This window comes from Sorex fumeus, unplaced genomic scaffold (genome assembly GCF_029834395.1).
Source record: "Sorex fumeus unplaced genomic scaffold, SorFum_2.1 ptg000265l, whole genome shotgun sequence".
Lineage (NCBI taxonomy): Eukaryota > Metazoa > Chordata > Mammalia > Eulipotyphla > Soricidae > Sorex > Sorex fumeus.
In genome coordinates this window covers 27029876-27101964 of record NW_026606322.1, presented here as the reverse complement: position 1 = coordinate 27101964, position 72089 = coordinate 27029876, and positions in this window count along the sequence as shown.

Genomic DNA, 72089 nt, shown 5'->3' with positions numbered 1-72089 from the left:
CCCTGACAAGACCCCACGCCTCTGTGGACTCTCTGCCCCATATGACTCAGGGTCCTTTGTCCTAGCTGGTGTGTGTGTGTGTGTGTGTGTGTGTGTGTGTGTGTGTGTGTGTGCGCGCGTGCGCGCGCCCGTGCGCGTGCGTACCCATGGGCCTGCCTGTCAGTGTATAGGAGAGTTATTAAAAGCAATGCAGTCTGGAATGTTTGTTTTAAAACTATTTAACATTTTTAATAGTTTTAAAACTATTAAACTATAGTTTTAAAACTAACATCTCTGTTAGTTTTGATGAATGGATGTTGGGGCTTTGTGGGATGCATTAGCTTCAGAATATCTTCCGGTTTTCATAAAGAGACGGAGGTAGAGATGACAAAGAGGTAAAGATGGAAGTTGAGATGATAGAGAAAGAGATTGAGATAGAGGTGGTGAAGATAGAGGCAGGTGTTGATGTTGAGGGCTGTTCTGAAAATGAAAAATTTTTTTTATTTTCACGACCATGATTTATAATACTGTTCATAACAGGGTTCCATGGATATTACATTCCAACAGAGATGTTGAAATGTTTAGCATTGTTTTCTGACCTTATTGTTTTTAAAATGTCTGCAGTAGCTGTGTATTAAAGTGGCTACCACAAACATATTACTGTAAAGGTAAAGGTAAGGTAAAGGCCCTCCCGTTGATCGTCGATTTGCTCGAGCGGACCCAGTAACGTCTCCATTGGAGATTTTGTTGTTACTGTGTCTGGCATATCAAATACTCTCGGTAGCTTGCCGGGCTCTCCGAGAGGGGCGGAGGAATCGAACTCGGGTCAGCCATGTTGGCCGCTTGTAAGGCGAACACCCTACCGCTGTGCTATCGCTCCAGCCCTATAAGGATTGGGCTCGATCGTCGATTTGCTCGAGCGGGCCCAGTAACGTCTCCTTTGGAGACTTTGTTGTTACTGTGTCTGGCATATCGAATACTCTCGGTAGCTTGCCGGGCTCTCCAAGAGGGGCGGAGGAATCGAACTCGGGTCGGCCATGTTGGCTGCGTGCAAGGCAGACACCCTACCTGCTGTAAGATGCACCTGAATAAATTAGTACTTTAATTGCTGCATACACTTAGCTCAGTTACTTCTCACAGAGAACTTTGAGTTTCCTGCCTCCAAGGCAAAGGATTTGACCTGTTTCAGTGCAAGAGGGAGGAGACAGGAGTGGAGAGGACTATCATTAGCATTAAAATTGTGTGATTGAACTGTTTTTTAAATTCCTTCTAGTACAAGACACTGCATTCCTTATGTTAAATTTTGACTAAAATGAAAAACCATGTTTACACACAGAGCAGCCCTCATCCTTTTCACTTCAGTAGCCCGCTCCCCTACGCCCACAAAGAGCACAAGCTCATTCCATATGTATATGGAATTTTTCCTGCTTCGTTGAGATAGTTAAAATAAAACACTGGGTAACTGAAGCATATGGAAGGCTGTCTTGATAATTCCCTTCTCTATGTCCATGTGTATTCCTCTCTTGTTTTGCCTCCATTTATTGTTTGATCCATCTCTAACATCTGTCTCTCCCACCTCTACCTTCATCTGCATCTCTATCACGATTCTTCATCTCCGTCTCTGTCACTTCTATCTCCACCTCCATCGCTAACGTGTCTGTCTCTATCATCTCTCTCCATCTACTTCCCCTTCTCCACCTGTCGCTCCAGCCCCATCTCTATTATTTCTACCTCCATCTCCAGCTCGGTCTCCCACATCTCTATCTCCACCTCCATCATCTCTGTCTCCATCTCTAACACCTCTACAATATCACCTGCCTCTATCTTCACCACCTCTCTCTCAATCTCTTTCTCTATCATCTCGACTTCCATCTCTACCTCTTTGTCATCTCCGCCTCCATCTCTCTATGAAGACCAGGAGATATTCTGAGGCAAATGCATCCCACAAAGCCCCAACACCCATCCATCAGGGTCTCCGTGACCCGTTCTCTCTAGAGTATCCTAGTTCCCTGCCCTGTGCCTTGTGGAACTGGGTTTTTGGGACACTGTAGACCACCAGGGAGCTCTTTCATACACCAGTGTGTCATTATCTCTGGGAAGAAGGCTTGGTGGCGTAGCCCTTGGACCTGAAAGAAGTAAGTTGATTAGGGCCATAGTTGATCCTATAGGAGTGGAGTCACTTAAGAGAAGCAAACCACAAAATACTCCAATTCCCACTAAAATCTTTATCACACAGGCCTCCCTTTTGCTGCTGAAAGGCTTCAGGCAGATTTACAGAAAGAGTCCGTTCATGGTGAACTGTCAGCTCAGGGGATAGATACCAGCACTCCCTGTTCACCCATGGGGGGAACAGGGGGATATCCATTGCATTTGGTTCACAAATGGGTTTTCTCAGATGCCCCCATATGGTCCGGAAGACTTGGCGTTGAGAGCTGGACTTTGCAAACTCCATATTGCAGGGACAAATTTCAGTCTTCGTTCATTGTGAGAACAGAAGAAGGCTTTTCCTACAAACAAAGGGAGGCATTTGGCATGCCCTCTGGAGACTCTGGTTTCATCATCCCCAGCTCCAAAGCCCACATTGGATGCCTCCTTCGTGTTTCAGTCTGCTTGTTTCAGACCGTCCTCCTTGCGTGTTCTCTCTCTCTCTCTCTCCCTCTCTCTCTCTTCACTCTCTCTGTCCTTGACTTCTGTCCCCCCCACCCAATTTCTCCAACTCCCTCCCCTCCTGGGAGACTGACATCTTTTAACCCAATTACAAAATTTGCCCCTCCCACCCCCATCCTTTTACTTTAAAAGTAGAAGGGTGAGAACTGGTCGACAGAACCAGTTTGCTTATCAAGGCAAGGGAGATATGGGGGGTGGGGTTCAGGGTTCCCATCCATGGTGGAAGGAAGTGGACACTCTGGTGGAGGGTATGGAGTTGGAATGTAATATCCACGGAACCCTGCTATGAACAGTATTATAAGTCATGGTGGTGAAAATGATAAACCATGTTTACACAAAGAGCAGCCCTCATTATCTGTACCTCAGCAGTGCCCCCCTCCCCAGTCCCCCCCCCAAAGAGCACAAGCAGCCAGCACTCATTCCGAGTGTCCCTCTCCGCTATAACTCAGACCATCAGCTTCTGTGAACATCCACATCTATTTCCAGCTCTTGCAGCCAGGAGCTGAATTCTGACCCATGTCCCATCACTTCCGGAAAACCGTTTAGACGGATAATCCCAAGAGCCCCGATTGGGAGATGTTGAAGCAGTCATTTAGAAGGTCCTGCTTTGTGCAGCCACAATTTCTCTTTCAGGGATGATTTCTCCTATGGTGCCTGTACTCCTTAATATCCTTCAGAGCATGGGGTGGTTTAATGTCCTTCTAGGTTCTTCCATCTGCAGGATTAGCCCTGGTGGAACTTTCTAGAACCGGGGTCAATATGAGAACCTTCTGCCTTCCCGCCACCTACCCTTTTCCTGGGGATCCACCCCATCCCAGTCCCTTAGGGAAGGGACCTCAGGGCAGAACAGCGTTTCCAGTGGGTGTTGCAGCCACAGAAGGGCCTGGTGTGGCCTGAGGGTTTGCCGCAAGGTCTGAAAAAAGAGAAAGAGTCATTCCTGGGGCCGAGGTTGAGGGGTTCTGAGGACAGAGGGTTTGCTCACTCACACAGCTCGATATAGATGCTACATTCATCCCTGGTTGGGTGTTTTTATTATTAGCCCCATAAAACCACTATTTTAAAAAAGCAGAGGTGAAATGGCTAAAATATAAAAATTATTCTTTGAAAGGGGACCTTTCAGTAGCATTTAGTCTGTCCACATTGTTGTATGTCCACTGCCTCTAACTGCTTCCAAACCCCGAGAGAAAGCCTCACACTCATAAAGCAGTTACCTTCCCCCCCCCGCCCCCATCCCCACACACCTAGCCCTGGCACCCACCAAGGACTTTCTGTGGCTGTTGGTGGACCTGGGTCACAGCATGAATTTAGGCCCCAGAGGGCCCTTTCCTGGCTGTTCTTACAGGATCTTGTTTCCCAAGGCCCAGCGCTGATGGCTCCCGCTTCCTTCCTTCTTCCTGCCATCACCTGCACACACCTCACTTTCCTCCCTTCTTCACTCTCGGAGGCCACTGCGATGTTTCCATGCACAGCCTCTTGGAATCAGGGCAGCTCTGGGCAGCCCTGTCCAAGGACCTGCTTTCCAATCTTTGGGGTAAATACCTTGGAGTGGGAATGCTTGGGTCATTGGAAAACTCTTTAATGCTCATAGGACTCTTCGGACTCTGTTTCAAAGGCAGGAATGAGAGGCTCAAGGCAAAGGTGTGTGGTGCAAGGTCTGTGCTGGATCAGGGATAGAATTAGCATCCGGGCATCCAGGCATTTATTCTTCAAACACTCTTGAGAAGCAGCATTTCCCTCTGCAGAGAAGGCACCAAAATAACGCCCCCAGGAGCTCCCCAAGCCTAGGGCCAAGGAGAAAGCAATGCCAGCTGCATTTGGCTCAGCCCCACCGGCCCACCCAGAAATTCCATGACACTGGTTTGTGTGGGTGCGGCCACAGGGGGCTCCCTATGTGCGGGGCGCTTGGGTTGGTCACACACCTGAGATCCACTTCCCCTGTTTCCAATGCCCTCGATGGACGTTCTAGTTTCCCGATTGACCTTGACAAGAGCTGGGGGTGGACAAGGAAGGGGATTGGGTTGTGCAGTGCTGATCGCCTGTGGGAAATCGTGAAATTCTCCTACAAAATATGTTGGTAGTGTCCCAGGCTTCAAAGATTAAAATGCTGGAGCCTGGGAGAGGGAGAGAAAGGAGTGTGCTGTCTCTCCTCTCCTCTCCTCTCCTCTCCTCTCCTCTCCTCTCCTCTCCTCTCCTCTCCTCTCCTCTCCTCTCCTCTCCTCTCCTCTCCTCTCCTCTCCTCTCCTCTCCTCTCCTCTCCTCTCCTCTCCTCCCCTCCCCTCCCCTCCCCTCCCCTCCCCTCCCCTCCCCTCTCCTCCCCTCCCCTCCCCTCCCCTCCCCTCCCCTCCCCTCCCCTCCCCTCCCCTCCCCTCCCCTCCCCTCCCCTCCCCTCCCCTCCCCTCCTCTTCCCTTCTCCCTCTCCCTCTCTCTCAACATCTCTCTCACGATTTCTCACCCTCTCCTCTCTCTCCCTTTTCTCCTTCCAGAAATTAAGATTGGGAGAGAGAGAAAGGGGTGGGGTACCAGCTTCTACCCCTGCCCTCACTCCCCCAGATCCCACCAAATCCAAGGGGGGATTTTTTATTTCTCTAGGAAGAGACGAATATGAGCGTCTACCTTCGACTTTTCTCAGCTCAGTGGAGCAATTGCCTGCAGCGCGGTACATCCCCGGGACTTAGAAAACAGAGGCGCCCCTCCCGCGAGCCCCTCCACTTTCCTCGCCCCCACCTCCCCGCTGGCCTGATTGAATGCACCCCACCAAGCCCACCCAGGAGGGCCCCCTTGGGCAGTCTAATCTACAACAGTAACCCCACCCCCCACTCCTGCCCTCCCTCGGGAACACCCCCCTTCCCGCTCGACCCGGGAGACAGTTGTGCAAGCAGGTCCGGGCGGTGGAAAATTCCAGGCGCTCGGTGGAGGCGGCCCCTGGCGGCGGCTTGCGCCCCCGCAGAACCTGGGTCGCTGAGCTGCCCAGACCCCTGGTAGGGACCCTCAAAACCCTACTCATAAGCAAAGGGGAGAAGGCAGCTGGAATAGAGAAGGGATCACTAAGAAAATGGTGGATGGAGGAACCATTCGGGTGGGAGATTGAGCAGAATGTAGATAAAGGACCAAACATAATAACCTCTCAGTATCTTTATTGCAAACCATAATGGCCTAAAGGAGAGAGAGAGTATGGGGAAATTGTCTGCCATGGAGGCAGGAGGAGGGTGGGAAAGGGGGGTTATACTGGGGATATTGGTGGTGAGGAATGTGCACTGATGGAAGGATGGGTGTTTGATCACTGTGTGATTGTAATCCAAACATGAAAGCTTGTAACTATCTCATAGTGATTCAATAAAATTAAAAACAAACAAACAAAAAACAACCCACTGAGCCGGTTCACCTGCCCCTCTGCCCCCGCTGCTGCCCGGGGACCCAAGACTTCAAGTTGGCTTTCCACTGGCCCTGTCCACCCTGCGGAGAGGAGGGGCCAAGGGTGGGGGGCTCCTCTGGACCCTTCATTTCCTCCCTCCCACCACCTCCAGAACCCCCGAGGCCAGGCCCATGCAATCTGTCAGGTCCATCTGGAATTGCCCCCACGGGAGTCTCCTCCCAGCTTTGGGGTGCCTCTGTGCCAAGCATGAATGAATGGGGGCCCCTTTTAGGTGGTGCCTTTTCCACCAGCAGCCGCGGGGTCCTGCAGAACAGGCTTAGCATGGGGCGCAAGTGTGACCCACACCCAGTGCCACGGGATCAGCGCCAAGATCAGCATTTTCAGCCCCTCTCAACCCCCCACCCAGGAGCACAGGATGCAGACAGGGGTGCACCGGGGTTCGCGGGGTTCGCCCAGCAGGGGCTGTGGTGCAGAGAGCAGGGGTCCACTCCCCCAGGAAGTAGGGAGACTGCCAGGAGAGGTCCACCCTGGGGTCCTTCTATCCCCAAGAATCTTCGCTGTAAACTGGGTTGGCTCGGGAATCTGGACCCGTCTCCAGAGATGCACAGAACATCCTAGTAGGTACTGAAGCTGCCTTACTGCACATCTCAGGCTGGGGAAGACGGCCGCCCTAAGGGGCTGCAAAGGGGCCTTGATCCGAGCTCTGTATCCAGGGGCACCCAGGAAGGGCACAGGGAACTGATGAGTGGAGAAAGGACCGGCCTGAGCAGAGCCTCGCAGCCAGGGTAGTGTGTGTGTGTGTGTGTGTGTGTGTGTGTGTGTGTGTGTGTAGGTGTGTGGAAACTTGGATGGTGCCCCCCACCTCCCCATCCCCCCAGTGACGGTGCTGGAAAACCTCACTGCTCAGTGTCTGGCTTTAAAGATCACAGCAGAATCACTCCTACCCCTGAAATACAACAGCAAAGCCACATCTTGGTCACTCTGAAAGGTGGGTTCGCCCCCGGGGCCGACCACTTGGGCATTGTGTGCCTTAGGCAAACAGCCTTGGATAAATGAATCAATCAGCAGCATCTTTTTATTTTATTTATTTATTTATTTTGCTTTTTGGGTCACCCTCAGTGATGCTCAGGGGTTACTTCTGACTGGACTCAGGAATTACTACTGGTGGTGCTTGGGAGACCATATGGGATGCTGGGGGACAGAAGTCCAGTTGGCCCCATGCAAGACAAATGCTGTACTATGGCTCCAGCCCCAACCAGCAACAGCTTTTCTGTGCACTTTTTGAGTCAGACAATGTTTTCTTTTTAAATTGTTTGAAAATATTTATTGGGCTGGGAGTGATAGAACTGAGGGTAGGGTTCTTGCCTTGCGTGAGGGCAACCCAGGTTCAATTCCTGGCACCCCTTATGGTGTCCTGAGCCCCACCAGGAGTGATCCCTGGGAATAGAGCCAGGAGTAAGCCCTGCACATCTCTGAATGTGCCCCCCCATAACTAAATAAACATTTAGTATCATTAAGGTGATAAGGTTACAGTGGTGTTAAAGTTCATGGTATTGGTGTCCAAAGTACCATTGTACTCAGGCCTGGTTGTAGAACCTGGGGACACAGCCCAGAACGAAAAGAAACCAGTTCGTGCTTTGGGGGGTATTCATCTTGGCAGAGTGGAGAGCACTGAGAAGGAAAGAGAGAAGCCAGAGCATTTTACACGCTGCTCAGGGACGCAGGAAAGGCAGGGAAGTGGGGAGTGGGGTGGGCTGGGTGGGGATATGGGAGGTGGGAGAGAGATTTTGAACAGGTTACCCAGGGAAGGCCTCAGAGCGAAGGTGGTCTTCAGCAGCGCCACCCTCACAGGAAAGTGAGAGGATGAGGCCCATGGGCAGGGGTGGGGGAGAAAGTCGCAGATGGGGGCACTGTTGGAGGAATAGGAAAGAGGCCGAGGCAGCTGGAGGGGTGAGGGGTGAGGGCAGGCAATGCGTGGACTGAGCGAAGGCCTCAGGGGTAACTTCCAGCTGGGTTTCCTTGCTGGTGGGGGGTGGGGGGGTGGAGAGTTTTGGACCATCGTGGCAGAGATCCACCCTGGGTCTGAACTCCAATATACAGGTTTCTAGATGGGACGTGGCCAGACTGCCTGAAAACATGTATAGGAAGTCTGACCCCGCAGTGTGACTTCCTGGGACCTTCGGGCTCGGTGGGGGCTGGGGACGGGGTAGGGAGTGGGGGCGGGGGGCCACAGAGTCAGGTACTGAGCCGAAGCTGGCGAAACCCACTGAGCACCGAAGCAGGGCAGTTTTTCACCCTCCCAGGTTCCCTGGAGTGGCAAACTGGGGGAGAAAAGTAGAAGCTTTGGGGGCCTCAGGGTCACGCCCAGCCTGCACTGGGCTCACAAGAGGTGTGCAAGTTCTTTGTGGCCGGAACAGCGCCTGAGGTGGGTAACAGTCTTGCCTTCCCGGCTAGGGTGGTCTGCGGGGAGCCCTGACCCGCACAGGCAAGAGGCTGGGCTTGGGTAGTCGGGTCGGGGCTGGAGGTTGGCTTGCTGTATCCCCAAGGTGGGATGTCCACGGGATGTCAAAAGACCGCGTGGCCGCCCACCTACCAGATGATCAGACTTCTTCTTCAAACATGCAATCAGGTTTAGGGCTCAGCTTGAGAGGCCCATTCAGGGTTCCCAGGCCTTGGTATTGGAGGCTCTGCTTCCTGCCTGATCCTTTCCAGATCTCCAAGCTCCTTAAACTTCTGCAGCCCAAGGCCAAGAAGGTGACTGGAGACAGTGTGGAGTGATGGCTGGTACCTCAACCCCGCATAGAGTGGGTTCAGCAGGTCTCAGGGTTGGTCCACAGTTTCCAGGTGCTTCGGTATTTTCAAAAGTGAGAATATTGGGTAACAAGAATACTCAGACTGGGCCAGAGCGATAGCACAGCGGGTAGGGTGTTTGCCTTGCACGCAGTCAACCCAAGTTCAATCCCAGGCATCCCATATGGTCCCCCAGCAGTAAAATATATATATAAAATTACGGTCACTGTCATGGTCCTCCCGTTGTTCATTGATTTGCCCGAGTGAGCCCAGTAATGTCTCCATTGGAGACTTTGTTGTTACTGCGTTTGGCATATCAAGTACGTCACGGGTAGCTTGCCAGGCTCTGCCGTGCGGGCGAGATACTCTCGGTAGCTTGCTGGGCTCTCCGAGAGGGGCGGAGGAATCGAACTTGGGTCAGCAGTAATAACAAGTTTCATGATGGAGACGTTACTGGGCCCGCCCGAGCAAATCAATGAACAACGGGAGAACCGTAACTCTGTGTGTGTGTGTGTGTGTGTGTGTATTACTGTAATATATATACATCCCATATACTCCGCCAGAAGTAATTCCTGAGTGCAGAGCCAGGAGTAACCCTTGAGTTTCGCTGGGTGTGACCCAAAAATCAAAAAAAGAAAAAAAGAATACTCAGAGTTAGAAAGTAGAAAAGTTTATTGGAGAGTAGAAGAGAAAGGAAAAGGAGCTTCCCAGGTGGGAAGGAACTTCCTACAGAACTTAGTTATCTATGGTTCATTGTGTGTGTGTGTGTGTGTGTGTGTGTGTGTGTGTGTGTGTGTGTGTGTGTTCAGGCCCTTTTAAATGAAAATTGGGCTCTTTGCATTTCTTACTGATTGACAGGAATGTTACAGAGAATTCAAGGGTCAAACAGAGTGGTCTGGCCGTTTGCCTTAGGTATTGCCTCCCCCTCCCCATGAACCTCAGCTCTGGGGCAGTTTATGAAGTTGGATAATTGTCAGCTTCCTGTTTATCAGAAAGCGCCCAGCAATTTGCAGGAAGTCAAATATGTAGGATGCAGAGACAGTCAAAAGCGGGACTGCCCCCAGCAGCTGGCGGGGAGAAACTGAGGCTTCCTCTCTCATAACAGGCCTGAAGACTTGTAGCCTCTTGGCCCCAAGCAGAGCCACATCCTGGCCGCTGGCCCACAGTTGAGGGGTCAGAAACAGGACCTCTGTGAAGCTGGGATGGCAGGCCTTATTCTAACCATTTTCTCCTAGATATCAAAACTGGTAGGAAAATGAACGTTTCCCTGCTCTTGCCATAGATCACTATGCAGAGGGTATTCATGCCTGGAAACAAAAAACAAAACAAAACAAAACTCTATCTTCTCGAGGGGCTCAAGAATCACAGATTGGGGCAGCAGATAGGGTGTTTTCCATGCATGTAGCCAACCAACCAGGGGACCCGGCATCCCATATGGTCCCCTGAACACTGCCAGGAGTAATTTCTGAGTGCAGAGCCAGGAGTAACCCCTGAGATCTCCAAGTGTGACCCAAAAAGACAAAAAAAAATCCAGTTTCATATGTCAATCTGATGAATCATATTTCACTACCTCATGTTTTAGTTGTTGGACATTTTAAGTGTCTATGAATATTTCACCTCACTTTTTTTCTTACAAGCATCTTCAGGTCTAATATTAATTTTTCAGTGAAAATTAGAATCACCTTCTATAGGATGATTCTTTTTATCAGAGTAATATTTATAAATTAATTTTTGTTAAGTTTGGCAAGCGGACATAAGACTAAACCTTTCTATCTAAGAAGATGGTGTATTTTTACTCAATTCTTTTTCTTATTTTATATTTTCTAATTTGTGATTTACAAGCTTATATAGGTTTTGCACAAACTTGGCTAAATGTAGTTTAAATGAGACCCATTGTAATTACTGTAAATGGACGCTGCCTCGTTTGCCAAGGTGTCGAAAATCAGATGGGCTGGTCACGTAATGAGATTTAAAGACGACCGCTGGACTAGAGCTGTTACTGACTGGATTCCACGGGATGTCAAAAGACCGCGTGGCCGCCCACCTACCAGATGGTCAGACTTCTTCTTCAAGATCATGAACGATCGGTTTGAGGCCCTTCATGTTCCCGGAGCGAACAGATGCCATTGGGCTACACTAGCACGCGACAGGGACAAATGGAGACGTTACTGGCGCCCACTTGAGCAAATCGACGACTAACGGGAAGTTAAGTGATTAAGTAGTTGAAATTATTCTAGCATTTCTGCTGCAAATTAGGCATTTTCTTCCATTGCGTTGGTTGACTTTGTTTCTATAAACAAAAGTTATTGCTTTCTCTTACTCCTGCCAGGGCTCTGGGGACCATATGGGATGCTGGGGATCAACCCCAGGTCAGTTGATCATGTAAGGCAAGTGCCCTACCCACTGTATTATCTCTCCAGCCCCAAAGCTGTTGATTTCTGTATGTTAATTGTAGAAATCCTACCACCTTAATTCTTGTAATGATGATAGTCATATCAGTCATACTTTGGGGTTTCAAAGTATAAAGCAAATCGTCTGCAACTAGTGATTGTTTCATCTCCTTCCTTCTATGATTCTCTCGTCACCCAGATGGGGCATGCACTGTCTCATGGTACCGCATCCCTAGCTCTTCCTTATTTGGGGGACCAGATCCAGAAGTTATCAGGGCTTACTTCTGATCCTGTGTTTGGCGATCACTCGTGGCAGGACTCTGGTGACATGTGTGGTGCTGGGGATTGAACCCAGGTCAGCTGCATGCAGGCAAACACCCTACTCACTGTACCAGCACTCTGGTCCTACTTATCAGTTGTCTCTTTAGTGTTTCTCTTTTTCTACTTGTATAGTCCAATACTTATAACACAAGATTGAATAATTGGGTGGTAAAAGGCAATTGTGTCATTCTTACTTAAGAATTAAGGTTTCTACTGTTCTTGTATTCTACATTTTGAGATTTTAAGGTCATATCATCTAACAATCATTTATTTATATGTCATTGCTTTTTAAAACACAAGAATAAACTGTCAAATGTTGTGGAATTCTGTTTAAACAAGTACAGAGGTGACAGCATGATTTTTTTTTGTTTTAGAAGTAAGTGGATTTCCCAATCCTGAATTTTGTTTGCATCCTGGAATAAACCACACTTTACCATGATAGACATTGTTAGTTTTACCTCCTGGAGAGTTGTGTGTGACAAATATATTTGCTAGCACTTTTATTGATAGCAAAATTTGATTTTTTTTGTGTATGCAAAGTACATAACTCTAAAGTGTACATGTAGATTAATTTACACATGCATATATGTGTATCTACATTATACATATATAAAAATTCACACACAAATAATTAAAATTTAATCGATGAGAAAAATGCAATAAAATGCAGGATTGAGGCCAGAGCAATGGTACAACTCCATGCAAATGTCGTGTTCTTTTCTTGCATGAGGATGACTTGGCTTCCATCCCTGACACCCCATAAGGTTCCCTGAACCCCACCAGGAGTGACCCCTGAGTACAGAGCCAGGAGTAAGCCTTGAGGACCTCTGGATGTGGTCAAAAACCAAAGCATAAAAATAAAATACAGGGTTAAATTTAAAAAGGTAGAAAATGTGAAGCTAAGGAATAGATCAGCTAGGGCGATTGGAAAATAAATATCCACATGGTAGGATTTAGTTGAATGATATTACAACTATTTAAAGAGTAGATGTAAAATTGTCAAATTAAAATGAAAAATTAGGTAAAATAAAAAAGGGCTGATAGCCAAGTTTACAGTAAGCACACAATAAAAAAGCAAAGAATGAATATAAAAGAATGAAATATTATACTACACAACACAAAAAGAAAATTGGTTGGTTATCATAATATCTGACAAATAATTTTTACTCTTCTAAAGGTAGGAATTATTACTTGAGAGAAAGAGAATATTTTACTATACTAAACGGACCAACTGAATAAGAAAATGTAAGGATCTGAAATATGTACACACCTAATAATATTCAAAAACATGAATTAGAATTAAAGGAAGTAATAAATCAGCAATTATAGCTGAGAATTTACCATGCATTTTTCTTCTATTTGTTATTATATATTAATTATACTTGATTTTCACAGACTAATGCAACCAAGGCTTGGATTTGCATTTATTTTGATATATCTACCTCTTGAGCTGATGCCATTGGACTACACTAGCACATGACAGGGACAAATGGAGATGTTACTGGCACTCACTCAAGCAAATTGATGAATAACGGGATGTCAACTGATCAAGTGATCAAGTGATCTACCTCTTTTTTTTCTTTCTTTTTTTTTTTTTATTTATTTCTTTATTGAATCACCGTGGGAAAGGTTATAAAGCTTTCAGGTTTAGGTCTCAGTCATGCAAATATCAAACACATTTCCCTTTACCAATACTTATTTTTTACCATGAAGAACCCCAATAAAACCCCACCCCCCCACCCCTCCCCGTCCCTGTGAGGCAGATGAATTCTAGTTAACACTCTATCTGCTTTGATTAGATTCATTGTTTCAATAAGATTCACCACTATTATTTAGAGTTTACCTCCCCCCAAATCAGACATGCTGAAAAAGCATTGTGAAGTGATTTGCTTTCTACAGCTGGGTTCAAGAATTAAATGTTGGTTTTGGATTTCTGCTATTTTACTTATTGACCCTGGAAGTATTTCTACTGAAAGTCAGATAGTTAAGAAATTGGTTTCTGTGCTCTGGAGTTGTGGCCGTGCTGGAGAGCCACTCATGGGGGGCAACTGGTGACCTCGGTAGGGCGTGAAGGGCGGACCGAAACGCCCCCCTTCCCATGAGGTTTTAATCGCCCCCACTCCCCCGGCTCATACCTGCTGTCCACAAGGCTCCTGTGCAGCCGCCATCTTTCTTTCCAGAGAGGAGAAGGCGACTGGGGCAAAACCCTTTCCCCTCCGGACAGACCTGATCGCCTGGATTAACGCATAGTCCGTTCACTTTTCTGCTCCAAGCTGCTGGGTTCTGCATTAAGTCCTTGTGCTTCTGGGGCCATGGCCGTGCTGGAGAGCCGCTCGCGGGGGGCAACTGGTGACCTCGGTAGGGCGTGAAGGACGGACCGGAACGCCCCCCTTCCCATGAGGTTTTAGTTGCCTCCACACCCCCGGCTCATACCTGCTGTCCACAAGGCTCCCATGTGGCCGCCATCTTTCTTTCCAGAGGGAGAAGGGTGGAAGGGACCAACACCCTTTCCCCTCAGGGCAGACATGATGGCCTGGATTAACGCATAGTCCTTTCACTTTTCTGCTCCAAGCTGCTGGGTTCTGCATTAAGTCCTTGTGCTTCTGGGGCTGTGGCCGTGCTGGAGAGCCACTCATGGGGGGCAACTGGTGACCTCGATAGGGCGTGAAGGACGGACCGGAACGCCCCCCTTCCCATGAGGTTTTAGTCGCCCCCCCCTCCCTCGGCTCATACCTGCTGTCCACAAGGCTCCCATGCGGTCGCCATCCTTCTTTCCAGAGAAGAGAGGGCAAATGGGGCAACACCCTTTCCCCTCTGGGTAGACATGATGGCCTGGATTAATGCATAGTCCTTTCACTTTTCTGCTCCAAGCTGCTGGGTTCTGCATTAAGTCCTTGTGTTTCTGGGGCTGTGGCCATGCTCCAAACTTAACTCTGATTTTCAGGGAGAAAGGTTGGGTGGTTTACTTCCCATGGATCAGTTTGTATATAGAGAGAAGTCGCGCGGCTGCATAAGCGGCCGTGCGGTTTTGAGGAAAAGTCCTAGTTCCCGCATACTCGAGCTGTGCTTGTAGAGGCTTCTGGTCACCGGGGTTCCATCTGGGGGAGGCGGGAGGCGGTACCTACCCCATCTGGGACTTCCCGATGATCTCGGCTCTTTTTGGAACCTGTTTTTTTTTTTTTTTCCCTTCAGGATCTGTGGATCCCGCCCTCCATGTTGTCCTTCTCTTTGGCTGAATGCTGCAAAGATGGCGCTGGGGGGGCGGGCTGTGGGCGTGACTTCCAGAATCTGAGGTTACCTGGGAGTTGTAGTCCCGGCAGATTTGAGGAAAAGTCCTCGTTCCCGCATACTCGAGCTGTGTTTGTAGAGGCTTCTGGTCACCGGGGTTCCATCTGGGGGAGGCGGGATGCAGCACCTACTCCATCTGGAACTTGCCGGTGATCTCGGCTCTTTTTGGAACCTGTTTTTTTTTTTTTTTTCCTCCGGGATCTGTGGTTCCCGCACCCTCCATGTGGTCCTTCTCTTAGACTGAACGCTTCAAAGATGGCGCTGGGGGGCGGGCTGTGGGCGTGACTTCCAGAATCTGAGGTTACCTGGGAGTTGTAGTCCCGGCAGATTTGAGGAAAAGTCCTAGTTCCCGCATACTCAAGCTGTGCTTGTAGAGGCTTCTGGTCACCGGGGTTCCATCTGCGGGAGGCGGGATGTGGTACCTACCCCATCTGGGACTTCCTGATGATCTCGGCTCTTTTTGGAACCTGTTTTTTTTTTTTTTTTTCCCTTCGGGATCTGTGGATCCCGCCCTCCATGTTGTCCTTCTCTTCAGCTGAATCAGGTGATCTACCTCTTAATAATGCAATAAACTTGCAAAAATCTAACCTATTTACTTCGAAATATTGTTTTGTAACTTTGCCTCTACCTTATAAAGTTACAAGACAATATATATTTTGCTTCAAACAAAATATTATTTTCTCTGTTCCCCCATATTTAGTCTTTCCAGAGCTCTTTGTTCAGGAAGTTCTCTGTTTCCATCTGGGAATATTTTTTTCTTACTTAAAATATCCTTTAGTATTTCATCTACTGCTTCTCTATTAAGAATTGATTATTTAATTTTTTTGGCTTTTTTCTTTTTTGCTTGAAAAATTTTATTTGCCTCCATATTAGAAGGAACTTTTTGCTGGATACAGAATTCTAGTTTGTGGTGTTTTCTTCTGCACATCACTTTCATACATCATTCTATTGTCTTTTGACCTTCATAGTTAATGCTGTAAAGTGGATTCTTAGTTTTACTCTTGCTCCATTAAAGGGTCTGGATATGATTTTTTTTATCTAGATGCTTTGGAGATATTTTCTTTATCTTTATTATTTATATTATCTTTATCTTTACCTGTTTAACCCAGATATTTTAACTTTTCATATTTTTTTTGTTTTTGGGCCACACCCAGCTATGCTAAGGGGTTACTCCTGGTTTTTCACTCAGTAATTACTTCTGGCAGTGCTCAGGGGACCACAATGGATGCTGGGGATCAAACCTGGGCTGGCTGCATGAAAGGTAAGCACCTACCTGCTGTACTATCTCTCTGGCCCCAAACTCAGTTATTTTTAAATGCAATTTCTTTTATATCTTCCATGAATTTCAGTGAGACTCTAGATAATTGAGTTTGTATCTATCATTAGTATTAGAACATTTTGGCCATTATCTCTGCAAATAATCTGAATACATCTATAGGAGTTTAAAAGTGTATTTTATCATAAGAAAGGGAATATTGTCTTTATATTTGAAAACAGATACTGCTTCAGTGTCTTCTTTTATAAGTAAAGGATTGTAAAAAATCTCTGTGGGTGTAAAAATAAAAACACTTTGTGAGACATATAACATTTGACATAATTAAATAGATAAAACACACTTTGTACTTCTGTAGACCTACTCAGATTCTCCCCTTACATTTTAAACAATCTTTATTCTTATTAATTTTATATTTGTAGAATTTATTTATGTAACTCTTAAAACGTACTAGCACAGAATTATTCATATTTTTTAAATTTATAGATCTGAAAAAAGATATAATCCATGAAAAAGTTTTAATTTATCAATTTGTTATAGATATTTATTTATAAATTTATTTATCAATCAATTTATTTATCAGTTTACTTATTATATTTACTATTTTGTGAAATTCCAGGAGTTTAACCCTATTTACCTATATGTGTATAGGTGTCACAACCTCCACAACTATAAAAGCAAAAAGAGATCATCCCAAATATGAGATTAAAAAAATGAAACAGTAAAGAAACAACAAATGGTCAGTTATAAGAACTGAAGATTTTGTCCATAGACCTGAACTTACATGGGGTGAATTAGAGGGGGCATTTGTGGCACGGGTGGGGGGAAGTGGTTGTCTGGTGATGGGTGTGGCATAGCAACGATGCATCCATGAGAAATATGAGTGACATACTTTGTAAATCCCCATACCTAAATAAAAACTGCGGCTCAATTTTAATGCTGTTGGAATTACTGCTTATACATGGGAGATCTTCTCCAGCTTAGGCCTATATTGGCAGAGATCTTAGAGGAAGATTTAAGACAAGTTCCTTTCCTCCACTGTGAGTATTAGGTTATCATATTTTCTGTTTTTTCCGGAGTCAGTTTTAGTAAATTATAGTTAATTGTTGTAGTTACTGGTTTTGGCATATCGAATACACAGCGGATAGCTTGCCAGGCTCTTCCGAGAGAACGAATCCGGAGTTCTGACATCCGTCGACGATCAAGGATCAGGGACGCTGTCTCATTTGCCAAGGTGTCAAAAATCAGATGGGCTGGTCACGTAATGAGATTTAAAGACGACCGTTGGACTAGAGCTGTTACTGATTGGATTCCACGTGGCCGCCCACCTACCAGATGGTCAGACTTCTTTGTCAAGATCATGAATGATCGGTTTGAGGCCCTCCATGTTCCCGGAGCGAAGAGATGCCATTGGGCTACACTAGCACGCGACAGGGACAAATGGAGACGTTACTGGCGCCCGCTTGAGCAAATCGACGACTAACGGGAAGTTAAGTGATTAAGTGATAGTTAATTGAACAACATTGTCCAATGAAGATAAACTACAAACCACATACATAATTTAAAATTTCCTAGTAACCATGTTCAGAGAGTTTAAAATGTTATAAATTATTTTAAATGTTTTAGTCAATTAAATTACCTAAAATATCAAAGCAAACAAACACTGTCCTCCCATTGTTCATCGATTTGCTTGAGCAGGCCCAGTAACATCTCCATTTTGAGACTTGTTGTTACTGTGTTTGGCATATTGAATACGTCACGGGTAGCTTGCCAGGCTTTGCCCTGCGGGGTAGCTTGCTGGGCTCTCTGAGAGGGGCGCAGGAATCGAACCCGGCTCGGGTGGGCTGGCTGATGTGCAAGGCAAATGCCCTACCATTGTGCTATCATTCCAGCAAGTGCCTAAAATATCATTATCAGTATTGTTGACATGTGATCAGTGAAAAGCACTAATCAAAATATTTTTATCTTCAGAATCTCCTGCCTTTTATTGTGATAACACATCTAGTTACTTTATTTCTGTTTTGGTAACATGGTCTATAATAGTGTTCATATTTATGCATTATGTATATGATGTGACTATATCACATCTATCGCCAAAAGGCTATTATCCATCCACCACTGTCCCCAGGTCACATTTATTCACCTCATCTCCCCTCATCCCAGCTTGGTAACCAGTTATCACAGTCTAAGGGTTTTTTTAATTAGTCATTGTCTATTCCTAGACTTTGTTTCTTTACATAAAATATGTAAATGGATCATCGTGTATTTGTCTTTTTCTGTGTGGCTTATTTCACTTAATGTGACACCCTCTAGTTTTATGTTGTTGCAAAATGCAAGATTTCATCTTTCACTAGAGCTGAATAATATTCCATTGTATAGGAACCAGAATTTTTTTTTATCTACTTATCAGTCACTGGGTACTGAGGATGTTTCCAGATCTTAATTGCGAATAGCACTGCAGGAAATATAAGGATGTACATGTCTTTTCAAACAAGACAACACACCTAATTTAGACTAGCACATTTTTTTCCCACAGAAATTGCTTTATTTTACCTATATACAAAGACCTTAATTTAAAGCATTTCTCTATAATCTTGGGTTGTATATATATATATATATGTATATATATATATTTAAATTTTTTAACAGTGAGACATCATGAGGTACAGTTGCAGACTTACACATTTTTGTGCTTGGGTTTCAATTATACAATGATCAAATACCCATCCCTCCACCAGTGCCCATTTCCTACCACCACGGATCCCAGTATCCCTCCCACCCCCCACCTCCCCCATCCCACCCCGTCTCTGTGGCAGGGCATTCCCCTCTGTTCTCTCTCTCCTTTTGGGTGTTGTGGTTTGCAAAAGAAACATTGAGTATCAATCATGTTTGGTTTATAGTCTACTTTCAGCACGCTTCTCCCATCCTGGGAGGATCCTCCCAACACCTTTATTTGGTGTTCCCTTCTTTATTGGAGCTCCCTTTCCCCATAGTATGTGTGGTTGGCCTCCAGGTCATGGAGTAAAATTCCTGGTACTAATCTCGGCCATTCTTGGGTGTTAGTTTCCTATTTTGTTACTTTATGTTCCCCAGATGAATGCAATCTTTCTATGTCTATCTCTCTCTTTCTGACTCATTTCGCTTAACATGATACTTTCCATGTAGTACCACTTGTATGTAAATTTCGTGACTTCTCTTTTCTAACAGCTACATAGTACTCCATAGTGTAAATGTTTCAAAGTTTCTTTAACCAGTCATCTGTTCTCGGGCACTCAGGTTTTTTCCAGATTCTGGCTATTGTAAAGAGCTAGCACATTTTAAATGCTCAGTCTTCATAGTAATAGACAGTCTCTACATTGGAGAGCTCATTTTTGGAAAGTTGTTTTTTTTCATCCATTTTTTAAAGTGTACTTGAAGTTTAATTTTAAAATTATACATAATATATTACATGTTATTTTACAATTTTGTGAAAATGACTTTTACTTGGCTTGTCTAATTTTTCATTAGTTCTCTGCTTTGAATTCATCTAGTCCCATTTTTATGTATTTGCTCTTTCTTTATGGTTTTATGTTACATGTTTATGTATATTGCTATTTTTGTTTTTCAAAGAAATCGCTTTGAATAAATGAATTAGCTCTATTGTCTTCTATGTATAATCATATTCTAATTTCATTTATTAATTTAGACCTTCAGCTCTTCTACCCTTTAGTTTATTTGACTGTTTTTTCTCAGTTATTTTATTTTTCCTTTCTATATCTAAGTATAAGCTGTATAATATAATGCTATATATTTTGAGTGTGGAGTTTAGACCACACCCAGCATTGCTTGGGGCTTTCTCCAGCTCTGTGCTCAGGGAACACTCCTGGAAGTGCTCAGAGGACCATATTCTGTGCAGAGTTGGCTACTTACAAAGTAAGTGACTGAAACCTTGTATTATCTCTCCATCCTCCTCTAGGCATTTTTATCAAAAATTACTTGATGAACTTGATGAACTGATGGTATGGTCTTCGTTCTTTTATTTTGTGGCATCACTTTGTGGGTTATTATTATTTTTTTTTAATTTGGCTTAACACTTGCTTAAAAGAGTAGCAGTGTCTTCCCATTGTTCATCGATTTGCTAGAGCGGGTCCAGTAACGTCTCCATTGTGAGACTTGTTGTTACTGTGTTTGGCGTATTGAATACATCATGGGTAGTTTACCAGGCTTTGCTGTGTGGGTGAGATACTCTTGGTACCTTGCCATACTTTCTGCGAGGGGTGAAGGAATCGAACCTGGGTCAGCCAGGTCGGCCGCGTGCAAGGCAAACGCCCTACCACTGTGCTGTTTGAACTTATTTTTTGGCTGGTGAGGGCTCTTTTCTACCCCTAAAATTTTGAGATACCTTTCCACATTGACATTAAAGATTGTTTTTCATTCTGCCGTGGCATTTTGTTGTTGTTTTGAAATGTTGACATTTACTCTGTGATCACTTGGAAAGAATGTACCCTCTGTTTTTCTTATATTCTTCTTCAGTCTTTGCTATCCCTCCCCTGCCCTACACTTTTTCCTGTAAAGCTTTGAACATTTACTTCTCTCTTCCTTGGTATACTGTAGCTTCAGCATTCTGTATGTAAGAATGCATTGGATTTAATTATCCTTCTCAGGCTTGATATATTTTTCTGAGGGTTCATGTCTTATTTCAAAAATGAAGCATTCTCAGCTGGTATCTTTTGGAACATTGCCCAGTTATTTTTCTTTTCCTTTCTTTCTTTTCTTTTTCTTTTCTTCTCTTTTCTTTTCTTTCCTTTTCTCTTTCTTTTCTTTTTTTCACTTTTTTCCCTTGCTGGATCACTCCTGGTGATGCTTAGGGATTACTCCTGGTTCTACACTCAAGAACTACTCCTGGCGATGTTCGGGGGACCATATGGGATGCTGGGAATTGAGCCTGAGTCAGCTGTGTGCAAGGCAAATGCCCTCCCTGATGTTATATCACTCTGGTCTTCCTGATTCTTTTCTATATTAAATCTCCTTTTAGATACACATTGGTTCTTCCCATTCTCATGTTCACATTTTTTCCCACTTCTCTCTCATATTTTCCATTGCTTTATTTTTTTGAGATGTTTGGGTAATTTTCCCCAAACTTTGAGTTGGCTAATATTCATCTGTGGCAAATATGTGTTATGGATGTATATAGCATTTTCCTATTGAAAGTCATTTCCTCTCTCTAAGTTCTTTTATATCCTTCAGCAAAATCTTTGTCATATTTTCTTTCCATTCTTATAGTTCATGTTTATTTCTTTATTCTTTTAAGCATGTTAAACCTCTTTTATGTTTCCCTATCATCCTTGGTTCTTAATATATGAGTTCTCATATTTATCTGTGATATTTCTGTTACGATGATTGAATTCCTCATTACTTTGTTATTTCATTAGTGTTTGGTGTGACTTGTATGTAAATCCCAGTTCCCTGAGTTTGGGGACTCCCTCTATAGGGCCCTTTGGGGTGTTCCTCCTTAGGGTTCATTGTGCTAAACTCTGGACCTTGACTCTGTGGCTTGAGACCACCGCTCTAGGCAGTAGTATGAAATAACATAGCACTGGCTTAAATTTTGGATTTCTAGTATTTTTTGTGTTTTCTTCTCCAAGGTCCTAATAGATGACCCCTTTCTTGCTAGTTTGTCAGATTGGTAAGTAGAATATTTGTAACCTTTGTTACTTTTTTTTCAAATTTGGAACAAGGTTATCAATTACAGGCCATTGGAGGTCATCCACTCTTTTTTTGCTTTTATTTATTTATTTTTTAAAAAATTTTTATTAGTGAAGCACCATGAGGTACAGTTGTAGACTTACAAATTTGGGGGCTTGGGTTTCAGTTATTCAATGATCGAGTACCCATCCCTCCACCAGTGCCCATTCTCCACCACCACTAATGCCAGTATTCCTCCCACCCCCCATCCCCCCATCCCACCCTACCTCTGTGGCAGGTCATTCCCTTTTGTTTTCTTTCTCCTTTTGGGTGCTGTGGTTTGCAAAAGAGGAATTGGGTGACAATCATTTTCGGTCTATAGTCTATTTTCAGCATGCATCTCCCATCCTGGGCGGATCTTCCCAACACCCTTGATTTGGTACTCCCTTCTCTATCTGAGATGCCTTTACCTCTAGAGTGTGTGGCTGACCTCCAAACCATGGAGTAAACGTCCTGGTACTTATCTGGGCTATTCTTGGGTGTTAGTCTCCTATTTTGTTACCTTATGTTCTCCAGATGAATGCAGTATTTCTATGTCTGTCCCTCTCTTTCTGACTCATTTCGCTTAGCATGATACTATCCATGTAGTACAATCTTAATTAAGCATATGTGCTGAGGTCCTCTCTCTCTGTCTCTCTCTGTCTCTGTCTGTCTCTGTCTCTGTCTCTCTGTCTGTGCCTCTCTCTCTGTCTTTCTCTGTCTCTGTCTCTCTGTCTCTGTCTCTGTCTCTCTGTCTCTCTCTCTCTCCTTCTCCTTCTCCAAGTGACCCTTGAATTTGCAACTCCCATCTCCCATCACATCCTGTTTTCCACAAGTCTCTCTTAAGGAACTCCCAACCTCATTCCCCACAGTTGTTACCTTAGAACCTTAGCCTGAACGGAACATTTTCAAGAAATTTCGCCTAGAAATTTTATTCTATTCATTTTAGAATGGCAGTCACTGAAATTCTTGAGAAATTGAAGCACAAACGATACAGCTGTTACCTATAGATCTAGACTTCCTTTCACAGTGAACTGGCAGTGGCACTGTAGGGTGAAAATTTAAATTGCCCAATTTTTTTAAGAGGGCAGTCATAGTCCTTTATTTCCCAGGGAAGGGGGACTGTGCTTGTTCTGTTTTGTCCTGGTGGGGGTGAGGGGATACTTCTGTGGAAAAGTTTGAGAAGCACTGCCCCAAGATGACCTTGGCTGCTGAAATGGAAATCGCTGTATGCACAAGTGTCTGATGTGTAAACTCCCTCCCGGAGCAGAGGGCACTTGTCTGGCTCAGTGGTCTGCATCTTTTGTTTTGCCTCAGCTTGCCCTAAAAGGTCAGGGAGAAGAGCTCTAAGAATTATTATGACTCGGGGCAAGAAGTTAAAACTCACCAGAGACTGGAAAGCAGGAAGAATCAGAACTAACAGCAGCTCCGTGGTGTTCTTCTAAATCCTCACTGCTAACAGCTTCCCATGACCCTTCCAGAAATATTACTTGCACGCATAAAGAGTTTTTTTTCTGCCTCATGCAAATAGGATCACAGTTTCCTTGTTCTGCTGATTTCAGTTTTTTTCTTCATACACGTTTGATTTTAGAAAGATTCCTATTCACAGAATAAACTGGAACAAGAGCACAAAGTTCTCAACGTCCTAGCCCCAAATCCTCCTATTAGTCTTTTTACTGAATAAATTTGGCATGTGACTAGTGTCATTTTAAGGTGTCAGGCTATTGCTTTGATTCGTCTCTGTACTATGATGCAATGATGTATGGCTATTGCAATGCTATTTTTCACATGGCTTACACAGAGCACAATAGTCTTTCTTTGTAGATTATCCTGTGCCTCAGATCTCTACAGCTTAATCAGGACAGGTTGCAAGTTTGTGCATTCTTACCCTTCTCCCTCCCACCTCCCATACTTTGATAACTACCATTTTTCTCTTCTATCCATGAGATCTACAGCCAGTCTCTGACTGGCCTATTTCCCTTCGTGCACTCTGCTCGAGGTCCCATTCCATACTCTGCTAATGGCAGACTACTCTCCCTTCTCATGTGTGGGAGATCACTGTCCCCCCAACAAAAACCCAACCCTAAGGTTGGGATAGTTCCCTGGGCAAAACAGCATAGGTCTTAGAATATAAACTAGGCAGCAAAAAATCACCCAGAAAACAATAGAATAGATTAGAAGGCAATCAAAAATTGTCCAGGAAAGAATAGAATAAAACAAGTTAGGGTCTTCTCAGTGTAGAGAGTGGCATGGGCAAAAATCAAATAGCAAATTCCCACAACTTTCTACTTTAAGGGCTCCTGCTGATAGGCTCTGTGAAATCTCCTCTGTTCTTTCTCTGTTCTTAATGTACCCACTAAATTTTGGTTTTTGGGTTACACCTGGCAATGCACAGGGGTTACTCCTGGCTCTGCACTCAGGAATTACTCCTGGCAGTGTTCAGGGGACCATATGGGATGCTGGGAATTGAACCCATGTTGGCCGCTTGCAAGGCAAACACCCTACCTGCTGTGCTATTGCTCCAGCCCCTGTACCCACTAAATTTTGATGTGCTCATAACTGCCCTTAATGTCTCTGGTGACTTCCACAATGGCTCACGTGTTGGGAGCCAGGGTTGCAGGGGACAATATTGTACTGGATAAATGGCCAGCCTGAGAGCTCCCTCACAGTTGCCCAGTCAGCCCTAAAGCTTGGAAAATCCTTATGTATTTGTTTGCCTCCTTATGTGCTTGTCTCATTCTCTACAGCCAACCTCCACTGGAGAGAGGTTGAAGATTTCAATCTGACTGGCTTTAGATACTTAGGGCTTATACTTTTTATTTATTTTCTTTTACCCATACATTTCGGACACCATTTCATTGTGGCTCACGTAGCTTTCCCACGTATTTGTAGCAGGTGCTGAAACTCAGTGGAGTTTAATGCATTAATGATCCTCCCTTAAAGTTAGGACAGAGAAGAGACCACTATGGCCATGATAATTGGAAATGGTTAGTCTGAACAAGAGCTGAGTGCTGAGGAGTGATAAAGGGACAAACATGAGACCCTTTCAGTACCTGTATTGCAAACAATAATGAGAGAGAGAGAGAGAGAGAGAGAGAGAGAGAGAGAGAGAGAGAGAGAGAGAAATGTCTGCAGTAGAGGCAGGCAGGGGTGTGGGTGATTGGGAGGGAAATTAGAAATGTTGCTAGTGGAAAATTTACACTGGTGAAGGGATGGGTGTTGGAACATTGTACGAGTGAACCCCAATCATGAACAACTTTGTAACTGTGTATGTCATGGTAGTTTGATAATTCTTTTTAAAAATTGATCTTCCCTTACTAGACTCTGGGTTCTTTTTTTCCTTTGTCATGATTCCCAGGCACACTTTTTGCGGGGAGATGTGCACGTGTACAGATTTGTGCAGATGCTTTTTTGTGTATGCTCTGATGTCAAAGGGAAGATGCTGGTCTAGAAGTTGGTGCTTTTATTAGACAGACTGGGCTGTTCTCCCCACACTCAGTTATAACTTAGACCATCACCTTTTGGTTGCCTGTAGGCACCTCACTCAGGGAGCAGGATTTTAAGACGCCTCCAAATCACATAAGGGTTCATGATGAAATAACATCATTGTTTAACATATCTGGGGATGCATTTGTCATATTTGTTGTCAGTATTATTTTTTTTCCCAGGAATTTCTTGATAAATAAAACTAAGAGTTTATTTCCATATTTCCCTTCCCTTTGGCTGTTGCTGTTTCTGCTGGACCCTTGATGGTGGTGCTAAGTGTTGGCTACTGACTGGGGATTGCTCTCTTTAGTTGTAGTGCGCAGGCACAACCCAGATGCAGTGTTTTCCAGGGGTCACTCCCCCTTTCCCAGTCATGATGCCCCCGTACTTAGTTGGTCCAGAAACCACACACTTTGCTGTGGTGTGAGGGATCTTAAACAACAGAGCTGCTGGAACTGCACTCAGGAATGTGAGGTGGTGGTGTGGAGGGGTAAGATGGGGAGGGAGGTTGAACTTGTGACTCTACCAGCCTCAGGCTTGCAAGGTGGGTGATTTTGCCACTGAGACATTCTAGGCCTTCTGATACATTCTTTTTTTTTTTTCTTTTTGGGTCACACCTGGCGATGCACAGGGGTTACTCCTGGCTCTGCACTCAGGAATTAGTCCTGGTGGTGCTCTGGGGACCATATGGGATGCTGGGGATTGAACCCAGGTCAGCCGTGTGCAAGGCAATTGCCCTACCTGTTGTATTATTACTCCGCCCCCCTGATACATTCTTAAAAACAAAAAAAAAAACAAAACAAAAAACCCCCAACGATTTAACACATCTAGAGTCAAGTCTATCCTGTCCTTCCTATAGCCACAGTTAGCACTTGTCTTTCAGCAAGAGGGTCCTGAAATTGAGGAGCTGAGAAATACTCTGATATGTTTCTCATCCTGAAACTCAGAGGCTGAAAACATATGGGGAAGCCAGAAGTGGAGAGACCGGGAGGCTGAGTGGTGAGAGCTAAGGCCAGGGCATTCCTTGCTGGGGAATCCTTCAGCAGAGGTCAGCGGTGGACAGTGTCATCCACTGGACCCAGAATGGCTTGACTGCTGCCAGGACTACATCTCATAGAGCCCCCTCAGATTTGGTCACTCGCCTGGTAATTTGGGTTCAGGCTTTAGGAGAAGAGGAACATCTCACACTCAGGAATGTGGAACTCGCTGTTTCCAAATTCCAAAATGCTGCCGGGCTAGTGAAGCTCCTTTATCCTTGGTGACTGCAGGGCAAAGGGACTGTGTTTTTCAGAGTCTCTGTAAGCCTGGCCTTAAATGTCACTCTGGGCACTGGGACCTTGGATCGTGTCCTCATTCAAAGCTCATCCATCTTCCATCAGCAGTGCTTGAGTGACATGGAATGCTAAGTGCTCAGTGGAGGTCATTATTCAAATGCCTAGAATTCCTGTCGCCATCTTGATACCAGACCAAGAATGAAGTCCACTCCAAAGGCAGAGGGAGACATAGAACTAGTTCTTTGTTGGCATCCTTGAGTCATCTAACCCTGAATTTCCCTTCCAGGGAGTCTTGATGATAGAGCATGATGCCTTCCCGTCTTGTTGATGCTGGTCCCTGTCAGAGTTTCTGTGACTTGTGGCCAGAGACACCCAGTGGATGAAGTTCTGTCTAGGACCAAAGCATCACAGCACCCCCACGGTCCTTAGGACGCCCCAGGAGCAGGAGCTGGAAACACACAACAGCACTGCTATTTTTGCAAATCTTCTCTGAGGTAAAATTTCCTCTCTTACTCTCCTCTAGTGAGCCAACCCTCACACCTCCGCCGAGCTTTTCACTTTCATTCCACTTGGCTCCTAGTCTTCTGGAAGAGTCCAAAAAAATCTCCCACCCGGTGCAGGTCAGGCTCCTGTTTATGAGGAAGGCTGAGTCACGGCTCTGTAGTGGGGGGTTGCTCTCGAGTCAAGACACAAAGCGTTCCCACAAGACCAGATTTGGAGAAGCAGTTCAGGTTGACTGTTTGGTTTCCCCTGTCTTCCCTTCTGAGAACTTTGAGCAGCCTGGGTGTCTGCTCTCCGGGGGTACAAGAGGATTTGGGTTTGGTTAGTAAATGAACCTGATAGTATTATTCCTCCAGGATTTCTGTCCCCGTACTTTGTCATCCTTGGAACCAAATTCATCTCCTGCTGGTTTCAAGATGGCCACGTTCACTTGAGGAGCAACATCCTGAGAAAAGAAGAAGGAGACTTTCTTCCTGTGGCTTCCTCTCAGGACAGTTGACCAACACACACTGGCCTCACTGTATTCTCGCTGCAGGTTCTGTCCTTGTCTTAGCACCATTGCCTCTCAGGCTTGTCCTATTGAGCCTCCTTTCCGAAGCAAACAGCTGCTGGAGTGGGGTGGGTGTCTGAACAAAATGAGAATTATTTGAAGAGGGAGAATGGGAATATATGGAACCATCCAAGAGGCCAGCTGTAAATATGATGTGCAATTTTACTGCGTTCCAGGATTTGATCGACAATATTGCTCACACCCACCTCAGCCCCAGGAGGCTCTATCATGCCCCCATTTTACAGAGGCGTAAATTGGCCTTCCCAGCGAAGAGCTTTTGCTATTATTCAACACGCTCTTTTTCTAAAACCCTTTGGAAATAGAGTTTGCAAGTGGGCTGCTCCGGGCTCTCATTTCCCAGGTGGTGGGCGGAGTTCAGCCTAGTGTGTGTGAACCCCCTGCCACCAAGGAGGCTGAGGGTCCCCACCCCCTCAGATGCAGGGTCTCCTCTGGATGCTTCTCATCTAGAGCCATCCACAGCCACTGCTGTCAGCAGAGACAGATCCTTTTGATAACAGGACCGGTTACCAGATGGAATTATACCAGAAGCAAGGTCAGGCGGAGACCTCTGGAGATTGACACGTCTCTCCCGCCCCCGTGCCCGCCCACTCAGGGCCACCCAACAAACGATGCCCTGGAGCTTTGGCATGCAATTAAAAGTGAAGAAATGCTTAATCAAATCATGCCACTTGAAGTGAGTGAGCCGGGCTGGAATGAAAAAGCCCAGCAACACTGCCCACAGTGGAAATTTACTAGCCCTCAGCCAGACACCAAATACTCCCGGGTTGTTTTGAAATAGATATCTTTGTGTTCTGTCAAGTTCTGAGATCCCTTGAAAATATTTAAAAACTTTTCCCTTAATGAGGATTGCTTTAGAAGCTCTCTCTCTCTCTCACTCTCTCACACTCTCAGTCTCTCCTCTCTCTCCTCTCTCTCATGCTCTCTCTTTTCTCTATCTCTCTCACTCTCTCACACTCTCACTCTCTCTCCTCTCTCTTCTATCTCCTCTCTCTCATGCTCTCTCTCTCTCTTCTCTCTATCTCTCTCTCACTCTCTCTCTTCACTTCTGCCCTCAGAGACTAGTGTGTGGATGGAAACAGCATAAATCCACACCGACAGAAGCCCATGCTTCGTACCCCAAACATCTTTCCACACAGGCCAAGACTCAAGACTGCTCTCATTTGAAAAACTTTCATTTCAATTTGCCACCCTTGTACCTCAACTTAATAAATCACTTTCCGTCATTATCAAAATAGTCTCTTGCCACATATTTCCCTTCTTGGTTAAAATAAACAAAGCCACAACCCCTGTTGGGAGGGCGCTCAGGATGTGCTCTGCTGTACATGAGAGAAGCATGTTCTTGAGGGATCTCGAAGAGCTTCCTGTGGACATATCCTGTGCAGTTAATGCTCTATGCGTCACTTCCTGTGGCATGGAAGACAAGGGACAAGGAGCAGCTGCCTCGAACCTTCCAGGTTCCAGTGTCTGCGTCCTTCAAGGCTTTGATTTCTCAGGACACCTCCACCCCACTCTGTCCGCAGTGGACTGGGTCAAGGGTTTGGGATCTTGAGGCTGACTCCTGGGTGATATTGGGCATCTCATAGACCTTTCAGAGGTTCTTTCCTTTTCTAGAAATGAAACCACTGGGTTTTGGGATCTTTCAGCCTCTCCTACGATGAAATAATAAAACCTGAATCTATGTTTTGATGAAAACAGTCGTGAGGGAGGCGATGTTTACCCCCAAAGTTTTAGTTTTCAGTGTGCAGGAATATGCAACAAAGGGCTCTTTGTGGGAGCAGAAACAGCTCATTTACAAAAGGCAGAACATAAGAAAAAGTGTTAGAACCCCAGTTCAGTTATGGCTTCTCTTTAAAAACACAGATGAGAACTTGCTCCAACTCCCATTTGCAAGAGAAGAGAAGAAAAGAAGAAAGGAAGAGAAGAAAGGGGCTGTGAAAGGTATCCCTGTGATCCTGGACCAGGGAAGAGTTCCCAATCTGTACCCCAAATCTGTCCCAAGATCTCACGTGTCTGAAGAGGCCAGCCAGTCTTTTCGCCACAAGACAACCCCTCCACAGGCCTCCTAGAAAAATATTGAAGAGACTGGGGGTGGGGTGTGTGTGTGTGTGTGTGTGTGTGTGTGTGTGTGTGTGTGTGTTGGGCGGGGAGGCACGCTGGAATGAATCTACTGACCCAAATGGGAGAGTGTCACCTACAAGTGACCTTGAATTCACCTTCAAGCATACCAAGACAAATCACGGATGTGGCTCAGCAGTAAGGCCTTGTTGGTGTGAGCCTTGGCATCCATATCCAGCACCCCACAAAACAAAACATGAAAAACAGAAAAGAGAAACACTAACTTCTCCTTTGTGAATGTGGCTGTGGGTACTGAGACCTTGTCCAGATCATCAGGACACAGTGAGTTGCCCTTTTGAGGATTTGTTTTCCGTGGAGAAGGTGTGAGGCAGATAGCAGGACTTGCTGGAAAAGAGGAGACATTCCAAGTTTGGTAAGAGGACGTTTTGTCTAAACTGGGGGATCCTTCTTTTTATTATTATTTTATTGAATCACCGTGAGATATAGTTACAAAGCTTCCATGTTTGAGTTTCAGTCATACAATGATCAAACACCCATCCCTCCACCAGTGCACATTCTCCACCACCAATGGCCCCAGTATACCCCCCCTTTCCAACCCTCCCCCTGCCTCCATGGCAGACAATTTGGGGGATCCTCCTTTTGGAGTACTCCTAGAGGTGGCAGGGGTGATGTTAGGGGTATTAGTGGTCGTCTTTCAGGAGGTGTCCATGGACTGTGATGACCTGTGATGGCATGAGGGCCTTTAGCCACGGCTCTGACCCTCAACTGCACTGCACTGAGGTCCCTTTGAGCATTTGAAAATGGGATGGGCTTTGCAGGGTGTCTCACAGTGGCACTGTGTAAGGGGAGGGAGTCAGTTGACACTGGCAGCTAGTATTACGGTCCCCCAAGATCAGAATACTGTGTGAGACAAAGATACTGCTGCAAGCACTTATCATGGCTGCCAATTTAGATCACATGATGAGGTGTGCTGCTGGGCCAAGTTTAAAGGGAATGAGAAAAATTAAGATCATTCACTTTTTCTTCCCTAAATCTAAACTTGCTAAATTCAAAAGATGTGTTTTCTCCTTTGAGAGTATATCCTCTCCATTTTTGGGGGGTATAAGAAAATAAAATGATGACAATCAATGGCAAATCACAAATTATTTTTTCCTTATCTGAAAAAATTAAAAGTTGGAAAATGTAGCTGATTCCCATGCCCTATTCTACTAGAGTTCTCTCTCAAAATTGGTTTTGTCCTTTGCCCACACTGAGCAAAAGTTGAGAGGGGCACTTGGCCAACCAGAATAAAACCATAGTTCCCAATCCAAGTTTTGACCAATGGGATATTTGTAGAAGTGATGCAAGAAACTTCTGTGTCCTTCCACCTACCTTCCTCCTGAAGGTGGGAATATGGGCGTGTTATGCTATTTGGCACTGGAATGATGCATGAAATAAAGTTAAGGTGGGCAGATAACAAGACCGAAGGATCCTGGGTTCCCCAAACTACAGCAATATTCTATGAGCCCAGTGGGCTAGAGAGATAGTACAGCCAGGGGGGTACTCGCCTCATATGTGGCTGACCTGGGTTTGATCCTCGGTGCCACAACTGGTTCCCCACGCCAGCCAAGACACAGAGCCAGGAGTAAGCTCTGAGCTCTGCCAGGTGTGGCTGCCAAACAAATAAACAAAAATACTCCATCAGCCCAGGATCCTTATGAAATTTGAGGAGAAAAAAATCATTGATATTTCATGGTTTTTTTTGGGGGGGAGCATGCAAAACAATGCTTAGGGATAACCACTGGCTCTTCACTCAGGAATTACTCCTGATGGTGCTTGGCTTGAACCTATGTTGACCACATGCAAGACAAATACCTGCTATACTATCTCTCTAGCTCCAATACTTCATCTGTTTGCAGAGAAAATGAGTCAATGTGTACATAGGCTTTACAGTGATTAAAACAGATGAATTTACCAAAAAGTAGAAGGGAGCAGGAGCAAAAAGAGACCTAAAATAGGGCCTTAGAAAACTCCAGCACGTAGTATTATGTAAATAAGGAGTAGGGAATAGAGAGAGAAGTTAGGTTGCAGAGAAGGGAATTGAAATTCAGAGGTGGCTGCGTGAGTGTGGATACTCAGAGCCCCAAGTGCTGGCTGTATCCAGGGGGTAAGTCTGAACGGTAAAAATTTTGAATCAGCCACGAGAATCAAATTAAATAAAATGTGCTTCCTTCCAATTGAAAAGTTCCCTGCAGGTCTATTCTTCTACATGACAATGTGAAGAGAAGACTGGATCAGCTTTCAGAGACTTAGTACCCAGCACCCACAAAACCAAGACCTTAGGATGGATTTGTCTCTTCCCTTGTGTTTCCTCACACCTAGATTGGTTCCTGCCTCAGTCTCCTAAATTCAAAATATGCACTTCCCGTTCAACCAGGTTATTAGGAATTGCCATAGGTTCTCAAACACAAATGCCGTGTTAGTTGTTTTTATTACTTATTTTATTTTATTTCATTTTACTTTTTGGGTTACACCCAGCAGTGTTCAGGAGTTACTCCTGGCTCTGCACTCAGGAATTACTCCTGGCGATGCACAGGTGAACCATATGGGATGCTGGATATTGAACCCGGATCAGCTGTGTGAAAGGCAAATGCCCTCCCTGCTGTGTTATTTATTCCTCTGGCTTCAGTTGTTTTTATTACTAAAACAACTTTATGAGTCATAGCCAGTAGTGGCAGAGTTGAAACTCAAGGCTTCACACATTCTAGGTATGTGCTCTGCACCTGAGCCAACTTGGTCTCTTCATTGTTACTATAGAGGATTACTTTAATGTCATTTTTTCTCCATTGATAATAACCCACCTGTTATACCTGTATGGAAACTGAAACCCACCAAGGGGTGGGGAAGCATTAACCAGATTTTCTGAGTTGGTTTTTCTTCCTCTAGCCAGCCTTCAACTTGGAAAAATGAGTTTCTCCTTCACTCCATGAGATGACAATTACCTTTGAAGTCAACGAAACCTAGGGACCAGGATCTTTGTAGGGTTGCCAACAAGAATTCTGAATCCAGAAGCAGGGGTTGGGGTGGAGAAGGTTGTAAACCACTTGCTAAACATTGGTTGCATGAGGAAATGTACCTGGCATAGTCCAGAAATAACCAAAATGGGGACAAGGAAAAAACCGGAATGACCTTAGCCTCAGTGGAGCAGAAAACCTGTAAAACCAAGAGAGAGAGAAATGTTTTGGAAATGACAATATGGAGAAGGAAAATACAGATCAATTCCAAGCCCCAAGGTAAAGTGCATAGGTGTGAACTGTTTCCATTTGAAAGGCTGCAAGAAAGGGAAACAAAGCTATCAGCTCAGTCACCTGATCATTTCAGAGAAGTTTGAAAATGCAGATTCTATAAAATAACATAACATGAGACTGATGCCCAAGGACAGTAGAGACAGGGCCAGGAATATTGCCCCATAGTTGGAAGCCTGCCTCATGAACTGGGGGAGAAGACAGCTGGAATAGAGAAGGGATCACTAAGCCAATGATGGTTGGAGGGATTGTTCGGGACGGGAGATGAGTGCGGAAAGTAGATAGGGGACCAAATGTGATAGCCTCTCAGTATCTGTATCGCAAACCATAATGCCCGAAAGTAGAGTGAGAGTATTGGGGAAATTGTCTGTCATAGAGGCAGGGGGAGGGTTGAGAAGTGGGGGATACTGGGGACATTGGTGATGGAAAATGTGCACTGGTGGAGGGATGGGTGTTCAATCATTGTATGACTGAAACTCAAATATGAAAGCTTTGTAACTGTATCTCACGATGATTCAATTAAAAAAAGTTTAAAAATGTAGATTCTATGGTTTGCCAGACCAATGAGGTATAAATGTTATGGAACATGCCAGGCCCCAGGGTTGGCTTCATGGGAGCTAGACCCCTTCCAGTCTTACAGGGTCCTGCCCTTGGGTTGATGCTCTGTAGGTGCCATCTTGAATTTCTCAATGAGGGACTCACTGATTTATTTTGCGCTGGGTCTTGCAAATAAAGATACCCAGGCCTGTCCTACACTTAACAATTCTCCTCTGGGTATTGTGTTGTGTGTCTCGAAGTCACTCAATGAAGCCAAAGTGAAGGAACGAGGGAAGGAACAGGGGCAGGGAGAGTGGGAGAAAAAGAATGGTATCTGGAGTCAGGGCGGGATGGGTGGGGGGCGGGGTTATTGGAAGAAGGTGTGAGTGGGGAGGACAGATGGACACTGAACTTTCCACTCTGGATCTATCCTTGGCTCCTTGGAGAAGGATGAGGGCTTGGGCCTGTGGGCTGAGATGGAGGCTCCTTAGTCTTCTGTGGGGGCCTCAGTGGCTGAGGGGCAGCAGGGGAGGAACAAAGCTTCCATGGGGAAGGGTCAGCCCTCTGGGGGGCACTGTGTAGCCTTGCTGGCAGCTAGAGCCTGGGCAGTAGAAAGGGCTCCCCCAAGTTGAGTGTTTGATGAGGAGCCGCAGTACCACAGAGGGTGAGCTTGGAATCTCAGCACTCCCAGTGCTCAGGGAACCTCACCAGGGACAAGGCACGTCTGTGAGAATCTTGGGTCTCCCCTGGGAGGCTGACAGGAAACCAGCGGTGTTTGTAAACTGACAGGGTTTTGAGGAGAGGAGGCTCCCCAGGGGAACCAGATGCACACTCAGGCACTATGGGGTCACTTGCCCATGAATCGGCTGTTTCTCTGAACGGTGAGAGATGAGTGCTCGTGGAAATCTCACTTGGCTTTAGCCCTTCCATACTGACATTGCTTTCAGAATCAAGTCCAGGCCAGGCTGGGCCTGAGAAGAAGCCCGGTGGTAGGGTCCCGTTGCCCTACCTTGGGGAGTCGCCCCATTCAGGCCCTGCATGAAGGTGACCGGATGTCTTGATAAAGGCAGAGCAACAGCTACCTGAGGCAAAGGCTCTGCCCAGGCATTTGGCACTGGCCAGCGGAGCAGCGGCCACTGTATAATTAAACAGGACTAGCCTGGCTAGCCTGGGTGCCACACCCAAGGGCCCTCTGGCTTGGCCTCTCATCTGGGCCCATTTTCACATAGTTGAGGAAGCTCAGTCTTGGGGTTCTCTGCCGCTGGAAACCCTGAGTGTGGACGGGATCCTGTTCATGGGGAGGCTTAAGGGTGGTGATCCTGTCAGACAGGGTTTCAGGCCACCACGCAGAGAAGGCCCAGAGCACTCTGGGGCAGCCTGCGTGGTTCCCAGGAACACCGGCCTCTGGGAGTGCCATGTAAACAACAGGAAACTGCATGCTCTGAAGAAGCTGGGAGAACTCTGTGTGTACATGACCCTGGGCAGGACAGTGTCTTAGCATGTGGCGGGTTGAATGAAAGGCAGGGGTAGGAGCTATTAGTTTGCTTTCATTATTATGGAGGTTTCCTAAAGACAACCACCGGATGCTCTCTCTCTCTCTCTCTCTCTCTCTCTCTCTTTCTCTCTCTCTCTCCCTCTCCGTCTCACCCTCCCCCCTCTCTCCCTCTCCCTCTACCTCTCTTCCCCATCTCTCCTTCTTTCTCTCCCTCTCTCTTCCTATCCCTCTCTCTCACTCCTTCCCTCTCTCTCCCTCACTCTCATTCCCTCTCTCTACCTCTCTCTCCCTCTCTCCCTCCCTTCTTTTCTCTCTTCCTCTCTCTCTCTCTCTCACTCCCTATCTCCTTCCTTCTCTTCCCCTCTCTTTGTCTCTATATTGGTTTACAAGGTTTGTCCTGGAGACCTATACAGAACACCATAAAGAATGTTTCAGGGTCAAGAGCAACAGGACCGTGGGGAGGGTGTTTGCCTTGCACGCAGCCAACCCAGGTTCAGTCCTCGGCATCCCATATGGTTCCCCGATGCACTGCCAGGAGTAATTCCTGAGTTCAGAACCAGGAGTAAGCCCTGAGCATTGCTGGATGTGACCCAAACACCAAAAAACTTAAAAAGTAACAAAAGAGTGTTGCAGCTGCTCCTGACTGGGGACTCCCAGGCCCACACACCTGAGTATGTGGAGGTTGATGACATGGCGTTCTCTTCAGTCAGGTTGGTTAGTGATCCTATGGCTCCCCGTTCCTTTTTCCTTTTGTGAGAACTCATCGCACCATGAGATGGTCTAATCTAGAAAGCCACTGACACAGGCAGGTGACTTCTAGCCTCCTTTACCGAAGAGGAGAGCTTGTCAGCCCTGAGGTGTGAATTCTCTCTCTCTCTCTCTCTCTCTCTCTCTCTCTCTCTCTCTCGACTTCAGAGCTTGTGTGTGGGTGATGAGGGGGGCTCATGAGACCTTTTCTCTTAAACAATAGAATATTCATTTGCTCTAGATGCTACGCAGAGATTGCAGAGTGGATGACTGCTTCTGTGATAGAAATGTTTTGCCTCACAGTTCTGGAGGTTTAAAGTTCAAGGTAAAGGTGGGAGTGGGTTGATTCCTTTTGAGGGTTGGGAGGGAATATGTGTCTTAAGCATTCCTTCTGGTGTGGGTGGCTTGCTGGTAAACTTTAGCATGGTACGCTCATTACCCTGGTCTGTCTACATCTTCACACAGTGCAATTGTGTGTGTATGTGTGTGTGTGTGTGTGTGTGTGTGTGTGTGTACATGCATGTGAGTGCATCTAAATCTCCAAGCCTGCCAGGTTTGATTAGACACCCTCACAATCTCACTTTAACTTGATGATTTCTGCAAAGACCCTACCTCCAAATTGTGAGTTGCTGGGGCTGAAGACTCAAACATATATTATTTGGGGACCAACATGACATTTGATGCATAACAGTCAGGGATGTTTACTTTCTTTCATTCATCTCTTTCTTTCCTCTTCAAGTTGAAGTTAAATGGAAATCCCAAGGGCTGCACTAATGGGGTCTTTGGTGACTATTGCTCAATTAGTTCTTTTCTTCATTCCCTTCTCCCAGTGAGCACTCACCTTCTGTTTTCACTGGGGTACAGAAGGTGTTGAGGATGGAGAAGAATGGGCCATTGGCAAATCTATTTGGAGCTCTGTAAAATGTGGCTTTAATGATACGTTTCTTCCACCAAGATGTCCCAACAAGCCACCACAAACCTCTCCCTTCTCCTCAGAAGTAAAGAGAGAGAGAGTTCTAAGTGAAGACCTCAGCACTCAGCACTCAGACTCAAAAGCAAGCAAGGGAAACTAGTTGGGTGGTACCTCAAAATATTAAACATGGTATTATCCTATGGCTCAACTATTTTCATTCCAGGCATATACACAAAAAGAATTGAAAAGGTGGGACCGGAGCAATAGTACAGCAGGTAGGGTGCTAATCTTGCATGCCGCTAAGCCATGTTTAATCCTCAGCACCCCACATGGACCCCCAAGCATGCCAGGAGTGATCCCTGATCGCAGAACCTGGAGTAACACTTGAGCACTGTGAGGTGTGGCCCCCAAACCACCCCCCCCCCAATTGGATAGGTATTCACCCAAAAACTTTCACTGAATCTTCACAGAGCACTAATCACAATATCCAGTGGTGGAACCATGGAAACACTCATTGATCCAATTGCAGGGAAGCAAGATGTAGTCCAGCAGTAAAATGGGGTCTTATATGGTCATAATGAGGTGTGAAAGGAGTGATTCCACAGTATGGATGATGTTACATAAAGAAATCAGACACAAAAGGTCAGGTGTTCTACAATCCTGTGAATATGAAATTTCCAGGGTAAGTAAGGGCAGAGAGACAAGGCAGATTAAGGATTCCTAGGGGGCTGAGAGAGAGGATTGCTTAATGGATGTTTTTTTTCTTTTTTCAAGAAAATATTGTTTTCTTTGGTAACAATGCATTGCAGCTAGACAGAGGTTGCACAAGTTGTGAATGAACTACATGACCACAAGATCTTTTTTTTTATTGATTTATTTTTTGGTAACACAATTTCATTTTCCAGTAGCCGTCATGGATTTTCCCTTGCAGACATAATAAAGTAAATGAATAAATGATCAAGCCCCAAATATTTTACATCAATGAAGTTAAAAATCTGAGGTATGTTTCATATTTTCAAAACTGAATTCAGCACTCAAGTACAGGGCTTCCATATTTCTAAAGAATTGCAGTTGGATTTACGAGAAGCAATAGGGTGTAGAAGCAATCTAGCAAGGCACTCTCTAAACATTATGATGATAAATGTGTTTGAATTGGTCACAATAATGGCCAGACTGCTCTACTGTTAAAAAAAGGGAGATAAAAGGAAGACTCCAGTTTCTCAATAATATAAAAATTGTCTTTAGAATATCTGGTTAGGGTCTTCTTCCAATTGCCCTCAGAAATTCTGACAAGCCTCACTTCCTTTGTGAGCTGGACAATTTCATCAGGCTTATTGTACTCTATATGAATTCGCCTCAGTGAAAAAAAGGATTAAACTCATTTATTTATTTGTCTGAATTTTTTGGCCACACCCGATGGTGCTCAGGGCTTACTCCTGACTCTGCATTCATGGATATCTCCTGGTGGGGCTCAGCTATGGGGTCCTGAGTGTTGATCCCAGGTCTGCAACGTACAAGGCACATGCCCTGCCCGCTGTCATTTGGACTCTGGTCCCAAAGCATTCAATTTAAAATTTTTGTGTACTCACAGAAAGAGACACACAATCGTGACGTCAGCACTGCTTTGATCTGTCACGCAGGCCTCCTCTCTCTCTCTCTCTCTCTCTCTCTCTCTCTCTCTCTCTGTCTTCTTTTTTCTTTTTGGGTCACACATGGCAATGCACAGGGTTACTCCTGGCTCTGCACTCAAGAGTTACTCCTGGTGGTGCTTGGGGGACCATATGGGATGCTGGAAATTGAACCCGGGTCAGCCAGAGAGAGTGCAAGGCAAATGCTCTACCTGCTGTGCTATTGCTCTAGCCCCACACAGGCCCTCTCTCAGCCTCTGCCTTCCACATCCCTGTTCCAGGCTTTTTGCTCTTATTTCCACAATCCCTAGGGTCAGGATAGATTCATCAATGCTTTTCATCCCCCATCCCACTTCAGTCCAGCCCCCAAGGACTAGACTACTTCCTTAGTGCGCTCTTGTCCTGACACAGTTGTGTTTGTCCCTTCACCTCTGACCTGGGGCTTTAACATTATTAAAACTATCCCTGAATCAAGGCAGTGTTTAGTGGGGAACTAGGGTCAAAAGCCAACATGTTTCAAAGAGAAGGGGTAAAACTCAGCAAGGGAAAGCCTTGAGGCATCAGAGATGTTGCCGGCTCTACAATCATGGGCTCTGTCTGTGATGGGGACTCTGAATTTCCAGAGAGTTCTAGAATATCACCCAGTATAGCCATGGCCTTGCTCATCCATGAGAAAATCCCAGCCACAACAGGATTGGATGCATAGATCCCTTCTACTCTCTAGAGCTCTAGATGTATTCATAATGAAAATATCAATTTATTAGAGGCCACAATTTGGATAACACCTTTCGGTCTTTACTAGCTCATTCCGAAACTTAAAAAAAAAAAATCTTGTGTCTTAAGTCCCTCCTGTTTTCTTTGGAATGCATGTAACTGACATGGAATTGCTGTAATCCCTGGTGAAGAATATCATGCTTACTGGATAAATAGCTGCTTCTTAAAAGAGCTGGAAAAAAAAAAAGCAGATTGTGTGCAAATTCAGAGAATGTTCTTTGCTGCCAAGCTCCGAAGCCTCTGAAAGGTCCTGTCAAGTTTCAGGTTCATGGCTTGACATTTATATGGTTATTTATGTCACTTATTAACTGTGGTGTGCTGGTGGCAAGCTAATTATGTCTTCCTTCCTAGATGGTCTTGCAAACAGCTAGAGGAAAGTGCTTTGTGACAGGATCCTACCCTGGGATGCGCTTCAACACAGCTGGGGGGAGGCAGGGTCAAAGCCAGGATGGCCTGTACATGTGTGAGTTTTAGTCTGTGATGATTCGTCCTCTTTTGCCCCTTTGGTTGTTGGGCATTTCTGCCTCTCTGAGTCCAGCCGGAAGCAGAAAGATCTCTACTTGGAACCCACGAAACTGCTGCCATTGCAGAGTCATGAATACTCTTTGTTTCTAGAAGATTCGGAGGCACGGACATGAAAAATTGGTGTATTTTTTTTCCAGAGGGTTCAGAAAGCTGGCACAAGCAGGAAATTGGGAAGAGTCCCTAGCTGCCTTATGGAGAAATTTGTTCTTCGATTTTGACATTCCGACACTGAGGAATGATTTCAAGAGATCTGAACAGTGTGTGATGCAAAAAGGCAGGACTCGGGGCCCTGCTACTAGGTGCTCGGCAAGCAAGTGTGCACAGCCCTAGGCATTGCCACGGCAGCCGCAGCAATGGCCATAACAGCAACACGGTGACAATAGGCAGGGAAGGGCAAAAAATAATTTTTTTAAGAAGAGAAATCCCAAACTGTGGTTCTTTCCTTTGTGCGTGCAATGAAAAGGCAGCACTTTGTTCTGGGGGGCTGGGAGGGGGTAGGGAGGGTCCTGGTCCCTCCATTTCAGACCTGGAATGAGAATAAATCCATATTCTAAGGCTTCTGGGTAGATTGTTCACTCTCCTTTGTCCCCCAACCTCCAGGACTGTAGGGTGCAAGAAGTCCAGATGGCAGGTTTAGAAGGCTGAGGGGAGCTCCAGGCAGCAGCAGAGAACGGAGGAGATTGTGTTCTTGGCTTATCACTCATTCTACTGGGCCCCTCCAGCTTCAAGGTCAGTTTGTAGGAGGGGATGGACTCTTCCAGGAAAATCATAAAAGAAGAGAATGCATGTCTAAAAGTCATTCTTGTCTTTTTGGAAAACAATAACTGGACATTCCTCCAAAAACTAGAAATTGGGCTTCCATGTGACCCAGCAATACCAATCCTCAGAATATATCCCAGAGATGAAAAAAATGCAGTAGAAATGATATATGCACTTGTATGTTTATTGCAAGACAGTTTACAATAGCCAGAATCTGGAAAAAAAACCCGAGTGCCCGAGAACAGATGACTGGTTGAAGAAACTCTGGTACATCTACACAGTGGAATACTATGCAGCTGTTAGAAGAGATGAAATCATGAAATTTGCATATACGTGGATGGACATGGAGAGTATTATGCTACGTGAAATTAGAAAAAGGACAGACATAGGATGACTGCACTCATTTGTGGAATATAAAGTAGTATAATATGAGACTAACAATTAAGGACAGTAGAGATAAGGGCCAGGAGGATCAGACCATGGTTTGGAAGCCGGCCCCACATGCTGGGGGAAAAGGCGGTTGGGATGGAGAAGGAACCATATAGTAAATGATGATTGAAGGGATTGCCTTGGATGGGTGATGTGTACTGAAAGTAGACCAAGGACCAAACACAATGATGTCTTAGTATCTGTACTGCAAATCATAATGCTCAAAATTAGATAGAGTAAGAAGGATTGTACCTGCCACAGAGGCAGAGAGTGTGATGGGGTGGGGGTGGTGGATGGGACACTGGGAACAATGGTGGTGGAAAATGTGCACTGGTGGAGGGATGGGTGCTCGAGCATTGTTTGACTAAAACACAATCATGCAAGTTTGTAACTGTATCTCACAGTGATCCAATAAAACTTCTTAAAAAAATCACAATGAGATGCAATGACACATGTATCAGAACAGAGAATGTATAGGAACTGCCTCTCTCACTATGGGTGAGAATTCAGTGGTACAATTTTTTGGGGGAAAACTTTTGGCCATTTAAAAGCTAAACCTACCTGGGTATGTGACTCAGCTATATAACACACATCTCACTGTTAAAATAAAATAAATAAACATACCAAAAAAAGTCATTCTTCCTGCAGGGAGCTTGGAGAACTGGGGAAAGATACATCCACCTATTATGTTGGGTAACATGGGGTGGGGAAGCTAGATGGGTTTTGCCTTATACTCAAGTGGTGACACCATGTGACAGTGTTCCCTCCTAGCCCTTGTGGGAGAACAGCTCCGTGCTTAAGGAGAAGTCGGACCTCGCTCCATGCCAACACCTTCTTGGAAAAACACCTATTCTTCAGCCTTCTGGCATCATACAGCCTGGCACGCTCACCACTATTCTTACCGGTTTTGCTTTCCTCAAGGAAGTATGGGACCATAAGATTCCGCTGGCCTGGAGTCTGGGTCTAGATTGCTGACATCTATGATGACTGCTTACCAAGAAACTGGGATTTCACCTGTGCACATACATGGGATCTACCAGCAGAGAGGTTTAAAAAAAATGTAAAAAGATCAAAGAAAGGTAAGTGAACAAATGCCCATAGAACTATAGCAAACTTAACTTTGACAATAGTACAAGGCCATTCAATGGAGAAAGGATGGCCTTTTCCACAGTGGGGAAGCTAAGACATCACAGGCACAAATAAGGAAATTCACCTCTACTTAAAACTGACACATAACCCCTACCTGACACATAACCCCTATGTCATCACACAAAAATCAACTCAAAATGTAGCATGCACTTAAATTTAAAATGTGAAACATTAAGTAAGACTTTTAGGGAAGAAAGTAGGAGAACCTTGTGGTTCCCCTCCCCTCAGAGCCAGAAAAGTTTTTAGAATTTATACCAAAACCATGGTTCTTAAAAGGAAAATTTGGTTAGTGTTTTCCTTCTCCAAAGAGAAACTTTTACTCTAAAAATGTCCCGTGAAGAGAATAGAATAAGTATAGTCTTGGAGAAAATACTTGTAAATCACATATCAAGCAAAATGATTTTTATCTTAGAGTGTATATATTATCACTGTCCTCCCGTTGTTCATCGATTTGCTCGAGCGGGCCCAGTAACGTCTCCATTGGAGACTTTGTTGTTACTGTGTTTGGCATATCGAATATGTCACGAGTAGTTTGCCAGGCTCTGCCGTGCGGGCGAGATACTCTCGGTAGCTTGCCGGAGAGGGGCGGAGGAATCGAACTCGGGTCGGCCATGTTGGCTGCGTGCAAGGCAAAAGCCCTACCACTGTGCTATATATATATATATATATATATATATATATATATATATATACACACACATATATACATATATATATGTTACATATATGTTTCAATAGTTAAAAAATAGCCTCAAAATCTGGTAAGAAAACAAAGACATGAACAGATATTTCACTGGAGAAGATGTACCAAAGTTAAGTAAAGGGATGAAAAAATGTTCTCCATGCCATTAACCTTTATGGGAACATAAAGCAAACCCACTGAGGTATCACTATGAGCCTGTCTCAATGGCTAGAGCAGAGATTTGTGAGTGTTAACTATTTCACAATCAAACCGTCACACGATTCTCCATAAACCTAAAATGTGATTGCATCAGTTACTTTCCAACAAAACTGGAAGGGAGCCTTAACAATACCCTAATTACCAGAAGGGGTGGGGAGAAACTGGGTCTCTTACACGTCCCAGTGGGAAGGTAAACGATAGGGTTGCTGGAAATCCTGCCAGTTCCTTATAAAACCTGACATGTACCTCCCCGATGACCCAGCAATGATGCTCTTGGACATCATCCCAGAGAAATAAAAACTTATGTTTACAATGAAACATCTATAAAATAATGCTCCTATCAGCTTGATCTGTAATAGCCCCAAACTGGAAGCAACTCAGAAGTTCTTTCCCGGGTGAAGGGATCTACACAGGTATGCATTCCCATCACCATTCACTTCCTGCCTTGATATTATGCTAGATTTATGCAAGATGATAGTTCCACTGAAGAAACTGGGTGAAGGGATAGCCAGTTTTCTTTCTTTCTTTCTTTCTTTCTTTCTTTCTTTCTTTCTTTCTTTCTTTCTTTCTTTCTTTCTTTCTTCTTTCTTTCTCTCTCTTTCCCCTCCCTCCCTCCTTTCCTCCCTCCCTCCCTCCCTCCCTCCCTCCCTCCCTCCCTCCCTCTCTCCCTCCTTCCCTCCTTCCTTCCTTCCTTCCTTCCTTCCTTCCTTCCTTCCTTCCTTCCTTCCTTCCTTCCTCCCTCCCTCCCTCCCTCCCTACCTTCCCCCCTTCCTCCCTCCCTCCGTCCCTCCCTCTCTTCCTTTCTCCCTCCCTCCCTCCCTCCCTCCCTCCCTTCCTTCCTTCCTTCCTTCCTTCCTTCCTTCCTTCCTTCCTTCCTTATTTCTTTTTACTTTCTTTTTCTTTTTTTAAAAAATATTTTTTTAATTGAATCACTGTGAGATAAACCCTTACAAAGCCGTTCATGATTAGGTTTCAGGCATGCAGTGTTCCAGCACCCATCCCTCCACCAGTGTACATTTCCCAGCACCAATGTGCTCACTTTCCCTCCCATCACCACCCCCCACCCCTCAGCCTGCCCTTATAAAAGGCACTTCTCTTTTCTTTCTTTCTGTCCCTCTGTCTCTGTCTCTGTCTTAGTCGTCTCTGTCTCTGTTTCTCTCTCTCTCTCTCTCTCTCAAGAGTAGAAAGAGAAGAAAGTGATATTAAAATTTTATGCCTCAGAAAATCAATTACCTCAGAATCAGCTTAACTAAGAAGGTAAAGGACCTGTACAAAGAAAACTACAAAACGCGACTTCAAGAAATAAAAGAGGCGGGTATGGTACCGTCAGCAGGTCAATCTGTACCTGTGAGGCAAGTGCATCAGCAGCCTGATGGAGCCTGCAGACTTCCAGATACCCCAAAATTGCTGCTTTGCCTTTGGCCAGACCCCAAAAGTTTGGGGCAAGGTTTACCAAGAAAATAAACGGGCAAAAGTTAGGTATGTGGGAGACACACCCACAAACCACCTCTGGAGGACAGTGCTACAGTGCTATCTATCTATCTATCTATCTATCTATCTATCTATCTATCTATCTATCTATGTATCTATCTATGTATCTATCTATCTATCTATACACACCAAAGTTAAGTAAAGGGATTTATCATTGTTCATCAATTTGCTCGAGCAGGCCCAGTAATGTCTCCATCGTGAGACTTATTGTTACTGTGTTTGGCATATTGAATACGTCACGGGGAGCTTGCCAGGCTCTGCCGTGCGGGCGAGATACTCTCGGTAGCTTGCCGGAGAGGGGCGGAGGAATCGAACTCTGGTCGGCCATATTGGCTGTGTGCGGCAAACGCCCTACCACTGTGCTATAAGGTAAAAGGTAAAGGCCCTCCCGTTGATCGTCGATTTGCTCGAGCGGGCCCAGTAACGTCTCCATTGGAGACTTTGTTGTTACTGTGTCTGGCATATCCAATACTCTCGGTAGCTTGCCGGGCTCTCCGAGAGGGGCGGAGGAATCGAACTCGGGTCGGCCATGTTGGCCGCTTGTAAGGCGAGCGCCCTACCCGCTGTGCTATCGCTCCAGTTTTATAAATATATATAATGCCTGCAACTTTTTTGATTGAGCATGTGGGTTGTTTTCATATGCTCTCTATTGTACTTAGTACTCGAATGAACATAGTTGTGCATATATTTTTCTGAATTAATGTTCATTTGGAAGGTAGATGCCAAGCAGTGCAATTTCTGAATCTTATGGAAGCCCTAGTCTTAGTTTGTTGAGAAGTCTCCATATAGGGGTGAATCAGACAATGTTCATGAGAACAGTGAATGAGGGCTCCATTTTCACCACATCTCTGCCAACACTGTTTATTTCTTGTCTTTTTGATGTATGCTGTTCTCACTGGTGTGAAATGTTGTTCTGATTTGCATTTTTTGGATAATAAGTGATGGCAAACACTTTTTCATCAGCCTACTGGATACTCTCTTTAGGAAGTGTCTGTTCATATCATCTCATTTTTGAATGAAGATTGTTATTATTATTGTTTTGCTTTTTGGGTCACACCCAGCGATGCTCAGGGGTTACTCCTGGCTCTGCACTCAGGAAATTACTCTTGGCGGTACTTGGGGGACCATATGGGATGCCGGGAATCGAACCCAGGTTGGCCATGTGGAAGGCAAATGCCCTACCCACTGTACTATCACTCCTGTCCCTTGAATGAAGATTGTTATTTTATTGCTGTTGAGCTTTGTGAGTACATTTTATATCTTGTATATTAGCCCTTTATCTCATATGTGCCATGTAAGTATGTTTTTCATTAAGTAGAGTGCCTTTCTATTTTTGCCCAAGTTTCTTTTGACATGCAAACCCTGTTTAATTTGATATAAGCCCTGGAATCTTTAAGTTTCATGAAGAAAATGCAGAGTTCTTAGAAACTGAGGTGGCAAGGGACTTTGGATGAAGAGTTCAATTAATAACACTGCTGCCCATGTTTGTACACCCAGAGATTATACTCCTTAGGAGTGAAAAACATGTCCACACAAAAACCTGCACACAATATTTCTTTGTAATTATGCAAACCTGGAAGCAACTCAGATGTCCTTCAGTGGGTGAAGGGAAAAGGAATATTGGTATATCCAGATAATGGGATGTTATTTAGCAACAAAGAAATGCACGATCAAAGCACCAAAAGTTATGGAGGAAGCTAAAGTAACATCTCACTGTTGTTTGATTGGACTTTCTGTGATGAAAATATGAAGAATACATTTTAAAACTTTATTTAAACACCCGTGGTTTACAAAGTTATTCATAATACAGTTGTTTTGGACATTTAATGTTCTAACACCAATCCACCAGTGTGCCCCTCCCTCCACCAATTGTCCCCGATTTCCCCTCCCCCCAAGTCTGCTCCCTTAACAGGCACAAAATAATTTACTTTATATTGCTTGTTATAGCAAAATGGCTAATGGGAATGTCTGAAAATACTTCTGTATTTCCTGTAAAAGAAAATTTGTGAAATTTGCTGTATCTCACAATGGGGTTATTAAAGTATTATCTGGAGTTTACTAAACTGTTTGTTGCTAGTTGAGCCTTCTATGTTACTGTTTTTGTTCATGAAGGTTCGCTGGCCTCTATGATGCTTTCCCATCTAATTTGTGTGCTCCTACTGGGTTTTCAGTATTTCAGGAACCTCATGGTCTTTTCTGAGATTGGTCACAAAGCTGGAAAGCTGGGTCATTGTTCGCCTGGCTGCAGCTGTGGGATGTGGATGATGAACACTTTTCATGTTCCTGTTGAAGAAGATGCGTTGCCCATGGTTTGGGAGAGAGGACCATCAGACAGGTTGGAAGGGCCCAAGGGTATCTCCCAGTAATAATTAAACCAGCTGTGCTGATGGTTCAATGCAAGGGTCTGAGGATGTAGAACTTCTCAGGCCTTGCATCTCAGGAACCAGCAGGGCCACCCTAGCAGTGCGTAGGAGACTACAGAGCTATATTTAGTGGTTATTAGGAGTCATGTGGTACCCAGGCTTAAAACTGAGTCCCAGCACATGCTAGCTATGAGCTCCTGACCTATGACCCATCTCCCTGACCTCTGCTCAATGAGTTGAGTATTATGGCTTCGTATATATTTTGGGTATCTGTCTCTTATTGTGCATGTAATTTGCAACTGTCTTCTTCCATTTAGTAGGATGGCTTTTTGTTTTGACAATCGTACCACTTGAAATACAGAAGTTTTTCAGTTATATGTGGCCTTGCTTACTTATTTTTATTTTTGTTTGAGCTGAGTCCCTAAATATAAACTTTGAGCCAGAGTTACAAAGAATAGAAGAAGAAGAAGAAGGAAAGAAAAGGTAATAGAAATAAATACAATTAGAAATGAAAGGGGGAAAGCTTGTGAGAAACACTACAGAAATATAAAAGATCATACAAGTTGTAGCAAGTATATAGCAATACATTGGACTGTAGCACTGTAGCACTGTTCTCCAGTTGTTCATGGATTTGCTTGAGCGGGCACCAGTAACATCTCACGACAAATTGTTAGACTTGTTGTTACTGTTTTTAGCATATTGAATATGTCAGAGGTAGCTTGCCAGGCTTTGCAGTGTGGGCGGGATATTCTCTGTAGCTTGCCGGGCTTTCCAAGAAGGGTGGAGGAATCAAATCCGGGTTGGCCACGTGCAAGGCAAATGCCCTACCCGCTGTGCTATCGCTCCAGCCCAATATATTGGACTATCTAGAATAAATACATAAATCACGCACTGTCTAGAATAAATACACAAATCACCCACCATCTCAGGAAGACTGAATCAGGAAGGAATAGATAATCTGAGCAGAATAATCATGTAAAGGAATGAAACAGTAATTGAAAACCTCCTCACCTAACAAACCAAAATCCAGTGCAATTGGCTTAACTAATGAATTATATCAAACTTTCAAACAAGAAATAACACATCTGCTTCTCAAAGTCTTTCAAAAAAATTGAAAAGCAGGGAAAATTTACAAAATTATTCTATAAGCCAACATAACCCCCTATTCTAAAACCAGGTAAGGATATCACAAGAAAATAATTCTGAAGATCAAAAATCTCTGGTGAACATAGAAGCAACATTTTTCACAAAATACTAACAGACCAAATTCAACAACATATTAAAATGTACCACGGTCAAATGGGATTATATTTTAGGTGTGCCATGATGACTTAGCATCCATAATGGAAAAATAAATCCAAGTAGACACACCACGTCACCAAAGGAAAGACAAAAATCATATTATAATCTCAATAGGTGAAATCTTTGTAACTGTATCTCACAGTGATTCAATAAAAAATGAAAACAAACAAAACCCCCCAAAAGTAAAAAAAAAAAAAGAAAGAAAAGAAATACTATACGTATGTCTGTGAAAATCTTATCAAAGCAGGCACCATGATATTTGGTTAATTTTACTTTTTGGGGTCTCCTCTCTATAGGTATATATAAGCATGCATATTTATTTACATTTCTATAGAATAGATATAGGTAGATATAGATTTATATAGTATATGCGAAGTGTTCTCAAAAATAAACCTTTTTGTGATAGCACAGCGGTAGGGCGTTTGCCTTGCGCGCAGCCAGCCCGGCCGAGCCAGGTTCGATTCCTCCGCCCCTCTCGGAGAACCTGGCAAGCTAACGAGAGTATTCAATATGCCAAACACAGTAACAACAAAGTCTCCAATGGAGATGTTACTGGGCCCGCTCAAGCAAATCGATGATCAACGGGAGGACAGTGTTATAAAAAGATTGAAAAATAATCTCAATAGATGCAGAGAAACTTGACAAGATTCAATATGCTTATGATGAAAACCTTCAACAAAAATTGGTATTGAACGAAGCCTCTGCCAACTGAGTGAAGACCGTATATGACAAGCCCGCATCCTGCTTGCTACTCAATAGTGAAGAAACCAAACATCTTTCCTCTAAGATCAGGAAGAAGGCAAGAATGTCTGCTCTCAACACTACGACTATTTTCATCCCTCCCAACAAATCTTGGATCTCATGACGTCTGTTGAGCACAAGTGTTGATTTGGGTCCATGTGGCCCAGGTTGTCCACGTCCCAGCCTTTCCACCTCCTGTCCATTTCCCATCTCAGCCTTACTCATCACTGAACTGCACAGGGGAGCTTCAAGAAAGAAGGTAAGTGCTGATGTTTGCTGGGGAGTAGAGGAAGAGGAGCATATGGAAAAGGAAGGAATTAGATCAGATGTCCCTACCAGGTAACTGCCCATCTTCTGTTCCACTTGGGGACTTACAGGTCACTTTGGGGAAGCTGATCCCTGGCTTGTCTTTCTTCCCCACTGACAGTGGACTTCTGGAAGGGAAGATCAGATTTCCCTTGATGGGTTCTACCCAGTGAAACACAGTTTTGAGAGGCCAGCCCAGCTTTTGGCCTTTGTTGTAGTGTTGAAACAGAGTTGGTGGACTTAATTAGAAGCAGAGCTATCACCTATCTTTAATTCCAAACTAAGATGTTTTTAAAAATCTCCAAACACGTTGTATTTTTTAAAATCTTGTTTTACTTTTATTTTGAAAAATGGCAAGCTCACAAAAAATAAATTGTGAGAACAGTGCAATATATTCCTGTAACTCACTTGCTATGCTATTCCATCACACACATCACCACACCATAAATACACATGCCACACACTATAATCCTCACCATACCACACCAAGACACAGAAATTATACTCCCTCACACCACATACTACAGGCACATCAACCATCCATCTCCTTACCCACTCCACTGCTTCATTGCCAAGCATGCTCCCAGTAAAAAGGTCTGAACGAATGAATGCATGTTTGTGGTGACCAGCTGCCTGGCGTCTTCTCACCAGACTCACTCCCCCAGCTGCAGGGAAACTCATGGTCTTACCCACCTATTGGATGGGTTGAATCAGATGTGGGATGGGGAATGGCCACACTTGAAGGCATACTCTGCTTCTGATGAGCAATGGGCAACACTGACCAACCAACATGCACTTGGAGATTCCCAATGGAGCTGGAAAAGCCTGTGTTGAGTAGCTGCCACTCAGCCTTCTTCTGGAGTAGGGAATAATACGAATTCAGAAAAGGGAAGTGACTTGGCTAAGCTCACCTGGCTGGCAGTTGGAATGAAGAAGGAAGTGATGTTTTTCTAGGCTGTCCAGCTGTTTTGCAGATACCCACACCTGGCAAGCAGGGAGACACAGACACGAAGCCGAATGTTTTCTTTGGGAAGAAAGAGATGCCAGGGCAGAGATCTTGCTCTGAACAAAATGAAGAGGCACAAGTGAGGTAGCTCCCATAATGCGTGTTATTGGGAGACCTGAAGGGTGGGGGTGGGGGTTCAGTTTATCATCCAGAATGAGCTTAAGGTTTGCATTGAGTGGTATCCTACCCCCTGGAGGTCTCTATGAACATCATAACAGCAAGAACTTGGGATGCTGCCAAAGGCCCCGTGTCTGTCCCAGCTTCTAACTGCTCTTGGTTTGGATGTTCTACTTTGCTTGGATTTTCTCTCCCAGACTGGAGTCAGCTGGGAGGAATTTGCCATAATCCGATCTTCTTGCTCTTAAATCCACCAGGGGACACAGACAGGAGACATAGGCTCAGCGTGAATGAGAAATCCCAGTGACAACCATCATCTCTCGAGTTTCAACCAAATGGGTTTTATGGGATGAAATGTCTAACACAAAGAGTCAGACATTGACACGATAGGAGCTTTCTGCCAAGACCCTCTCAGCTACGGGTTTTGAGGTTACCATCAGAGGCCTGATTTATGGGGGTTCTCATCCACGGGGAAGGCACAGCTGTGTATCTGACTTGTGGGGCTTCATTCCTGCTGCAGAGGGCCCGAGGAGAGCCTATCCAGGACACATCTGTTTTGCAGATTATGGGAGAGACCCAAAGCAAACCATTGTGTTCCTGCCCCTTCTGTGGCTCACCATGGTCCAAGCAAGGTAATGAGGGCCAAGTGCTAATGGGCACTGGATGGAACTTGGCCGTCGCTGGGAAAATCTTTTTGTTTTTGAAAATGCCTTGAGCAGCATATTTAGAAATCTATGATTGCTAAGAGAGACATTTGAACAAAATGACTAGACCCCAGCTTTTTCAAGATAGATCTATTCTCATTTTCAACAACAAACAACATGAAGAGACTATTAGCATTACTGAGTTTACTATGTGCCAGACACAGTTCTACTTACTGTTCTACTTTAGTTGTTGGTACTCACTGTTTACTTTTCGTGCTTTACTTATTGTTTTCTTTAGCTGTCAGTGTAGTCCCATGAATTAGGGTCAGTTTCATAGTTGAGAAAACTGAGACTCAGAGCAGATCAACAATCTTGCTAATGTCACACAATTTGTAAAATCAAAATTTAGACCAGATACCCTGAGGACACACTGTAACCACTAGTTTTTATTTTAATTCTACAAATGCATTTTTTATTCTAAGTTGGTATGCTTTCTATAGTGATTTTTCCCACCTAACTTTATTTAAACACTGATTTACAATAGTTGTTCATAATGTAGTTGTTCTGGCATTTAGTGTTCCAAAACCAATCCCAGCACCAGTTCTTACAAGAACTCACTGAGAAGATGGACCAATGGCCCCCACTGAGCCTGTGAACCAAGAACTAGACTACACAAGACACCAAGACCATATGGAACCAAGATTCCATAAAACACCGAGATCTCACAAGACATAAATGCACTGAGGTGCCTTCATTTTGGACTCTCCTCCTCCAATAGTCTTGAGAACTAACTTGTTTATAAGCCACTCTGGCTATTGTACTAAAACTTTAAAAAAAATGGTTTAGATGACATGGTTACAATAGTTTTAAAGTTTATGGTATTGATGTATAGTGACTGCACCCCACCAAGACCAAAGTTTCCAGACCCTCCACCATCATTATACTTAAGTCACTTCTAATCCAGTCTTCATTCTTCCCTCCCATCTTCCTTCTGTTAATTTTATAATCCAAATCCAAGGGCTTGTCATTGTCCCATACTATTAGTTCCATGAATTTGTATCTTTCTATCCCATGGATGACTGTATGACTGATTGGTATTTGTCTTTCTGACTTATTTCACTTAACATAATCTTCTCTACTTCCATTCACATTGTAGTGAACTACATGATTTTATCTTTTCTTATGCCTGCGTAGTATTCCATTGTACATATATGTCACAACTTCTTTACCTGGTCATCTGTCCATTTGGGTTGTTTGTACTTGCTATTGTACTTGCTATTGTACTTAACACTACAATGAACATAGGTTTGCATATATCTTTCTCAGTCAATATTTTGTGTTTTTGAGGGTAGAATCTAAGAAGTGGAATTGCTGGGTTGTACGTCAGTTCCATTTTTTTTTAAAAAAATGTACAATACTGTTTTTCATAGAAATAAAACCTCTTGACATTCCCACCAACAGTGCTGTGTTTGATTTTATAGCCTGAATTGGGAGTTCCTAGATGAGTTCCCTTCTTTTGTAGATGTAATGAGATATTTCCAACTTCTTTAACCATTTTGGAACATTCAGAGCACAGGACCAGATCTGCAGTGTGTTGAACCTTGTGAGTTTTTTGGCCTCTTGCTAGGCTATCAATATCTGCCCTCTTTGGTGTGATATGAAAGAGAAAGATGTAATCATCACCATGTGCATTCCCCAAACTTTTGCAACCCCCAGTTTATATGCCTTTGTGTACCCTCTTCTCCTTAAGTGTGTGCTTAACTTACTTTCTAGATACTAACAAAGAAAGAAGTTATGGGTGGCTGTATAATCTCAGGTGGCTGTGCCACTCATCCATCCCAGCAACAATCACACTACAAAGGGGATTTTTAATGCAAGGGTAATTTTTGTTTCAGTGTGTGTTGTCATAACCAATATAAAGTAAACAATTTGTGCTTGCTAAAGTACAGACTTGGAGAGGGGGTGGGAAATTGTAGACTCTGTTGGAGGGAAGGTCACACTGATGGTGGGATTGGTGTGGGAACACTGAATGCCTGAAATGACTGTATTATAAACAACTTTATATGTCACGGTGTTTAAACAAAATTTAATAGGACAACAACCAGCAGCAGAAAAAAAGAAGTAATGAGGTAGAAAAGAAAGAAAAGGAGGAAGTAATTAAACAGGTTACATCTTCCATGTTAGGCCCTGACTCACTCTTGGATCACTTGTTATTGGAAAGGGAGTTCAGTTACTATATTGTAGGATCACGATCACGACCATCCTGTTGTTCGTCGATTGCCTCAAGCAGGCCCCAGTAACGTCTCCTTCGTACTAGCCCTGAGATTTTTTTTAAAAAGTGCCACATTCAAGGCTCTTTCAGGGTTAGGAGAATGAGACCCGTCATTGTTACTGGTATTTGGCATATTGGGTATACCACGGGGAGTTTGCCAGACTCTGCTGTGTGGGCAGGTTAGATTCGGTAGCCTGCCAGTTTGTCCAAAGTAGGAATGAGATGATAAGCTTCCGGGAGCTGAGTGTGATAATCTCTGGATCCTGGCCGTTGTTGGGGTTACACGGCAGTTGGTGGGTGTAACTGTCTAGCTACTGGCAGGTCCAGTCCCAAACCATGCAGGCTTGGAGATCTCAGCCCCGGGTCCCACACACCTGGGTTCCTCTGCCAGTTCTTTTATGCGTGAGGCTCATCCAAGTGTGTGGAGAGTGGTCCCAGCATGGCCTTGGCTGGGGCCCAGAGGTCTTCAGCTGTTGGGCCCTGGTGGATAGTTTTGAAAAATGTTTACATCCTGTAAGGGGTAGGTGTGAGCCCCATTCATAGCCAAAGGGTTCTGCTTCACAACAGATCTCTCTGCTCTAGTCAAGTCATCAGATGAAGCCATAGCTCTGGCTTACAGCTCTACTAACTCTTCATCAGACTAACTTTGAACCAGAGACACTCAGCTACATCACATCTGGATTCTTTTTATTTATTTATTTATTTATTTATTTATTTATTTATTTTAACATACGCTCCATTGCCACTGTGATGTTTTCCCACATATCTTCAATCAAACAGCCAGGCTTGTGGAGTAGCCACCATGTGAAATTCTGCAGGCCACTGAGGAAGTGGGAAAAAATGGAAAATCACGAGTAGCTAATTCATACTCTGGCTTAGAAGTTACACATATGACTTTTCTCACCAGTTTATGGACCAAAATGAGCCACGTGACAGTATCCTACTTCAAACACAAAATACCTGCTCTATCTTGGTCTCAAGAAAGGAGCCAGAAGAACCTGGATGGCTTAATTAATGACAGCTACCTCATCATTTATTCTTTGTGTTTTTTTCCGTACAAGTGGGGTTTTTATTCTTGGATCCTCTTTTTGGAAGGCAGGAAGCAGAATGTTTTTATTTGATGTTCTTCAGTGATGACATGAAATTCTTGTATGGTCACCCCATCGAACTGCTGGGGTACATCTGCTCTATTTACTGACTTTGACTCTACAATAATCTGGGAATATTTTTCTTCCATTTCTTTGTAAGTCAGAATAACAACCTTGGGAATTGTCCAATCATCTCTTCCTTTTCAACAATGGCACATTGTCCACTCAGGTTTTTCATGTAGCTCTGAGACTCAATTGTGTGAGGCTTAAGGAGTCACTAAGTGACCGTTTCCATGGATTCTGGCAGTCAACACAGCACAGTGAGCTATTACCCTTTTGAAAGGCAAGTAATTTTGGCTTCATTTTCAGTCAACTAGTGTATCCTTTGATATAATCCATATAAACATAATGTTATTAAAAATAATTAAAGCATATTTCCCCCTCCATTTTAAATGCCATTGGAAGTACTTTTCATTCTGCAGCTGAAAATATCTGTTTGTTTTAGGTACATACAGTTCTATTTTCCCTGCTATATAAATCTAAGCTCTCTAATGAGTTGACTCTTGATGTTCCCATTTCATCTAGTTCTTTGTGTATTTACTGATTAGAAAAGAAATGCTTTGATTAGCCAAAAATGAGATTGTCAGGCTGACACCTTCAGACAAACTCTGCTGTTCTTGAAAAGGGATCGCTCTGTACTGACTGAAAAATTCTCCTTTGGTGAGGAGGATCACACTGAGAGAGAGAGAGAGATGATGGGAGTCAAGCACAGGGTGGATGTGCAGATCCGTGTGTCTCTGAGTGTGATGCAAGTGAGCAAAGCCAAGACAATCCACTTCATCCTGTCACTGATATCTCTACTCTGGAGGACTTCTTAGAGTCCCCCTCTTGCTGTTGAATGCTGGACAATCTGCTTGACCAGATGGGATGGACTTTCTACTTAAATGCATGAATTTGAAGGGGGCATATTTGTGTCACAAAACAACCAACACCCACATCTTTCCTGTCCCACCTGTCCCAGAGGCATTCAGCCCTGAGAGTACATTTGAATTACCAGGGAAGCCTTGGGAATGATTGGTATTCATAGCCCAGCCCCTGGAGATTCTCACTCAAGTAATCCATCCAGAGTGGAGCATGGGCTTCTATAGTCTTTTAAGGGTGTAGAGTGGAGATCCAATGAGGCATAAATGTTTGACATACATGCTATGCCCATGTATGAAAATACCTATTCACTATCAAAGGGCCAAATGCAACACTTGGGACATCGACTTTTTGTTGTCGTGTGCTTGAGACAGTTACTCTAACGCTTCTTCCTAAACTCTGTTTTGTAGCTTGAAAGATGGAACACCCATCCCCAATGTAACCATGTCTCAGATCCTTTGAATATGATCTTGTTTGGAGAAAGAATTTTTGTGTACATAATCAAGATAGGCAACTTGAAGTAAGAGAATTCTGGATAACCCAGATGGACTTTAAATCCAATGGCAAGTATCTTTGTAAGAGAATAAGAGAGGTACGCAGTGAGGAGGGCTTGTCCATGCGGAGGTGGAGGCAGAGAGAGGATTGCTATAGTCACCAGTCAAGGAAGGCCTGGGAAATCTGAAAGTGGAAGAGGCATAGGAGGATTCTTTTCTAGAGATTCTAGCAGGAGCACAGCCCTGCTGGCTCTGATTTTGGACTTGTACTTTGCATAAAAATGAGCAAATACATTTCCAGACTCATAAGTCACCCAGCTGTGGGAATTTGCTATAGCAGGTATAGAAAAAGAAATAAATACAACTTCCTTCTCCTTTGGAAAAAACTTTTCTTTGGTCCCTGTCGTGGTGACACTTGGCTACTTTTTTCAGAGTAAAGTTCATATATATTCTGATTTCTCTGTATGCTTCCCATCCATCCCAGTGCAAACCTATGGGTGTGGGACCTAGGAAAACAAAGCTCTTCTTGCTCACTTAACCATTCTTATTGAGTGGCGAAATCTCTTCCATTATTTCTCTTTCCCTCTGTCCAGAGTTTTGTTTTATTCATTTATTTATTTATTTATTTATTTATTTACTGCTTTTTGGGTCACACCTGGCCGATGCACAGGGGTTACTCCTGGCTCTGCACTCAGGAATTACTCCTAGAGGTGCTCAGGGGGCCATATGGGATGCTGGGAATCGAACCCAGGTTGGCCGAGTGCAAGGCAAATGCCCTACCCACTGTGATATCACTCCTGCCCATGCCCAGAGTTTTTTTTTTTAAATTTATTTATTGAATCACTGTGGGAAAGGTTACAAAGCTTTCAGGTTTATGTCTCAGTCATGCAAATATCAAACACATTTCCCTTTACCAATACTTATTTTTTACCCTGAAGAACCCCAATAAAACCCCACCCCCCGCCCCTCCCCATCCCTGTGAGGCAGATGAATTCTAGTTAACACTCTATCTGCTTTGATTAGATTCATTGTTTCAATAAGATTAACCACTATTATTTAGAGTTTACCCCCCCCCCCCCCAAATCAGACATGCTGAAAAAGCATTGTGAAGTGATTTGCTTTCTACAGCTGGGTTCAAGAATTAAATGTTGGTTTTGGATTTCTGCTATTTTACCTATTGACCCTGGAAGTATTTCTACTGAAAGTCAGATAGTTAAGAAATTGGTTTCTGTGTTCTGGAGTCGTGGCCGTGCTGGAGAGCCGCTCGCGGGGGGCAACCGGTGGCCTCGGTAGGGCGTGAAGGGCAGAGCGAAACGCCCCCCTTCCCATGAGGTTTTAGTCACCCCCACACTCCCGGCTCATACCTGCTGTCCACAAGCAATGCCCAGAGTTTTAAATAGCTTTCATACCTGTTTTTCATGGAGTATTTTCAATGCTATAATAATAATATAATAAATTTTATGCTGTGGGATATTGGAGAGGAAAAGTTAGTGGAGATCATGAGTAGGGAGAGGGAGAACTCTAGGAGATGAATCCAGGTCCAGGACAAGTTTAAAACAATTTGTAGTTATTTGGAAGGAATTTGCAACAAAAGGATCCTGTGCATTGCTTTACAAAGCAGAAGTAGTTTGGAAACTTCAGAGCCTGAAAATAGTCTAGAACGTCAGTGTGTGAATATTCTTAGTTTTTAAAGTCTATTAATGCTTTAGGTCTTCTTTTTTGGTAAGTTCATCTCATCGTCTTGTGCAGAAAAATAGTTCGTCCTCCAAAAAATTTCTCCCATTACAGGGAGCAGAAACAGAGGTATCAGAGCTACTGGAAAATACCTGGATTCCAAGACAGTCTTCCTAAGTGATGAGTGAAGGTTCTTGCCAGCCTTGCATACTGTCTTATCTCCTGGACTTGCACCCGAGATGGTGTGGAGAAGGGGACCTGAGTCTTGTGCTAAAGATGGTGGAAGAAGGGAAATGCAAGTGGATCTAAGGAATAAATCTCAAGGCCTGGGGTAGTCAGCCTAGCTATGTCAGCCAAGCAGAGGACTCAGAACTGCTGCTGAGATGGAGCTGGGACTGCTAATGCTGAATTCTATTTTCAGCAAACCTTATATTTTATCTGGACAAACTTCTTGTTTTAAAACAATTTCATTTTGAGGTTTGTGAAATTATTGTAAACACAGCACAGAGAGTTTCTATGTCTACACTCTATTTCCTCTGTCAAGAACATCTTACATAGGTAGGGCATTTTTGTTCCAACTAATGACCTAGCAAGTAAGGAGTCACGATTGTGTTTTATTAAAAAAAACGATTACTTATTTATTTTAATTGAATCACTGTGAGATATACAGTTACAAGGTTGTTCATGATTGGGTCTCAGTCATAAAATGTTCCAACACCCATCCCTTCACTAGTGTACATTTCCCACCGCCAATGTCCCCAGTGTCCCTCCTGCCCCCTTCCCCACACCTCCTCTATGGCAGGCACTTTTTTCTCTCTTCTCTCTCTCTTTCCCTCCCCCTTTCCTTTTGGGTTGTTATGGTTTGTAATACAGATACTGAAAGATTATAACAGGTATTCCTTTAACTACTATCAACACTCAGTTCTTGTCCAGGGTGATCATTTCCAACCATTATTGTCATACCATCCCCTATTCTATCCTAGCTGCCCTTTGCACCCACACACTTGTGGCAGCTTTCAACCGTGAACCAGTCCTCCTGGCTCCTGCTTTCCCTCCCTGGCCTTGAATATTAGTCTCATACTATTTTTTTTATATCCCACAAATAAATGTAGTCATTCTATATCTGGATTCATCATTTTATTTTATTATTATTTTAACGAATCACCGTGAGATACAGTTACAAAGCTTCCATGATTGAGTTTCAGTCATACAGTGATTGAATACTCATCCCTCCACCAGTGCACATTTTCCACCACCAATGTACCCAGTATCTCTCCCACCACCCCTATCCGACCCCACCCCCTGTCTCTAAGGCAGATAATTCCCTTTTTACTCTCTCTCTCTACTTTTGGGCATTATGGTTTGCTATACAGATACTGAGAGGCCATCATGTTTCGTCCTTTATCTACTTTCAGCACACATATCCTATCCCAAGATGTCCCTCAAACCATAATTAACTTAGTGATCCCTTCTCCCCCAGCTCACGAGGCAGGCTTCCAACCGTGGATCAATCTTCCTGGCCCTTAGCACTACTGTCCTTGGGTGTTAATCTCATATTGTGTTATTTTATATTCCACAAATGAGTGCAGTCATATGGTGTATGTCCCTCTCTTTCTGACTCATTTCACTCGGCAAGATAGTCTCCATGTCCATCCACTTATAAGCAAATTTCATGATTTCATCGTTCCTAACAGCTGCAAAGCATTCCACTGTGTAGATGTACCCATGGACTTTAACCAGTCGTCTGAAAGACGTACCCGTGGACTTTAACCAGTGCCAGTTCTCAGGCACTCCCATTGTTTCCAGATTCTGGCAATTGTGAATGGTGCTGCAATGAATATACAGGTGCAAGTGTCATTTATACACAGCTTTTTTGCGCATTCTGAATATATTCCCAGAAGTGGTATTGCTGGGTCATATAAAAGCTCAATTTCTAGTTTTTTGAGGAATGCCCATATTGTTTTCCAGAAGGGCTGGACTAGTCAACATTCCCACTAACAAAGAAAAAGTCCCATTCTCCCCACATCCGTGCATGCACTGGTTGGGTTTGCTCTTTTTGGTATGTGCCAGTCTCTGTGGTGTAAGATGATATCTCATTGTTGTTTTGGTTTGTATCTCTCTGATGATTAGTGATGTAGATCATTTTTATGTATCTTTTAGCCATTTGTATTTATTTTTTGAGGAAGTTTCTGTTCGTTTCTTCTCCCCATTGTTTGATGGAGTTGGAGGTTTTGTTTTTGTACAGTTCTGCTAATGTCTTGCATATACTGGATATTAACCCTTTATCTGATGGGTATTGGGTAAATAGTTTTTCCCACTCCGTTCTCTCTTTATTTTGGTTATTGTTTTCTTTTGCAGTGCAGAAACACCTTAGTTTAATGTAGCCTCATTTGTTTATGTTTGTTTCCACTTGCATGGTCAGTGGTGTTTCATCCTTAAAGATGCCTTTAGCATCAGTGTTATTGAGGATTCTGTGTACATTTTCCTCCATGTACCTTATGGATTCAGGTCTGGTATTGAGGTCTTTAATCCTTTTTTGGGGGGGGGTCACACCCGGAGATGCACAGGGGTTACTCCTGGCTCTTCACTCAGGAATTACTCCTGGCAGTGTTTGGGGGACCATATGGGATGCTGGGAATCGAACCCAGGTCGGTCACATGCAAGGCAAACGCCCTACCTGCTGTGCTATCACTCCAGCCCCAATCCATTTTGATCTGACTTTTCTGTCTGGTGTTAGAGGTCTGAGTTCATTTTTTTTTCAAGTAACTGTCCAGTTTTCCCAGCACCATTTGTTGAAAAGGCTTTCCTTGCTCCACTTCACATTTCTTGTGGAGTCATCATTTTAAACTGTCACTGTCACTGTCATTGTTCTCCCGTTGTTCATCGATTTGCCCAGTAACGTCTCCATTGTGACACTTGTTACTGTGTTTGGCATATCGAATACGTCACAGGTAGCTTGCCAGGCTTTGCCGTGCAGGTGAGAAGTCTACATTGCAGTCGTATTTTCTTTGTTTTCCCCCAATATATCTTTTCTGATACAGGATCCGAACTGGATCCCATATTAGTGTTTTCAAGACTCCTCAGTACTCTCTGGGTTGTGATGTTTTCTCACACTTTATTTGTGTCTGATGGATTTGAAGATTTGAAGAGTACTGGCAGGGTCCTTGGTAAGATGCCCCTCTTAAAATTCAGATTTTCCTGATGTTTGTCTTTGTAATTATGTTGGGATTATGGGTTATAGAGAGCAAAAGCCTAGAGAGAAAGTGTTATTCTCTGAGCAGCATATGTTTATGTTTGATCCTAACCTTGACCACCTTCTCAGGTAGTATTTGTCAGGTTTCACACGGGAAACTCACTTCTTCCCCACTTGTCCACCCTGTCCTCTTTGAGAAGAAGTCTTTTAGCATAGTTAACTCTTAAGGAGCGAAAACTTTGGCCCCACTTTCTTGAGGATTTACTTCACCCTATAGAAATTGTTTGGAAATTCTTCACAAAGAGATGTGTGTGTTTGTGTTTGTCTTTATTTATTTATTTATGGCTTCCTCAATATTTATTTTCTATTCTGAGTTAATATGCGATGCTACTCAGATTGCTTTAGTAGAGACTATTCAGATTTCTTTCAGTTGACTCTTGGGTTCTTTTGACACATCGGTGTTTCTGTGTATAAGAGAAAGAGAGAGACAGACAGAGAGACAGACAGACAGACAGAGAGACAGACAGACAGAAGGACAGACTCACATCCTTATCTTTTGGCACTATAAGATGATCCAGAAGCATCTTATCTATTTCAGCCATTTCTCAAAATGGTCTTAGTTTTGGGGCTAGAATTCCAGCACAGCAGGTAGGGTGTTTGCCTTGCACAGGCCAAGAGGAGTGCAATCTCCAGCACCCCATATGGTCCCCTGAACTCCACCAAGAGTGATTCCTGAGCAGAGTCAGGAATAAACACTGACACTGCAGGGTGTGCCCCAAAAACAAAAGCAAAAATTCTCCATTTCTTTTATTAGAGAATGCTATTATAAAACAAGATCTGAGTAGTTGTTGCTTCTAGACAGACAACATAAGGAGTTTTTTGTCTTTCCTAAATATTTCTAAATGTTGCTATCTCTATATTAAATTAAATATAAATTCAGGATGGTGTCTAAAGGTCTCTCTTTACTACGTAGGTTATTCTATTCTCTTTATTATTCTTGTGTGTACTTTTTCACTCCAATAGTGTCTTGAACCAACTGGAACCTGTTTGCTCATTTAGACAATGTACACGCATGGTGACTTCAGAGCTGTTCATCTATACACTTTGGGAAACAATATTTTCACATTTAAATCGTATTTATTTCTAATAAGCTAGCCTAGAATTCTATTCTCATTGAGCTTCAATTTGAGCAAAAATTAGAATAATGTAAAATGCTAGGACACTCTTAAACTACAAGTAGTAAGCTAGGACTTATTCATTCCTACTTTGGACAAACTGGTAGGCTACCGAATGTAACCTGCCCATGAGGCAGAGTCTGGCAAACTCCCTGTGGTGTACCCAATATGCCAAATACCAGTAACAATGATGTGTCTCATTCTCCTAACTCTGAAAGAGCCTTGAATATGGCACTTTTTAAAAATCTCAGGGCTAGGATGAAGGAGACGTTACTGGGGCCTGCTCGAGGCAATCGACGAATAACAGGATGGTCGTGAAAAAATAAACTACAAATATGAGAAAAAAAGTCAAAACTAGTCTTCAAAGGACATCTTAAATACTGTCCAAGACAAATGCTGTCCAATGGACACCTTAAATACTGTCCTTGTCAGGGTTTTGGGTGTTCATTTATGGGCTATTTGATGTCAATGTGATGTCAATGGCAACATCATTCCTGAAGGGATCTTGGCTTCTACCTGCAGGAGGTTTTGATTGGTGGGGAGTGGTAGTGGTGGTGGTGGGTGGGGGAAAGGGCAGGGATAGATACTGTGAATGCTAAACATGGTGGGAAGGGAAAGCCCTGGGTAGAAAGCAATCCATACATGTTTCCTGGGTTTCCTGGAGGCAGTGGACAATGGAGGGAACCTCTTTTCATGAACGGGTCCCCTGTATTCATTGGCAATGGCAGATCATGGATTAGAGGAAGAGGTGGTAGAACAGAACCAGCACCAGTTGTTTCCTGTTGGGCAGAAAATGTTCTATCTCAGGCACACTTAACTTAAGGATGCCAGGTTCTCTCTGGCATCCTTTCTACTAGATTCTATTTCTGAAGATGTGGACCCACCTGTACTGAAAGATGGCATATTGAAACTTCTGAGTGCTGTTGGTCTGGGTAGCCTTATCAGGATTAGAATTAAGCTCATCTTGCTTTTGTGGAAAAGCTGGAGCAGAATGCGGTTGGTTGACTTGGAGGGAAAATTATCACCCTATGATATTGTTCCTGTGGAGCTAAGAGGGGCCCAGGAGCACAAGATGGTCTAAGAGAGTCAGGTTCCTAGATCCAGTTTGATCCTCCTCTGTCACTGCTTATCTGATGATCCAGAAGAGTCTCTGGACTTTTCCTCCCTCCAGCTTCATTGGGGGAGGAAGAAAAGCTCTCATTTTAGCTGTAGGATGACCCAAAGCTGATGGGGATGCTCTCTGCTAGAATTGGTCTTTAAGAATTTTTTGAGGAAAGTTCAAATTTTAACTCTTCTTCAGTTAACTATTGTCTGATGTGAGGGTTTTTTTTAAACAATGAAGTTGTATTTCAGCAATTGAAATTGCAAAATAATGATAACATTCACTTGTCTTTTGAAAAATAACTTTCTCTTGATAAGAATGGAGATTTTGCTCAATTCTTCAAGATGTTTGATCTGCTTTCAACAGGTCTCCAATTCTGTGTGTTCATTGCTTATTTCTTTGTCCACGTTAGAAAGTTTTTTCTTCTTCTCTACCTTCTTATTTGGCTCTACTACCAATTTTCCTTAAAGCAATGTGTCATTTTCTTCATAGAGTTGTCATTCCTTGAAGTTTGTATTCAAGATTTTGTTTTTTATCTTCAAGGTTTATGTTTTCTTACTGCAAATATGCCTGTTCTTGTGGAGATAATCAATATATTGCATAAATTATTCATTTGTTTAATCAACTTCAGATAGTTGAGCATGCACTTGGTTTCTTTCTCTGTTAAGGATTTACAAAGTAGTATTTAACTTAGGGGCACGAATTGGTTCCTCAAAGTTCCTTTCAGTTGGTTATCACTTCCTGACTCACTCTTTCAGTTCTGGTAGATTCTCATCTGTTGGGTCACCTGCAAACACAGCCATCCAACCTTTCATTTTCATTAAGTGTTCACTCAGGGACTTGATCTGATTTTCTTTAGCAGCAAGAAGTTGTTTTGCAAACTTTTTCCCCCTTACATTTTATTTTTATAAATCTGTTCACAAAAATTTCTTATATTCAATATTCTAACACTAATTCCACCACCACCATTACACCTTCCCACCACCATTATTTTGAATTTTCCCACCACCACCCAATCCTGCCTCAAAGCAGATTCTAAAATATTTATTTTGTATTGTTTGTCCAATGGAGACATTACTGGGCCCGCTCGAGCAAATCGACGATCAACGGGAGGGCCTTTACCTTTACCTTTTATTGTTTGTTATGAATAATCTTCTAAAAATGATGCCAAAAAGTTTCTTTAGAGAAAAGTGTGTGAAGATTGGTGTATCTCACCCTGGAAGCATTAAGCCCTTGTATAAGAGATTGCTAACATGTTGTTACAGGTCAAGCCTTATGTGCTGTATATATGCATACATATATATTTATATATATTTAATTGAGATCAGTTGACTTCTACTTTACACCCCATCAAATGTGGTGTACTACTCCTGGTACATCAGTGGTATAGAGATGTCACCCCAGGAATTCTAAAATTTTAAATAGGCTGATAGAGCTGGAGTTACATTTTTAATTTTGGTGATTTTGGGGTCTGGAGGCATAGCTGCAGCTTGTTGCTCTCTTCCAAGATTTATTGCTGTGTCTTTAATGAGCATACATGGTGCCTAAGGCAATTCGTGGGCATGACTGTCAGGCTCCTGGAAGAAAAGGGTGATGGGGGAAGCTTGCCCATTTCTGACTCTCTGAGAGCCTGGATATTTCAGCCATAAAACCCGTACACCTGAGTTTTTCAGCAGATTCATTCTCATGCATGAGGTTCATCCCAAGCCTGTGGAGATCAGCCATGAGCCTGGTGGCGATTGGGTTCTGAAAGTTTTTGGCTGCTGAGGCTCTGCTGCAGAAGGTGATAAGACCCTGTCCGGGGTGCTTTGGATGAGACTCAGCCTGGTGCAGGGTCTGGAGGCATCTCTGCAGTCGGTTGCTCTCTTCCAAGCTTTATTTCTGTTTTACAATTTCTGGGGACTGTTCACATTTTCTTTCTGCTTATTAAGTTCCCTGATTTATTCCTTCCTCTCTTCAGCTTCTTATAAAAACTGTTTCTGACTTTCCTGAAGCTGGGAATTACTCTCCACTGCATCTTTGTGAGCAATCCGAAGTCGTTCTTCCTTCATTTGAATTATTTTCAGGTATGTTTTGGTTTCCACTACTTGCAAATGGAGGACTTTTATTTTATCTTCTACAGACATTATGTTTTATATATTTCCGATTGCAATTCTCCTTAGGAGGATGATATTTCAGTTCCTTTGACACTCTATCCCGAAATCAAAATATGCCCTTACATTCAGATTGGGCCCTCCTAGCTCTTGATAGGTTGATTCAAGCTTCCACATATTGACTCCTTCTCAAAGTTTGTAGCCTTTAAAGACACCTCTAAGTCTTCAGGCTCTTTTTGTGTTGTTTGTTTCTGGGACCCACACCTAGTGGTTCTCAGGGTTTGCTCCTGGCTATGTGTTCAGAGATTACTCCTGGAAGACTTCAAGGGGAACTGGCTGGCCTCCAGGTGCTGGGGACTGAATCTGGGTTGGCCACAACCAAGGCAAGCACCCTCCTGCTATCCTAGAGCTCCTTCATGCTCCTTTATTTTTTTTAAAAAAAATACAAACAAACAGTTCAATTTTCCACCTAGTTTATTATTTTTGGCTATTACTGTGCAAAGTTCTAAGAGAAGTTTTCTTTCTGATCTCTCAGAGAGTGACTTGCTTTTTTTGGCTACTTCATAACTGAGTTTATTTTATTTATTTATTTATTTATTTATATTTTTAAAAATTGAATCAGCATGAAATACACAGTTGCAAAGTTGTTCATGATTGGGTTTCAGTCATACTTCACCCATCCCTTCACCAGTGTTTCCCACCACCAATGTTCCCAGTTTCCCCCACCCCTTCAGCTTCCCTCTATACAAACTCTCTCTCTCTCTCTCTCTCTCTCTCTCTCTCTCTCTCTCTCTCTCTCTCCTCCCACAACCAGTGACTTTAGTCTTCTCCACAAAACCAGGAGAACAACAACACCTCCACCCTCCAAAAAAAAAAGAGTTACACATATTATCACCTATCAAGGAAAACTGTCAAGACTAAGGACCTGGTTTTCTGTCTTCAAACAACACAGTAACAATGCTGCAGAGCTGTTTCTGGGAGGGATTCCTCGATCCCTCCTTCAGAGGGAGCTCAGCCCTGTTCCCCTCCACCAAGCGAGGTCACCTGGCTGTCTCCACCACAGCTAAGATCTGACCAGATAATGGACAAAGGGTGAGAATACACCAGAGTTCTATCTAGAATCCAAAACGCATGCTCACAGAAGGTGTGATGAGGAGCCCTGCTGGCTGACTTAAATATCCAGGCTGGTGATGTGCAGAGTTCGCTCCTTTGTTGAAACAAAAACACTGTCCTCCCGTTGTTCATCGATTTGCTCGAGTGCGCCCAGTAACGTCTCCATTTTGAGACTTCTTGTTACTGTGTTTGGCATATTGAAAACGTCACAGGTAGCTTGCCAGGCTTTGCCGTGCGGGCGAGATACTCTCGGTATCTTGCCGGGCTCTCCGAGAGGGGCAGAGGAATCGAACCCGGCTCGACCGGGCTGGCTACATGCAAGGCAAACACCCTACCTCTGTGCTATCACTCCAGCCCACTCCTTTGTCATCTTAAAAAAAATTTTTTTTCACACACAACTCTTTATTTTTTGTATTTCTGTATTTTACAAGGAAACAAGATATCTTCCCTAGAGAACACAAGTGTTATTGCTTTCTAGTATAGTTTGTTTCCATTCTATTGTTGTCTTAATCTCTAGATTTTTAAAAAAATTTTTATTAGTGAAACACCATGAGGTAAAGTTGTAGACTTACAAATTTTTCTGCTTGGGTTTCAATTATACAATGATCAAATACCCATCCCTCCACATCCCCCCCCGCCCCCCCCCCGCCTCTGTGGCAGGGCATTCCCTTTTGTTCTCTCCTATTGGGTGTTGTGGTTTGCAAAAGAGGCAGTGGGTGACAATCATATTTGGTCTATAGTCTACTTTCGGCATGCTTCTCCCATCCTGAGAGGATCTTCCCAACTTTATTTGGTGCTCCCTTCTCTATCTGAGCTCCCTTTTCCCCTAGCCTGTGTGACTGGCCTCCAAATCATGGAGAAAAATTCCTGGTACTAATCTCGGCCACTCTTGGGTGTTAGTCTCCTATTTTGTTACTGTATGTTCCCCAGATGAATGCAATATTTCTATGTCTATCCCTCTCTTTCTGACTCATTTCGCTTAACATGATACTTTCCATGTAGTACCACTTGTATGTAAATTTCATGATTTCATCTTTTCTAACAGCTACATAGTACTCCATTGTGTAAATGTACCAAAGTTTCTTTAACCAGTCGTCTATTCTCAGGCACTCAGGTTTTTTTCCAGATTCTGGCTATTGTAAACAGTGCTGCAATGAACAAACAAGTGCAGATGTCACTTCGACTATACTTTTTTGCCTCTCAGGGATATATTCCCAGGAGTGGTATTGCTGGGTCAAATGGGAGCTCAATTTCTAATTTAAAAAAGTTTTTGTAAATTTAGGTACCGGTATTTATAATACTCTGCCCTCCATTTTCTTTTATTAAAGACCATGATTTACAAAGGCATTTATAATTGGGTTTTAGACATACAGTGTTCCATCATTGATCTGACAAGTGTCAAAACTTTGATGAATCGGGGTTCCCAGATTTCCAAACCCTCCATCTTGACAGACACCTTTTTTAGTTTGGTTATTAAAGTCTGGGTCTCATAATTTCAGTGTTGTTGACTCTGTGATTTAGATATTTAGTTCTATCATCCCTTAACTGATTTACAATACTTTTATCACACTTTTCACGTAAACATCATTCCAACACCACCCCCATCACCAGGGAGCCAGTATCCCACCACCAGTGTCCCAAGGACTCATCCCAGTGCCCCTCCCACCCCACCACATATTAGCTTAGTTCAATAGACAAAATTTTCAGTTCTAATAACTTGAACATTTGTTGTTCTTCTGCTTTGGTTCCATTTTTCTCCACATATGGGAGAGATCTCTCTTTTTATTTTGTGCAAATTGTGACACCTACATACATATAGGTGAATAGAGTTAATCTCCTAAAATTCAACAAAATTTATAAATCAAAAAAATTGTTTTACAAACACTGAAATTTTTTACAGGTATATAGATTTAAAGAATTAATATTATGGATAATTGTAGGATGACATTGCTTTGTCCTTTCTCCCTTTCCACAAGGAGTTTAGATTTATCAGGTCACACCCATCAAAGTGTTCCCGACTATATTTTTTTCCTCTCTGGGATTCCCATTCTTTTGTTTATCTGTAACCACTTCTCTATGCTCTCTTCCCCAACCAGTTAATCAGCTTATTCCCCTAATCAGTTTCTGTTCATTTGTAAGGTCAGATCTTCCTAAGACACTGAACTTGTATTGTAAGTTTATATTGCCTTTCTCCTCCCCTTATATCTTTTGAATAGTTTACTTTAAGGCAATGTCCTTTTGTATAGACACAAGAAGACAATTAATATTATGCTTTTGTAACTTGGGATTTAATTGGCTTTAAATATTATTTATTCCTAGGCATCTGCTTTCTCAACTTAAGCTTCAATTGCCCTCAGTCCCTAACACCCCAAAATCAGGGTCCTGATGAGGGACTGAAGGAACTCAGGGCAAGCTCTGAACTACCCTGGCATCGAAATAGGCCAGGCCAAACATCATCATCATCATCACTGTCCTCCTGTTGTTCATCAATTTGCTCAAGCGGGCCTAGTAACATCTCCATTTTGAGACTTGTTACTGTGTTTGGCATATCGAATACATCACGGGTAGCTTGCCAGGCTTTGCTGTGTCGGCGTGATACGCTCAGTAGCTTGCTGGGCTCACTGAGAGGGGTGGAGGAATCGAACCCGGCTTGGCTGGGTGGGCTGCATGCAAGGCAAATGCCCTACTGCTGTGCTATCGCTCCAGCCATGGCCAGGCCAAAGCACCACGATTCTTAACTCTAAGTTAAGAACTTGATCATGGACAAATGCTATCATGGTCCAAAAGTAACAATAAGACTAGGACCCTGTGAGGGATAGGAAAGACTAATCTGGCCTGAGCACTGCAGTCTGAGATCAAGATGACCCCAGAAGAACAATTATATAAGCTTAATGCATCTCTTACTGTTGTCCATACAAAATGATTAATATTATGAATGCTTATATGTTTGTTGGACAGGGAGAGGAGAAACACACCCATGGAATTCCACCCTTGGGTGGGTTGTCCTGCTGAAAGAGAATCTGTCCTAGAAGCAGCATCCTCTGAGGGAAAGAACTTTAGTCCTATTGATTGTGACCGTACCTATGTGTAAGCCCAATCCCTCGTGGTTTTGGGATTTAACTAGGAGGTAAGAGTGGGCTGGAGGATCCAGAGCCAGAGCCAGAAAGAGAAAGGGGGTCCAGATTGGGGTCTGGGAGAGAAGGAGAGAGAGACAGGAGTGAACAGGGATGAGATTGGAATAAAAGGCTATTGAGACCAACCAGCCTGGCTCTTGTTCCTTCCTTTGTCTGCCCTTGGCCAACAGCCGTCCCGATCCAGTCCACACACAGCGGCTCTACAGCACCAAAGCGGGCAGTGAGATAGAGCCGCCCGGAGAGCCTGCAAACACACACCCTTCAGTGTGCGTAGTTTTTTACTGATAATTCTCTGCTAACACATTTTAGAGTTTACATGATATATGTAAACCCTAAAAATACAAATTTTAGTAAGGAGGTAAAGGTAAAGGTAAAGGCCCTCCCGTTGATCGTCGATTTGCTCGAGCGGGCCCAGTAACGTCTCCATTGGAGACTTTGTTGTTACTGTGTCTGGCATATCGAATACTCTCGGTAGCTTGCCGGGCTCTCCGAGAGGGGCGGAGGAATCGAACTCGGGTCGGCCATGTTGGCCGCTTGTAAGGCGAACACTCTACCCGCTGTGCTATCATTAAAGGGGAAAATATGAACAAACCTGTAAAAGCAAAAAATGTGTTTTATCCTAAGAAAGGGAATGTTTGCTTTATATTAGAAAGTATATCATAATATAGCATATTAAGCGTTTAAGTGCATCAATAGATTTATATTGTAATATTAATCTCGATGCATGTAAAATATTAATTAGACACTGAACATTCAGTATAAATGAGATGATAATTTGTTATTGGAAATATATAAAATTCTTCAGCAAGCTAGGAGTAAATATACTTTTCCTAATCTAGTAGAGGGCAACCAAAGCACCAAGAGTCATATTCATTGTCACATGCTGGGAAGTTTTCCCTGTCTTTTAAAGATGCTCCTTTAAGGCTGGAGCAATAAAACAAAAGTAGAGTTATTGCCTTACATATGCTGGACTTGGTTTTGATCCTCAATACCTCATATGGTTCCCTGAGCACTTCTAGGAATGATCCTTGAGTGCAGAGCCATGAGAAAGCCCTGAGCACCACAGATGTGACCCCCAAACAAACAAAATAAAGAAGCTTATTCAATGCATTTTACAAAACTGGTTTCAAGACTATGAATTCCCTAAACTGTTGCTCATCCATGGAGCTCTGTATCATTCCTTCAAATGTGAACAATAATCTAGCTGAATAGTGTAATTTTGGTCAGGAGTTCATTTCATTAAGTTTCTAAACTCTATACCTTCATTGTCTTTTGGCTCATAGAGTCCCATTTTGATAGATCTCTGTGAATTTTATAGGTATTCTTTGTCTGTAAGTTCCCTTTTTGATTCTGCTGTTTTTAATATTCTATCTCTGCCTTTTTTTTTTCATTCTTAGCTTAATACATGTCTCAGAGTTTTCCTTGTTGAGTCTGGTTTTTGCTGTGACCCATCAGACTTCTTGTATTTGGTTACATATGACCCTCAATTCTGGGAAGTTCTTAACTATAATTTCTTTAAATATTTAAATATCAGTCCTTCATTAAATTCACCATCCTAGTCCTCAGGGACTTGAGCTCATCCCATAGTTCTCTGGTGTTCTCCTCATTTTTTTCCAGACTTTTCCCCATATTCTGCTAGTTTCTAGAGATTTCCTCCACCTCATCTTGAAGCTTCTTGATCTTTTCTTCAGCTACCATTATTCTGCTACTTAGAGTTTCTAATGAGTTTTTTTAGTATCATCTACCATACTCTTCATTTCTGTCATTTCTGCTTGCAGTTTTCTAATTTTTACTTTCATACTTTCTTGTGCTTTACTGACTACTTGTGCCATTTCTTTAAAGCTCATTAAATATTCTCATCTTGGTGTCTCTCTCTTTTTTTGTGGGGGGTCACACCTGGCGATGCACAGGGGTTACTCCTGGCTCTACACTCAGGAATTACCCCTGGTGGTGCTCAGGAGACCATATGGGATTCTTGGAATCGAACCCAGGTCGGCCGCATGCAAGGCAGATGCCCTACCTGCTGTGCGATAGCTCCAGCCCCCATGGTGTCTCTAAAAGTCATTTTCTGAGAGTTTCTACAGCTGCTCTGTCCTGGTTGTACCCTCTGTATTGTTTTCGTTTATTGAACTTGGTGGACTTCTATGTATCCTCCCCCATTAGTTTTCTAGTGTGCTGAGGGTGAATCTTTGTAGTTAGAACTCCCAGGAGACTCCAAGAAGTGGGAGTTGATCTTTTTCTTTTCTTCCCATCTTCTTCCAGTGACAGAAAGTGTAACTCTGAACAGTGTGAAATTCACTGACTAGAACTGTCATGTGTCACTGAACTCTGCTGTGTGCTTCAGGAGATGTGGCAGAGGTTGGTTGGAGGCTGCCAGGATCTAAGGGGATGGGAGGGGATTTGCCTCCTGTTTCAATGAGGGGTGGTGGTATCAGCCAGAGATTAATCTCATCTGGAAGAGTGAAACAGAAAGCGAAAGTATGTGGAAAACAATTTTATCAATCAAAGTCTGTGCTGTGTTTTAATTAGGTCATCAGATAGATATTTACATAGCTCAATTCTGTGGTCATTTTCTATCTATATTTACTCAAACTCTCAAATATACTCAATGTGGTCACTCTTCTTATTGAAATATTTCATACAATGACTTTTCTGACATCACACTATTTGTATTCTATTTGTATCTCTTTGATTGCTCAACTATAGTGAAGATAAAATGAATTACGAAATATTTTCAGTCCCAAAGTAAAATATATCTTTTAAATAACAAATCCACTGTGTTAGGAGTCATGGAAATTAACAGTGACCTCAGCAAAAGAGAAAGTTGTGAGAAATGAGGAAGTAAGGCAGTGTCATTTCCTTCCAGACAGTCCTCTTTCGTGGGGAAGTCAGGAACACGAAAGCAAAATAGTAGCTAGAAGAAGAAGCAGAACCAGAAGGGGTTATTATTATTTTTTTGTTTCTTCTTTAAAAAAAAAAATCTCAGGTAGATTTGACTACATTTGGAGAATGAAGATTAACAGCTAT